General features: G+C 39.5%; 3 protein-coding genes across 4 annotated transcripts; 1 reads left to right on the top strand and 2 right to left on the bottom strand.

The window, feature by feature from the left end:
- Positions 1-17,844: 17,844 nt before the first annotated feature.
- On the bottom strand, positions 17,845-21,743 carry LOC109179475. The gene is made up of 6 exons (XM_019328962.1): positions 21,147-21,743; positions 20,525-21,104; positions 19,470-19,662; positions 18,905-18,945; positions 18,592-18,783; positions 17,845-18,170 (listed from the first exon to the last, which is right to left on the bottom strand). Exons 1-6 carry the CDS (start codon positions 21,741-21,743, stop codon positions 17,845-17,847), a joined length of 1,929 nt encoding a protein of 642 aa, XP_019184507.1.
- A 3,354-nt stretch (positions 21,744-25,097) lies between these two features.
- Positions 25,098-32,147, top strand: LOC109179493 (oxysterol-binding protein-related protein 1C-like). Of its 2 annotated transcripts, none has more exons than XM_019328994.1 (10): positions 25,098-25,688; positions 25,884-26,249; positions 27,126-27,207; positions 28,159-28,598; positions 29,834-29,989; positions 30,447-30,614; positions 30,690-30,830; positions 31,070-31,297; positions 31,400-31,513; positions 31,689-32,147. In XM_019328994.1, exons 1-10 carry the CDS (start codon positions 25,203-25,205, stop codon positions 31,842-31,844), a joined length of 2,337 nt encoding a protein of 778 aa, XP_019184539.1. In that variant the 5' UTR covers positions 25,098-25,202; the 3' UTR covers positions 31,845-32,147. The 2 variants fall into 2 exon arrangements, with proteins under 2 accessions (XP_019184539.1, XP_019184540.1); XM_019328995.1 differs by having other exon boundaries at positions 28,168-28,598.
- Positions 32,082-35,161, bottom strand: LOC109179492 (G-type lectin S-receptor-like serine/threonine-protein kinase At5g35370). The gene has a single exon (XM_019328993.1). It carries the CDS (start codon positions 34,999-35,001, stop codon positions 32,341-32,343), a length of 2,661 nt encoding a protein of 886 aa, XP_019184538.1. The 5' UTR covers positions 35,002-35,161; the 3' UTR covers positions 32,082-32,340.
- Between the last annotated feature and the right edge of the window lie 36,928 nt (positions 35,162-72,089).

Genomic DNA, 72,089 nt, shown 5'->3' on the forward strand with positions numbered 1-72,089 from the left:
CCCATTTCTTGGAGTTGTCTTTCAACGCTTCCTTGGAAGGAAGAAATTCTTTCAGCTGGGATCTCATTAAGCTTCCTGCAGATACTACTCCAAACTCCCGCAATGAAAGTCATGTATTGTGATATAAACGACTCCTCGCCGGGGAAGATAGAGGCTTGGGACGGCTCTGGCTGCATCTCCTGAGGAGTTGTGTTTAAGGGCAACGTCGATTGGTGGGATTCTACCTCGAGGTCAAGGGTATTAGAGCGTCCGCCACTTTGTCCCATTGAAGACTGGTGATTTGATGACTGGACAACGTTGCTAACATGTGGCTCGGCAGGATCCTGTAAGAAGTAGTGCATGTACGTTAACAAAGGCCAAAGTCCAACGATATACGAAACGGAAGAATTTGGGGAAGTATCTTAACCTGGTTCAATGGTCTCCCTCTAGGCCGTTTCCAACAGCGATCTTGGTCGTCATCACTACCAGCGTCCTCGTCCGAGCTTCGTTGCCTCGCTTGCTCCTCCCTGCTCCTTCGAGCGACATGTCCTGAGGCCCTATCCCGAGATGACATGTCCTCTTGTGCAGGTGTTTTTTTGTTCCTTGAGGTGGTCAGTTGGTCTTTTTGTTCTTGAGTTCCTTCCTCGCCGACAGGTACGTTTGGGTTTCCGTTAACGGCTATGTCTGTGAAATGATTCTCGAGAAGGTTTGCACTCACATCGATCAACCAGGCCTTGTACTCGTTCGAAAAATGCTTCTTTGGAGCAGCCGGGCTCATGGGAAATGTCGCCCTAGATTGGGAGTTGATATTATCATATTGGCGATGGAGTCGGAATCCTTCGGTGAGTGAAGCATAACGGACATCCTTCGCCAACAGGCCGGGGGCATATGCTTGATAGAATCCAAATTGACGACTGAAGCGATGCGGCATGTAAGGCTCGGCTTTGCATTGATACCCTTGGCGCAAAACGAGGAAGCTGGGGCGCAAACATATGAAGTACTCAAAGTCTTCCCTACTCCCTCTACGGTCGTCATAAAAGATAAAATCTCTACTATCCTTGCGGGAGTTGCAGAGCCAAGAAACGTCCCCTTTGAATACCTTGCACCACCTTCTCCAGAATTAGTGACCATCTTTGGGTTTGCTAACGTGAGGCTGGGGGTCTTAAAGTGGGTTTGGTAGTAAGTTGCTAGCCAGCTGTACACGTAATGGATTGGAAAAGGATCTCCTATTTGACCAGGAGAGTGGGATTCCGAGATTGAGTTTAAACCAGAATAAATACTAGCAAGTACTGGAGCCGCAAGACATATCTTATCTCCTTTAGCCATCATACATGCTATCCTGAAAGTCTCTGGGCGAATGGTTCTTGTTGGTGTACCTGGCAGGACAAACACGCAAAGCCAACAAGATAAAAACGCGGCCAAATAAGCTTCCTTTTCGAAACGCTGAGAGATGCCTAGTTCAAGAAAGGGCGTCCTGCTCACATCTAACCACCTGAGGGATTTGTTAAGTTCTCCGCTTGGGTTGTGGGTATTCTTTGGCCGAGATTTCCTGTCCTTTTGAGATGGAGGTGGAGGAGCTGGATGTGTTCGCGGTTTTCTGCACCAGAAGTCAATCCATCGCGATGCTTGAACAAAGGGGGTGTCACCCTCTTGCTGGTTTAAAAGATAAAAGGCCTCGAATAAGCTTGCACAACACCTGTTTGGGCCCCTTTTTAGGTCCAGGGCACTCGGGATGTGTTCGTCGTAAATACCGCCGGACAGTGGTAGTCCTCCAAGAACGTGCAAATCCCGAGGCGATATGCTCACCTCACCAGACGAGGTGATCAGGGTGTTGGTTCTTGGGCACCATGCTTCGCAGAAGGCTTTGACAATGTTGATGTTACGGTCATATGTAAATAATGACGCAAACACAGCATCATATATCTTCCCCTCCTTTAAGGTGTCGTGGGAGAAGTGAAGCGTTTCTTCAACCCACTCCCAATATCCTTTTAGAAAAGTGAATTCGCCCTCGAAGTCTATGTCTTGGCCCCACGAGACCTCAGCATTAAGTATACGACGCCCCAGTGTAGGAAGGGCGTCTTTGGAAGGTTGGTGCTGCATTCCGGGTAGCAAGGTCCACACCTTGGATGGCGGGCATTCGTACTCGGGGGTCCAGTTACTCGCATGATACGACACCGTGAGCTTTGGCGGGTCGCGTAGTACTATGGGTGGGTTAACCTTCAGTGTGACTTGATGATCACTATTTCTACTCGATATAACCATGACATCTTGCCCGTTACGTCGTTGATCTTGAAAGTACACCATCTTGAATGTGTCAAAGTCGAAAAGTCGCTGCAAAAAAAAATAATAACAATAACTATGATATATTATGCACAGATATATAGCATAATACATAACACAAAATTAAATTGACGAATTATATATATATGACAAGTTTTTTTTTTTTTTTTGGGCTATGGTCCACACAATTTTATGGACCATGGTCTATGCAATAATGATTGTATACATATGTACACAATATTATTATTGTTATTATTATTACTATCATTATTATTAGTAATGTTATTATTATTATTATTATATTATTATTATTATATTATAGTATTAATGTTAAGATATTAGCAATAAAAAGAAAAACGAAAGACAAAGCAAAATTGAAAAACGAAAGATAAAACAAAAAAAACGAAGTAAAAAGAAGCAAAAAAAAAAAAGAAACCAAACAAAAGAAAGAAAAGGGGGAATACGAAAGCAAGAAAAAAAAAAAGAGAGAAAGAAACAAAGAAAGAGCAGACCAAAACTACGAAAGTGAAAGGGAAAAAGAAATGACTAGCAGTATGTTGTCTCCAATCTCCACCCCTCTGGCTTTGTGCACATGGCATTGTGTTGTCACCATCATATTTAATGAGTCTCTCTCATTTAAAATGGGGCATTCACCACCAGCACTTCATATCAACAAATTTTTTTTTCCTCTGTGTGTTTTCTCAGTCGACGTAGCAGCTCAGCAAAGAGTCGAAGGTTAGCATACTTCTTGGGTTGAGCATCGATCTCCAACAGGGGGAAACTCCGGTGGTCCCAATGACAAAGAGGATAGGTTCCACCAACCTCTGGGCTCTGGCGATAACCTCCAGTAGAGGCGGTCTCTGACGGTATGTGGCGATCTGCAGTGACTTACGCCGGAAAATCCGGGCGAAAGACGAGAAACGATGGGGAAACAAAGCTTCTGAGACGCAATCCTTCGGCAACTCCGGCAGCTGCGACGATCGGCATCCGGCAGTAGCAGAGATCAACACCCATTGTTCCTGGTCTCGCAACGTCAGAGTCCAGTGGCGTGAAAAAAAAAAAAAAAAAAAAAAAGGTTTCCGGTGACAAGCTTAAATCTGTCTCTGGTAACGTTGACGGAGGGTCTTCATCAACTCCAACTCCGGCGAGCGTAGCAACGAATCTCCTACGACAGTAAAAAAAAAAAAAACACAAAAACTCTCCAGTGTCTCTTGTGTAGCTCCAGAGGCAGAACTCCGGCCACTTCTGTAAAAAAAAATTCCGACGTTGGGTGGCATTTTCCTCAGTGATAAATCCTCCAAGTCAGTGATAAATCCTCTAACAGTGTCGTTTCCCGGCGAAAGGCTGAATGGTGTTATCCTTGCGAGGTAATCTTTCACTAGCTTTAATGACGAAGAATGCATTCCGGCTTCCAACCTGGTGATCTCTGGTGACCTCCGCAAAAAAAAAAAAAAAAAAACAAAAAAACAAAAAAAAACAAAAAAAAAAACAACAAACAACAAAAAAAATCCAGGTTTCCTTTCTGGCGGTGGCTTCATTATGTCTTGCCTGTTCTCCTTACTCTGTAAAAAAAATGCAAACAGAGAGGGAAGTGGGAACTTACCTTGTGGTGGTTTGTGATTTGCTTTGTTCAATTCTCTGGCGCGGTTGATCGTGTAAGTGATGGTATGATTGAGAGTGTATTTATAGCGTACTGTGGGGAGATGTTAGAATTGAATTAGGACTCTACATTCCTATTTCTTAGCAGATTAAGATAGAATTTGGTGGTGTTTGAATTTGATGCGGCGCTAAATTGTTATCAAGGACATAACGAAATTTTGAATTCTTCTCCCCAGGAGATGGTTTGAACATAAACTATGGTATGATGAGTTTTGTAGGTGGGCCTCTATATATGGATTTTGACTTTGGGCTTTGGAACATCCAACATGACAGAGTTTCATATGTTTGGGCCAAGATGCATTAGCTATTTCCATCCTAAAGTTATTTCAGACTCAAGGAATATTATGCACTAGTTTTGTTTTGGCTTAGGAAATTAAAATGCAATGAAGTTAAGGATCATTTGTTGACTTTCAAGACTTCCTTGCTCTAAGCACATTAAGCGGCATGTCCCAACAAGTCTTGAGGGGGCAATTTGTAGACACAGAAAAATTGAACCCGATAAATAGATGGATAAAATTTTTGTTGGGCCGACGTCGAGATTGATGATTGGGTCAATTTAATTAATTGGATCATAGAAATTAATTTAATTTAATTAGCCCAATTAGATTTGATTTGGGTCATTGAATTAATTAATTAACTGGTCCAAGCCCATTTTATATTTGAATTTGAATTATAAATTATAATTATAATTTAAATATAATATTAATTTTATTATATTTGAATTAGATAATTATAATTTAATTTGAATTTGAATTAGATTATACAATAATGAACTTGGACTTGATCTTGGGCAAGGTTCATTTTCCTAATTAGTTAATTAATTAATTAGTTAACTAAAAAGGGGAGTTGGTTGAGGAATTTTGGTTAAGCTTTTGGTATAAATAGAGCCTTCATTTCATTCCAAAATACACTTGAAAGCTGGAAGAACTTGAAGGCTTAAGGAGTTGAGAGCATTTGAAGAGCCCGAAGGCATTGAAGAACGCTTGAAGTTGAAGGCATCTTTGTTGATTTTGCAGGCAATTTGAATCCATTGCAGGTACTTTGGAGCTTTGCAGAATTGATTGTCTCGAAGATTTTGAAGTCTTTTGAAGGCATTTGAGGATCTTAAAGCAGCTTGAATCCATTGCATGTGTTTTGAAACTTTGCAGGGTTGATTAGTTCTAAATTCTTGACGCTCGTCGTTGGAAGTTACGCCACTTAAATCCCGGAAGCTACGCCACTTGAATCCCGGAGGCACGCGCCAATTGAATCCCGGAGGCTACGCTAATTGAATCCCGGAGGCACTTTCATAGATAACGTTAGTGAACAATCAGAGGACTAGACAGAGATTTTGTACCTGCATTGAATTATACACACGCTGTACACGAATTTTGTGAATATATACAAAGTTTACTTTTTTGTGTTTACAGTTAGATTACTGAGAATGTTAGATTCCTTTGTTTGGTTTAAAATTGAGGTATGTAATATAAATCTATTTGGTTGAAGAGTTATTTTTTTTATGGTATGATGATTATTTTTTACTTGAATACTGTTAACCTATTTTTATAAATTTTAAATTAAAATAAATAAATAAGACAATGATAAAACATAAAAGTAAATAATTTAAAATTAATTAACTAATGCCACGTTTGGTTCGCGGAATAGGCCTGGAATGGAATAACATTCCCAGACCTATTCTTTGTTTGGTAAAAACATCTATTCCTAGGAACATTGTTCCTAGGAATGACCTATTCCCCTTGCAAGGGGGATAGAGATTCCTGGGGTGCCTCTGGTATTAGGCTATTCCTGATTTCTCAAGAATAACCTAAAGTTGATATTTCTTATTTTACCCATCAATTATATTTATTATCTATTTCAACGCCGCCACCAGCACCACCACCCCACCACCGCTACCGCCATCGCCACCGTCACCACAACCACCGCCACCACCACCACTACCATCGTCACCACCACATATTTTTATAAGGGTATTTATGTCTTTTAAAACATATTTCATTTCTATTTCTTAAACCAACCAAACACTGTAAATATAATTCCTAAAGTCTATTCCTTCGGCGAGCCAAACAATAGAATACAATTCTTATTCTATTCATTGCATATTCCATTCCTTATGGAATAACACTCCAATTACCTCAAAATTCATTTCGTGAACCAAACGTGTTGTAAGAGTTTGAATAATAATTAACTAAATCAATGGATTAAAATGAAAAAATTAGCAATAAGACAAGGGAATGTGAGAATATATAAGAAAGGGGAGGTTATCTCACATTCCCTTGCAATAGCTAAAACCCTTATGTGGAGGTTATGTTACATTTCCAAGGAAAATTTCATAACTTGAACCAAACATGGGAATCTTATATTACCAAGCAAATATAACCTTGGTTATCTTATATAACTTGAACCAAACGCCCCCTAAGAGATTTTTCTCTGTAGCAATCCAACTTCTAAATCTTATTTTTCAAATAGGGATAGTTTTAGTCTCATCATTGCTTCATTACTATCCATTATGGCCTGTTTGGTTGGGCGTAATTTGGTTGTAGTTGAATTGCAATTCAGTGGAAGCCACAATTACGCCGTTTGGTTGGAGGGAATTGCAATTCCCTCCTTTTGCTGAATTGCAATTCATGGGCACCCCCTATGAATTGCAATTCGGTGGTTGTGGGAAAAGGAAAAAAAATGAAATGACAAAAGTACCCTCAATTATTACTACTATTATTATTACACGAGGACATTTTAGTCTTTATATCACTTCTTTCATTCCCTACCCAATAATTCTATTCATCCCTACCAAACAATGTAATTTGAATTCCTACTTTATTCACACCTTATTCTTTTCCCACCGAATTGCAATTCCTTTCCACCCTAATTCCTTACTCCCAACCAAACGCCCCGTTAGTTTTTCATCATTTTGTCACTATCAATTTTTACATTGCTATTCCTATAACATTAATGTTATTTTTATAAATACTAAAAAATAAAAATGTTAATAGTAAGAGTAGACCAAATAACATTTATGTTACAATTTTAAACTATAACAACTTTTAATTAATGTTTTTTTAATTTTATTTAACTGAGTATTTGGAAAAAATTAAAATACTCTACTATATGCTCATTTAATTTTTGTTAATATGCCTTTTATTTATTTAATTAAACATTTCCAAACAATAGTAACATTTCTTATTCTAACATCAATAAATTGATAAGCATAAAAATTATAATAATTAGAGAAAAGGGTAAAATAGACCCTTGAACTTTACTCAAAAGAGCAATTAGGCCCATGAACTTAAAAAAAAAGTGCAATTAAACACTTAAACTTATCATTTTGAGTCAAATAAGCCTAATTTACCGGTAACCAATAGGTTACCGGTAAATTACTGCCGTTGACCACCGGAATTCATGGTTGACCACGCTAAAAACCTTTAAAAAAAAAACGCCAGAGAAATTTCTGCTCGTGTGGAGAAGACTGTCCGGTTGTCTTCTCCATTAGAGAGGACGATCGGACTGGTCGTCTTCTCCTGGAGAAGACGACCGGACTGGTCGTCCTCTCCATTGGAGAAGGCAACCAGCACCTCAAGTCGTCCTCTCCAATGGAGATGGCGACCAGATCTGGTCACCTTCTCCATTGGAGAGGACGAGTGGACTGGTCGTCTTCTCCTGGAGAAGACGACCGGACTGGTCGTCCTCTCCATTGGAGAAGGCGACCCGCACCTCTGGTCGTCTTCTCCAATGGAGATGGCGACCAGATCTGGTCGCTTTCTCCATTGGAGAGGACGACCAGAGGTGCCGGTCGCCTTCTCCACCGGAGAAGACGACTGGCCGATCGCCTTCTCCGGTGGAAGGCTTTAAAAAAAAAAAAATCGTCGCCGGAAAATTTATTTTTCGCCGGAATCTCGCCGGAATTTTAAATGACCTGTTATTTCAAGTAAATAACCGGCTACTGGGCTTAGATGTTCTAAAATTACAAGTTCAAGTGTTTAATTGCTCTTTTATAAAGTTCAGGGGCCTAATTGTCCTTTTGAATAAAGCTTAAGGGTCTATTTAACCCTTTTCTCTAATAATTAATGAAATACACAAAAATACAAAATATTCGTACTTTATAATGTTGTTTCTAAATTTTTAATTATATAAAATAAAAGACACATTAATAAAAATTATAGGGGTGGACATTTCGATTTGGTTTCTTTAATTTTGGTTTGCTGGGCAGTTGTGTTTTATCCTCAATTGAAATCTTTCTACAATCATCTTCATTACATTTTGTCCATAGCAGTTGTCTTCTATCTAATGTACTATTTCATTCTGCATGCTTTATGGCTTGTTTGGCTATTTAGTGTTTTTGCATCCAAGTTATAAATTTGCATGTGAATTAGTAATGAAGTTTAAATTATTTGAGAGTTGTTTGTCCCTAGATGTAAGGCTTGCAACTCTTCCACTATGTGTTTAGTGTTATTTATGATCATTAGTTTGCTTTGCTATATTTGAAATGCAGATTTTTCTGGTGTGTTATAGTTGATGTATTTTTGTATCGGGTATCTGTCTTTTGTAAGCAAAGGATGTGTGTATCGTCTTTGTGCCTTTGCACAAATGCACTTTTATCGGAAGAGTTCTCTGCAAAACTATATATTGAGGAAGATGGACAGTTGTGTTTCATCATCTTCCAACCCTTGTTTAGTCATTTAATATGTATGTAAAATGACTTTTTTGATTCCTTGTTTCAGGAGATGTCTTTTGCCCTGTTAAGTTATACTTTGTCACCTTTAAAAACATGAGCAGTAACTGTATATTGTCAGGGAATTTTTCTTAAAATAGATCTTAAAGTTCTATGCATTTTAACTTCTTGAGACTACTTATGAAGATGTAAATTTTTGTCTATAGATGTCCTAGTGACAAACTTTAGTTTGTATACAACTCTCTGTTGTCTTCTTATAATTACCCACTATCAGGTGATGTGCTTGGTATTGTAGCTACACTGGTGTTGGTCCCAAATAAGGTGAGGAAAAGTGTAGAGATTGTGGGGGGGGGGGGGGGAATAGACTTTTCAACCGATTTTGCCAATAACAATTTAGCCAAGGAAATTTCAATAAGCAAAACTCTGAGCAGATTGGTAGAGTCTTGTGCACATCGGAGAGATAAAATAAGTGTTGTGATTGTGTAAAGTGAATATCACGTGAGAGGCAAGCAAGCAAGAGTAAATAAATAAAGCAGTAAATGACACATGAGATTTAGAGTGGTTTGGAGGTGATGTAATCCTCCTACGTCCACTTGCTCATATCCTCCAAGAACAATTCACTATATCCACCACTTCTTAGTTCCAAGATACAATGAATTCCGTGATCTAGTGCTTTGATCACCAAGCCCACACTAATCACACCCTTTCCAGTGCCTACAACACTGCTACAGGATTTCACAACTTCGTGCTACTTTCCTCCCCTTTCTACGCTCTGGTAGAACTACAATTCGGGTTTCACAACTCCGTTCTACTTTCCCAGGATTTCACAGGTCCGTGTTACTTTCCTCCCTTTCTACGCTCCGGTAGAACTGCAACTTGAATTTCACAACTCTGTGCTACTTTCCCTTCTCCAAGACTTCACAACTCCGTGTGACAATCTCCTTCCTACACCCCCGTAGGGATCACGCTTATATGTAGAACAACAAGCTTCTCTTGCTTCCAACTTTGAGACTTCTTGAATGGATTCTTCAATAAGCAGCAAATCTCTCTGTGATGAAGATTTTAACACCCTTGAATATTTCTTTGTAAGCTCTGAGCACTTGTGTATTTTCTCACTTGTATTTCGTGTGTATCACTTTGATGGAAGTTCGTATATTTCTTGCTTGGAAGTTTATCTTCACATCTTCAAATCTTCATCCTTATATTGCCAAATAATAGCCAAAGGGGGAGTTTGTTAGTGTTTTGGTTAGATAGGTAAACCCCATCTTTGTAATTGGTTTTATTATTATAGCAAACTAGTTAGGCCGTGTCAGAGTCAGTCTATTGTATTGAAGATGAAGACCTGATTGATCAGGGAATGCATTAGAAGCTTATGAGAAGACTAGAAGTTGACAAGAAGACTGATTGTCTAAAGATCGTATGCGCTGGCAGAAGGCAGTTATGCCGTGAGGTGGTTTTACAAGAATGACCTTGGTCCTCTTCTCACCTCAAAGGGGTATCTATGTAATCTTGCAAAGAAGTCGTTGGGTATAACAGATTACGGATGCCTCACTGAACCAGAGACTACATATTCAAAAGTGCTGATTCATTGTTGGACTAATGAATCCACCCGATACATTCTAGAATCAAGAAAGAAATCACTTGAATATTACGTTCTATCTCTGGTTTGAAAGAGTTTTTCTCAAGACTAGTTATTCATGGTAATTTGAGTTGATGAATTCGAGAAGAACATTCTGAGCTTAAACCAGTGGACACCAAGATCACGCAGCTGTTGGATGCAGTGTAGGATCCCGTCACGAAGCGGACTGCACCAGAGATTGATCTCCATGGAAGGGACTTTTGTGGACCTCTGAGTGCGTAGATCTCCGACTTCACAATCCACTAAGTTCAAGGTAGATTGGGTACTTACCTTGTATTGTAACTCTGGTGAGATTGAACGTCTCCACCTTTGTACTTTGAAGTTGGGTTAGTGGATTGGACGGATCAGTGATCGTCCCCCAAATTTAGATACACATTGTATCGAACTGGATAACCAAATCTTGTGTTGCTTGTTTACCTTTCCGCACTTTTCTTTGTCTGGTAATATCTCTGATTGACTATCTGATTGATTATCTGTGTTATAGTTGCATATCATCTGTTTGACAAGAAAAGTAGGTAAAAACAGTTAGTTCACCATTTCACACAAAATTACATGTGGTATCAGAGATGGAATGTCTGTTTTAATCAACATTGTTGCAGTGTTCGTGACAAATCAGATCAAGTCGTCATGGAAGGTACTCGTTCTTCTGATAATTGTTACATTTTAACAAATGATAGTACCTGTTTTAGGTCAAAGTTAGAAGAGTCCAAACTGTGGCATAGACGACTAGGTCACATGAACTATCGTGATATGGATAAGCTGATCAAACCTGATGCGGTACGAGGAGTACCAAAGCTAAGTATAAATCACGAAGGAGTATGCAGTGTCTGTGCTATGGGGAAGCAAACCAGAGCTCCTCACAAAGCAGTAAAGACCATTACAACTGACAAATGTTTGGAACTGGTTCATATTGACCTAATGGGACCGACACAAACAGAAAGTATTGGTGGTAAGAAGTATATATATATATATATATATATATATATGCTTGTGTTGATGATTTTTCACGTTTCTGTTGGATATCCTTTCTAAGGGAAAAATCAGAGGCATTTGGAGCATTCAAAACTTTATGTGTAAGATTGCAAAAAGAGAAAGATGAGCCAATAGTCAAAATCCTACGTTTGAGAAGTGATCATGGGAATGAATTTGAAAACTCATCTTACTCAGACTTCTGCTCAGAAAATGGCATAGCACATGAGTTCTCTGCCCCAAGAACGGATCAATAGAACGAAATTGTTGAAAAGAAGAATCTAACGTTACAGGAAATGGCTAGGGTCATGCTAAACACATCACGTCTGCCACAACGCTTCTGGGCTGAAGCAGTGCACACTGCATGTCACACAATTAATCAAATTTATCTAAGGCCTGGTACAATTATGCCTCCATACGAAATATGGAAAGGTAAAAAACCTAATTTGAAATATTTCCATATTTTTGGTACTCAATGTTTCATTCTGACTAATCGAGAACAAAAAGGAAAGTTTGAACCTAATAGCGACGAGGGAGTATTCCTCGGATACTCACCAAACAGTCGAGCTTATAGGTTGTACAACAGGAGAACTCAAACAATCATGGAGTCAATAAATGTTGTTGTAGATGATGAACCAAATGAACCTGATGCCATAACAACATCTGTCGATGACTAAGTCACCATCAGTCATACAACAGAAACCAGCAGATGAATCAGAGGAAGCAGATGAGTCACCTGTCCTTGATGATCCACCAAATGAAGATGATGATTCTGAGGCATACCAGCCTCTATCTGATCATGACAAAAGGAATAAGTCAACCAGAATTCAAAAGAGTCATCCATCAGTCAACATCATGGAGATCCAACAGCTGGAATTCGTACAGGAGTAAAGTAAGGAATAAATTTGATCGAGTTGGCTGGATACTCATGCTACAACTCAAAGATTGAACCCAAGAATGTCAAAGAAACCCTTCAAGATGAAAATTGGGTTAAGGATATGCAAGAGGAGCTTCATCAGTTTGAAAGGAATCACGTTTGGGACTTAGTTCCTAAGCCAGTTGATGTGAATATAATAGGAACAAAGTGGATTTTCAAGAATAAGATAGATGAAGCAGGAAATGTTGCAAGGAATAAGGCAAGACTTGTAGCCCAAGGTTATACTCAGATAGAGGGAATTGATTATGATGAAACATTTGCACTAGTGGCAAGGCTGGAATCAATAAGGATTCTCTTAGCTATTGCATGCATACTAGGGTTCACACTGTTCCAGATGGACGTTAAGATAGCCTTCTTTAATGGCTACCTAAATGAAGACATCTACGTGGCTCAACCTAAAGGGTTCAAAGACTTGAAGTATCCATATCATGTATATAAATTGAGGAAAGCTCTATATGGACTGAAACATGCTCCAAGAGCATGGTATGAACGCCTGACACAGTATCTTCTACAATAGGGTTATGATCGAGGAAATGTAGATAAGACTTTATTTATCAAATCTACTGGAAATCATGTTACAATAGCCCAAATTTATGTGGATGATATTGTATTTAGGTCAACTCTTCAGAAGAATACAGATGATCTGGTAGAAGTTATGAAGAAGGAATTTGAAATGTCAATGGTTGGTCAACTGACCTACTTTCTGGGTCTTTAAGTAAAACAAGGCACTAAGGGGCATTTTGTTTCACAAGAAAAATATGCAAAAAACCTTGTCAAGAAATTTGATCTGGAATCCTGTAAGTTCCCAGAACACCTATCTCAACGTCAATGAAGCTGTCCAAAGACGTCAACCAGTAGACTCCACACTATATCGGAGTTTGATTGAAAGCCTTCTATACTTAACAGCCAGTCGACCAGACATTTTGTACAGTGTCGGAGCTTGTGCCAGATATCAATCAGCACCAAAAGAATCTCATTTGATTGCTGCCAAAAGGATCTTGAAGTATGTCAAATGAACTGAAAGGTATGGGTTATGGTATTCTAAGGATAGTGAGGTCAGTCTAGTTGCTTATTGTGATGCTGACTGGGTTGGAAATTTTGATGATAGAAAGAGCACCTCGGGGGGATGCTTCTTCATTGGGAAAAATTTGGTATCTTGGTTAAGTAAGAAGTAGAACTCTATCTCCTTAAGTACGACAGAAGCAGAGTATATAGCTGCTGGTGGATGCTGCACTCAACTCATATGGATGAAGCAGATGCTGTTGGACTATGGGCTAACACAAGGATCAATGATACTCTATTGTGATAATATGAGTGCCATAAACATCTCAAAGAATCAAGTTTAACACTCGAGAATGAAGCATATTGATATAAGGCACCACTTTATCAGAGATCTCGTTGAATCCAAGGAAATCGAATTGCAATATGTGCAAACTGACAAATAACTGGTAGATATTCTGACAAAGGCACTGGATGCAAACAGGTTTCAGAATCTCAGGTTTGCTTTGGGAGTCTGTCGTATTGATATATAAGTCAGTGGGCTTGGGCAGTAGAAGGGTCTTTGCTCTAAGGTTTTATCATTCGACCAAATATTGGGCCTATATAGTTTTTTCCCCCTCCGTCAAGTTTTAATCCTGTCCATTCATTTAAATTCCAAAAAGGATGAAGGACGTATCAATTTTGCTTAGCTCCATAAAAGTAGCCATACGGTTTTTGACCAGAAACATCTCTTCTGCATGTCAATCACATTAAATGTTTCATTCTCTCACCCTACACTACGAGAGTCCACTTAGCCAAATAACCTTCTCCAACCTGATCATCTTCCTCATTTCCTAAAAACAAAAAACCCAAAAACTCTCTCTCTTAGGGTTCTAAATAAAAAATCTTCCTCTCCGAGAAACCTTTTTGAAACAATGGCAGACCCTATTATTATCTTGATGATCAAGGAGTATATGAAGGATCATTCACTAGAAAATGCCTTGAAGCATGTCAAATCACTCATGTCGTTGTGCATAAAGAAGAGGCTGAAACTTAACCCTGTTATCAGAGATGATATCATTATGACGGTAATAACGAGCTATCCAGAGTTTCTGGAGGGTCTTTCAGTCGATGATACATCCTCATTGTTGGTTCTAGCCACTGATATTGAAGAAGACGTTGTTCCGGCAACTATTGCTGAACCTATGGATGGAAACAGGGATGGTGTCTTCCTAAAGTACTTTGGGCACAAAGCTCTCGAGTGGGAGTCAAATGTTCGTAACCATATTGCTGCACAAGAGTGTGCATTGGAACAAGCTCAGGACCTAGCTCGTCAATGGGTTGAGATTCTTCGAAAAATGTCTAAATCTTTTACTCCCTCTGTTTCAATTTCATCTACTGATAAGCCTTGTCATGAATCTGAGTCTGCCCTAGTTGGTTTTACTGTATCTAAGTCAAGTAAGCCTGTGTCTGATTCTGTTGTTGTTGATAAATCTACCCCTGTGCCTCAGAATGTTGTACCTGCAACAACCTTGTCTAAATCTGTTGAAATTGATGCACCTAAGTTGAATGTTAATTCTGATATTGTCATGAGTGATGTGGATTTACCTGCACCTGTTTCTGTCGCACCCACAAATGTTCAACCTGTCTCACAGTCTACCCAAATTGAACCTGAGTCTGGTATACCTGTTTTCACCCTTAAAACATCCCTAGAATTTCTTGAAACTCTTGAGCACTTTGCAAAATTGCCTACCGAGTTTGTATCCGAAGCCTCTCACATTTTCCAACCCAAGTCTGTAGATACCCCGGTTGATAAGGATGACGATCTCCTTCTGACTCAGCTCACTAAGCAAGTAGGTGACTCTGTTAGGGCCATCGTTCATGAGGAACATCTGTCTGCCACGGGCACTGCCCATCCTGAGTCCACTAGTTTCAAAATCTGAGATGTTCAGAAAATAATGTCTTCCACACACCCAGCAACCTCTGAAAATACCCACTCCATTTCCACAACTCTAGTGAATCAGTCACCAAAAAGAGAGTCAAAGAAATCTAAGAGAAAAAGCATTCCTGAGCAATTTCTAGTTGATCTTGCAACGGAGCCTGCTATTGTTCCTTGCTCTGAGAAAAAGAGAAAGACCACTGTGTCTGAGTCAAGTGATCCACCTGTTCAACAAGTGTTTAAGAATCTAAGGAGTTCTATCTGTTGGTCCCAAAAAGAGGTAAGGTGAAAGTCTAGAGGGGGGGGGGGTGAATAGACTTTCAAACTTTTTCGCACAGCACAACAATTGCTAAGCCAGAGATAAACCAAAACTCTTAACTAGATTGTTAGAGTATGGTGCACAGCGGAAATAAATAAACATAAAGTGTGTGTGAGATTGTGTGAGTAGTATATCTCGTGTAGAGCGAATATGTAAAGAGCAGTAAGTAAAGAAAGCAGTAAAGAACACAAGACAATTATAGTGGTTCGCGAGGTGGTGTAATCCTCCTACTCCACTTGCTCTTATCTCCAAGAGCAATTCACTATATCTACCACTCCTTGGTTCCAAGATACAATGAATTTCCGTGATCTAGTGCTTTGATCACAAAGCCCGCACTAATCACGCCAAGTGACACCACACTGCTGCTTCGGGTTTCACGTCGCCGCGCTACTATCCCAGGATTTCACGACTCCGCGTTACTTTCCCCCTGTCTTCCACATTCCGGTAGAAACGTATCCCGTGATCTAGTGCTTTGATCACAAAGCCCGCACTAATCACGCCCAATGCCTCCGACACTGCTGCTTTGGATCTCACAGCTCCGTGTGACAATCCAGGATTTCACAGCTCTGTGCTACTTTCTTCACTTCTTTTGTTTTGCTCCAAAACAAGTGTTGTCTTGCTTCCAACTTCTGAGACTCTATAGATGATCTTCAATGATGCGCAGGTCTCTTTGATGAAGATTAAAACACTCTGGAATGATTTCTCTTGAATGCTCTGAGTGTTTTCTCTCTTTGAATATATCAAGTAAAGCACTTGATTTTTATGCTCTGTTTTGTTCTGTTTAAGAACTCTCAGAATATTTTTCTCTTGAAGCTCTCTGAGTTATTTTTCTTTTCTCACTTCTCACTTGAAGATTTTTGGTATGCTCTGTACCAAATGAGATTTTTGCTCTATGCTCTTTTAAGCTTAATTGCTCTATTCGTTCCCCTTGATGGGTTCGAATTTTCTGCTCTCTTGTTTGTGAGTTCGTCAACTGCTCTATGCTCTTCTCTTCTTCTTCAAGTCTTCATATCTTCATCATTTTATAGCTGGTAATGAGAATCTGTCCGTTGGAAAGAGACGCTCTCATTTTTGAAATCTTGTATCTTTTTGTCAGAGATCTTATCTTATCTTCTGCAAAGATGTCAGAAAGGATAAGCTAGCCGTTGTTAGAGCTTCATCTCCATGTAAATGGGTTCCCAAACTTCATCTGATATTTCCTCTGGTTTTACGTTGAGTGGAAATATCTGGGTGTAGAACGGCTTCTCTGATTAGCTCTGAAGTGGTCCTTGTATCTTTGGGATTTAAAAATATTCTTCAATTTAATCCCATACTAGTTAAACTAGTATTTTTGCTAGTGAGAATATTTTCACTGTAAGTTCATCTTCATCTTCTTTATTCTCACGTCTGGGTGTTCTCAGACTTCACATTGGTTTTGAATTTCCACCCAATTTGAATTTCTCCTTTGTAATTGACACCCAATTTCAATTGACTTGTAATTGGCACCCAATTTGAATTTCTCCATTGTAATTGGCTCCCAATTGACTTTGACTTGTAATTGGCTCCCAAACTTCTCCCGGTGCTTTCAATTGCTTCCCAATTTGAATTATTGACTTTGACTTCGAAATTGGCTCCCAGACTTCTCCTGGTATTGAATTTCATCTCAATTCAATTTGATCTCCATGTCTTCTTTGAATCAGTCCCCAATTTGAATTTGCATCCCATACTACAACTTCAATTGGCTCCCAATTTCAATTCTACATTGGCTGCCATCTTGAATTGATTCCCATGTGAAACTTATTCCCAATTTCAATTGATTTCAATTTCTCTAAAACTAGCTCCCAATTTCAATTGCTTTGAACTAGCTCCCAATTTCAATTCCTATGAAATCAGCTCCCAATTTCAATTGCTATGAAATCGGCCCCCAATTCCTTTAAATTGGCTCCCAAGTGCAATTGCTTCTCAATTGCCACCCAATTGATTCCCATGTGAAACTTGCTCCCAATTTCAATTGCTTCGAACTAGCTCCCAAGTGCAATTGCTTCTCAATTGCCACCGAAGTCAATTGCTTCGAACTAGCTCCCAATTTCAATGGCTCCCAAGTGCAATTGCTTCTCAATTGCCACCCAAGTCAATTTCAATTTCTATGAAATCGGCTCCCAATTCCTAACAATTGCCACCCAAGTGAAATTGCTTCCCAAATTCCACTTGTAATTGGCGCCCAACTCCATCAGATTTGATTAGATTTGGCTTCTCAAATTTTACCTTGTAAAATTATTAATGGTGAGATTTGAACTTGAACCATTTTACATAACATATTAAACATCATCCACTTCGTCCATACAACTATTAATTAAATTTCCAATCTTCTTTGATGTACTCCTTTCTTTCCATAGATGCTTGATCTCCAAGTCAATTTCATGCATTCTTCCAATCTTAATTTTCTTCACGAAAATTCTTCTGGGATATCTTCTTGAGTAGCATAGACGTGAATATTGTATCATTCATCTTCTTCTTCACTTGAATCCACATACCGAATAAACACAATCATCTGCTCTTTAACTGATATATCTCTCGACTCATCAACTATTATTCCAAATAATTCTTCACCAAGATCATTGATTATTACTTGGGTTACCTCACTTGCAACTGCATTAGCTATATCTTTTTGAATGCAAGGGGCAGTCATTTGGTGATTTTCAGGTGCATTTTGTAACACTACTTTCGCAATTTTGTCATTATTATTAGCAAGTAACCTTAAAGCCTCAAGGAAGTTTCCTCGATTAAGTGAGTCATAGCTTTCATCATGTCCACGAAAAGCAAGTCCTTACCTTAAAAGAAACTGGATACATTCAACTGATGAAGTCAATCGAACACGATAGTCTTGTTTCGATTGCTCCCACTGTTTTGATACACAAACTTGTATGTGTTGCTCTTGATTCATTAAGTCTCGACAAGCTTGTACGTTCCTTGCGTGAACACTATTATGACTACCAACATGTGCTCGCAACCTTTCCGGCCCTTTTTTTCCAATTGTTGAATCCTTCTGTAACAAATGACTCCCCTCCTGCTTGTTGTCCGATGCTTTCATCTTTGAATAGATAACAACATAAACAATATATTGCATCTTCTGATACACTATACTCCAACCAATTACTATGATATTTAAACCATTTAGGATTAAACCTCCTATTGACACCCGTAATCACTCTAGTAGGAAAAACATGATTTTTTTGTTGACAAGGACCTATTTGTAGATATCTTTGCCGCACAATATCTCTATCATTGATATGATATTCATAAATGCTTTTCCTTTTAGCCGGATCAACTTCAAGTTCATCTATGTTAACTCCAATACACGGCCTACTTGTCACTTCCCGACTACCTTGACTAGATGAATCCCCAAAAGTTGATTTTCTTTTTAAGAATGTTTCCATAACTGAACCAACATAATTAAGTAATCACATCAACATAAGCATCTTATTAGACTAATTACTAATCAAGTAATCAATTATCAACAAATAACAAATAACACAAGTAAATCAACATAAGCATCTTACATTCTTGCTGGAAGTCTGGAACTACATTTACATTCTTACATCTTACATCAAATTAGCAATTAGTAATTAGACAATTAGTTAAGTACTAACAGATTATGTAATTAGTAATTAAGCAAAAAATACAGTAGACAAAAACTAGAGATTACTATTTACTAACAATCTAACAGATTAGTAATTCACTTATTCACATAGAATTAGTAATTCACATAGTGACATACTGACATAGAATTAGTAATTCACATAGATTAGTGATTAACTAGACAAAAACTACAGGCCTAAAGCAGTCAGTTGACTCAAATCAATTGAATAATTGAATTAGCAAATTAGGGCAGCGCAACAGTGTAATTCAAAGTTCCAAACTAGTATCAATTGAATTAGAAAATTAGGGTAATTTCAAATTAGGGAAATCAAGCAAAAACAAATTAGAGATATTAGGGCAAATAAAAAATTAGGGCAATTAGGCAAATAATTGAATAAATTTTTGAAATTAACATTTATAATTCAAATTGTGATAAGTTGATGTTCATTAGTAATGGAAGGGTTGAAGAACTGAAGAAAACCAAACCTGGGGATGGTGTTGAGGCGACTGGTGATGGCGGCTTCCAGAGGCGACATCGAGGCAGTGGGACTGTGGGAGGCGGTGGACCAGCAGCCGGCAGGAGTGCTGCCGTGGTGGCCGGTGGGTGCCTGGGCGGTAGCGGTGGCGACTTCCAGAATCGTAGTCTTCGCGGTGGCGACTTCGGTGATGGATGTATGGTCTGCGTAGAGTTCAGAGAACAAATGAAAAAAAAAATAAAAAATTATATATATATATATATATATATATATATATATATATATATATATATATATATATATATATATATATATAACAACCCCAAAACAACGTCATTTTGGGGCTGTATAATTTTGGGTAGTGGGGGGCAGCTGCCCCCATGTTCCCTCCGCCCCTGGTTACATGCAATTTACGTAGCAAACATTTATCATGCCACAAATAATTTAAATCAGTTTAAGAGCAATTAGGCATGTTCATAAATCATTCATGGAGATTAAATCACATATACATGAGAATTTACTTGCAAAACAAGTAACGTCCAAATTATCATGCAATTAAATCAATTAATTGTCAAATAGTCACAAATTGCAAACTATAGCAAATTGGTTTGCATGGCACATAGACACCCGTACACTACTACATGCAATTACACTAATAAACAAATTACACAAATTGCAATATAATTCACGTAAATTTCAAACAAAAACATGAACAGAATATGTTAAATAAATTATTTTGAGCACAAGTATCAATTTAAATAAGGAGATTAAGTCCAGTGATCAGGGTCGTTCAAATAAAAATTGGGGCCCTGTGCAATATCATAATTTTGGCCCTTTTTTTCATAAGTAATTTCTATATATAAATAATAGTTATGCTATTCAAAAAGTTGTATCAACATATAAACATGGCATAAAAAATACATCTAAAATTTTATTTAAAAAGCGACACGCGTCGTGCACATTTAGACGCAAAATCATCTACCAAACTTTTGATATCAACTTCTTCCAAAAGCTCATTTTTAATGGAGATTAAAGCTAATCCGTTGACTCTCTCTTGCAACATACTTGACCGTAAGTAAGATTTCAACAATTTCAACTTCGAAAAACTCCTTTCTGCAGAGGCAACAGTAATTGGGATAGTCAATAATATTCGATATGCAATAGTAGCATTTGGAAAACAACCCATTTGTTTCAATGAATTCAATATACCCAGTGCACCTATCTTTTCTTTTGATAAAATCTCTCTAAGCAATTTTAGCTCCAAATACAATTCATTTCGATCAATATCACCATACTGATCATCTCTCTTAGGAGCTGCTTCTAAACAAGTGCAACAAGACTTCAAATTGATATCAGTCATCGATTGTAACTTGTCAGAACTAAACAAAAAACCAAAAGTTCCTTCATATACTTCATATTGCTCAAACCTCTTGGTCAATGAAATAATAGCTTGATCTACAATGTATAAAAAATAATGAACTCTAAAAGATCCTTTGGGTGATAATGAAGTGTCATCAACACTCTCATCAAATTGTCTTTTTCTACGAATTTTTTGCTTTTGAGGAAACACTGGCTCAATTTCTAATTCATTGGCAATTTCCTTTGCACTATCCATGGCACTAGAAAAACCATTTTCTCTATAATTCTTGAAGAAAGAAACTAACCCTTTAATTTGATTAATAGCAACATCAAGAAGCATATCTTTTGTTTGTAATTGTTTGCTAACTAAATTAACCGCAAATAAGATTTCAAACCAAATGACTGTCGCTAGCAAAAATTCAAAGTTACTAAGCTCATTTGTCGCTAAAGATCTTGCCTCACTTTGAATTTTAGAATCACTGTCTGTATCTGCCACTTGAAGTAGGGCTTCTCGAATATCACTGACTTGATATCTAATTGCTTTGACACTTTCCACACGACTTTCCCATCGAGTAGATGACAATGGCTTAAGAGTTAGATTTATTACATTACATTTCAAGATATGCCACCTCTTTGTGGAATTAGCAAATATTGTGTAAATACGTTGCACTACTCCAAAGAAATCTCTTGCTTTCCCACAACTGTTTGCAACGTCACATAAAGTCAAGTTAAGACTATGACTACCACAAGGAGTATAAAATGCTCTACGATTTACATCTAAGAGTTTTTTTTGTACACCTTGATGTCCCCCTTTCATATTTGACCCATTGTCATAACCGTGTCCCCTTACATTATCTATATCAAGATCAAGTGATATCAACACATTTTGTAATACTTCAAAAAGACCTTGGCCAGTAGCAAGCATAAGTATCAATCGTTTTGAATATTATGACTAAGATAATGATGATGAATATCATGATTTCTAACACCTAAAACATGCTCTTGAATGATAGGATCAATTGAGATTTGAGAATTTTTTAATTGAGATTTTGGATTAGGAAATTTAATTGCCGAATTGCAGTTTTGGTAATGTCCTTATAGTCTGGCCTAATTGTCCTTTTATATATATATATATATATATATATATATATATATATATATATATATATATATATATATATATATATATATATTAGGTTTTTAAAGTAATTTGGGCTCAATTATCTTTATATAAAATAAATACTATTATTACTATATATACCTATAGTTTTATTTTTAAAACATGGGGCCCCCAAAAATTGGGGGGCCCTGTGCGGTCGCTCATGTTAGACATGCTCAGAACAGGCCCTGCCAGTGATACTTAGCTCGTTCGATCATTTTCAATTCGTGCCTTAAGGTAGCAAATCTCGTTTCGCATAATGTCCGCAACTTGATTCTCCTTAGGGATGTACTCAATTTTTAGATCTTTCTTTTCAACATGATCCCTTATGAAGTGATGTAGAATGTCGATGTGTTTGGTTCTTGAATGAAGCACCGGATTGTGAGTGATAGCAATTGCACTAGTATTATCACAATAAATACTAAAGTCATCTCAATTTACTCCGTAATCCTTCAATTGTTGCTTCATCCATAGTATTTGCGCACAACAACTTTCTGCAACAATATATTCAGCCTCGACGGTACTGGTTGCTATGGAATTTTGCTTTTTGCTGAACCAAGAAACAAGCCTTCCCCCCAAGAACTGGCATGTTGCGGAAGTGCTTTTTCTATTTATTTTACAGCCTGCAAAATTCGCATATGAAAAACCCGTTACTGTAAAATCAGTACCTTTAGGATACCATAATCCTACATTAATTGTGCCCTTTAGGTATCTTATGATCTTCTTGGTGGCTTTCTTTTCGATTACTATAGTTTCTGTTTCAGTTCGAACCGAACCGTGGTCATCCCTACATATAAGCAAGAATTTGTTGGAGAAGAAAAATAAATAAAATGTTTACTTTAAGGATAGAGATGTCAGTTTAATATATCAGGTGGGAAAAACCGCCACTTTTAGAATAATTGAGAGGGCTTATATGCTTATATGAATAATTCAGGGGGAAAATGTGCTATAAACATATAATTCAGGGGAAAAAAGTGTCATTTTCCTATTTTATTTATGCAAAAAGAAGACAATGTATTCTAAAGATAATTCTAGTATGACATTTATATTCATTTAGGGTCCGTTTGGAACCACGTAAAATGACTTCTGAAAAATATTTTCTGAATTATCAGTGTTTGGATACACTATGAAAATCTAGGCAACGGAAAATATTTTCCGTTGACTGGGAAAAATCAAGCCATTTTCCGGCAAATGCTCTGTCGGGCCGGGGTGTGGGGGCCCTTAGGGTTGGGGTTCAACCTTTTGGAAGAATGAAAATATTTTTTGGAAAATGACTCATTTTTTAGAAAACATTTTTCAGAAGTAATTTTTCTGATTTCCAAACGGACCCTTAAGGTGACGATTCAAAATATAATATCTTTTTAATGGTTGAAATCAAATTAAGTAAATATTATTATAAAAAAATTTTAAAATAAAAACTAAAAAATGATAACTTTGTAATAAATAAAGTTAAAGAATAATAAACAAAAAAAAAAAGTCAAAGAGGAAAGATGATAACTTTAAAAATATCTCATCATCATACAATAAATAAATAAAATATACTCCGTATAAGTTATCACTTATCATTATTAACTAATCTTTTTTACTCGTGATGTATAAAAAGATATTTCTAATATTTATATTTTTAAAAATAACATACAAATCCTTACTAATCAAAATCATATAAAATTAAATTTATTTATTATATTAATCCAATATAGAATGTTTACAAATATTATTAGCATTAAAGAATATAAGAAGATATATGGTGGATGCATGTACATGGTAACTGTTGGTTTTACCGCTTTTGGATGCCGCTCGGTGGGCCAACACTACCGTAAAATAATTAAACAAGGGTTTAAATTAATGAAGATTAGAGTAATGGAGAGAATAATGTAGTATTATTTCTCTAGAGTTTCGGCCGCTTGAGTGCCAGAGTTTCGATCCTTTTACACGATGATCCCGAGGAGATATTTATACTAGGGTACAAGATTCCTACTAAGAAAGTAGGGCTGACGTAGAGCCGATTCTACAAGGGAAATAGGGCTGACATAGAGCCAATTCAGTTAAGGAATCCGGCTTACTTCATACCATAACCGTCTAAACTAATAAAGGAAGCTACTTAAATAAATAAGGAGATCTCCGCGAAATCTGCCTGCTACCGCTTCTAGGTGAGTACCCAGCCGGGGATGCCCTAACTGCCAAGGAGATGCTTCGAAGGGCCGCGGTACTCGGGCGAGCACACTTCGACCGCGGAGCCTGATCGCTTGACTAAGTTCCCGAGTGGTGCCCGGTCGAGGACACACAGCCCACGGAACCTGGTCGCCCAGCCGAATCCCGCAGGGCATTCAGTTGGGGACACACCGACTACCGAGGCTGGTCGCCCAACCACATCTCATATATGAACTCAGTCGAGGACACGCCGGCTACCGGGCCTAGTTTCTTTACCCGAGCCGGCCGATCTCCGCCTGAGTAGGCACCTACTCTCGTGGACGGCCGATCACTTGAAGATGACTGACTGTGGTCTCTAGGCGCTTTACATGATGAACGAGAATCATGAGTATCATCCGCTTACTAAGTATCAGGTCATGCCCGAAGCTGACTACCTTGCCTTACACCCCTGACTAACTGTCCGATTTGGGGTATCTATCAGTAATAATAATGAAAAAGATAACAGAAGTTATAATGGTAGAAATATTTTTGTTTAAAAAATTATATAGTACAACTCTAAAAGCGCAATGTACAATAACAATAATGAAAAAGATAACGGAAGTTATAATGGTATGTATATTTTTGTTCAAAAAATTGTATAGTACAATAACTCTAAAAGCCAAAATGATTAGTATTAAAAATATAGACCTAAATTAGGGATATAACTTTGGTGGAGAGTTTTATGTTTTTAGATTAGATACATACATATGATTATATTAACATATTTTATTTTATATTCCAATTAGAAGCTTAATTAGAAATCGGGATTGTGAGCATTTTTGGGTCGGAGCGAAAACAGTAATTGTGTAGTGGTTAAATAAACATAAATACTCCGTAAATAAATTACTAAAAATTGCGAATTTAATGATAGAACCACAATATATTTGAAAGGAGCCGTTTTTGCCGGTAAACCGCCAAGCACGCATTACATTTGGATTGGATAAAGAGATCTGCCTTTTTTTAACTCTCTTCGTTTCCTTCAATTCATGATTCCTTTTCTCCTCCGCTATGGCTTTCCTGTAATCCGTAAAGCTTATGCATCCTCACTTGTGCTGTCGTACCACCGTGGCTGCGCAAAATCCTGTGGCGGCTCCTCCACCAGGTCCGCCGTTAGCATCCTTCCTCAACATGTCTCCGCCGCGCTCGCCCCTTGCGGCCTCCACGCCGTGGCGTCGGGCCCAGCTCCGCCTGCGCTCCCTCTCCGACGCTCACCGGAGGTCCACCCCTCAGAATCCGCTGCCCACCGTGAAGATCAAAGAAATGGTGGGGAATGGAATCTCCGGAATACTGTACAAGTGGGTGAATTACGGGAGGGGATGGCGGCCCCGCTGGTTCGTCCTCCAAGACGGGGTGCTCTCCTATTACAAAATTCACGGCCCCCGTAAGATCGTCACCAATGCGCAGACGGAGAAGGGCTCTCTGGTTATCGGTCAGAAATCGTTTCGTCGAATCAACAGTTCCAAAATCCCCTCTTCTTCCAAATCCCTCCGCCGCAAACCCTGTGGTGAAATCCACCTTAAGGTATTTCTTTCTATGTTGTTTATGCTATTTCCATTGAATGAGTTAAGCAATGTGTATGGTGTTTGCTTCTAAAGGCTATGTAATCTGATTGTTGTGGCATAATCTGATTGTACAACTACTCCGTGGTATTGCTATCTATATTCAATAGTCACTAGTTTCATTTCATTTTGTAACTAGTGAGTGCTGTGTTTATAGGTGTCTTCTGTGAGGGAAAATAAATCAGACGATCGAAGGTTTTCATTATATACTGGGGTGAAGACACTGCATTTGAGGACAGAGACAATGGAGGATCGAATTTCATGGGTGGAAGCATTGGTTGCAGCTAAGGAGATGTCTCCTCGACTGCCAAATGGTGAACTTCTTCTAATGACTCAAATGAATGATAATCTGGCTGTGTCAACTGAGAAGCTCAGAAAGCGACTGATGGAGGAGGGCATTAGTGAGGCTGCAATTCAGGACAGTGAGCAGATCATGAGGAGTGAATTTGCAGCTTGGCATAAAGATTTATTGCTGCTCAAGCATAAGGAGCTGGCGCTGGTTGACAAAGTGCGCCAGTTGGAGGTATGTATAGGAGTCGTTTCCTTTCCCTTCCCTTCCCTTCCCTGCTTGGAGTAGTGTGCATTGCATTTTCTCCTTGACTAATAACCCATCCACTCTGCTACTAACTGCTACCTATCCCACAATTATAGTTAAAATAAAAGCTTTTTGTCACATTCTAAATTTCAAGCTAAATTTATCCTGCTAATAATGTCTGGGTTCATTTTCACCAATTCATTATCTTGATTTTTTTATAGTTTGGTACAGTAATTCCTATGGACATCTGTTTAGTTAGTACCTATTGATCGAACATAAGCTGAGAACTTGATGGCTTCTTAGTTATAGCACAATTCTGTCTGGTCATTTGATTGTACCATTTAATCAGTGAGGATTGTAATGAACTCACTGTTGGAAGGAATCCTGTAAAACTGTTCATTACAATTGAAACTACAAATCTGGCTCTATATGCAAAACTAGCAGTAGCGTGAAAACATCCTAGACTCAGGTCATTCGTGGATAACCTTGCCAGTGCTTCTAGTTAATGTGTTTCTATTGATTTTTGCTTGGCTTTTGTATTCATGTCTAAGAAATTATATCTGATTGTGTTATATTGACCAAGGGATGTAAGAGAGGACTCCAAGTTTGTGTATGTACATTGAACATAGGTGTAGGTGTTTGATCTATGGTGCACTCATGTGGGCCATGTGGCTCTCTTGTTGATGCACTGTTTCTTTTATGACCCATAATGGTAAGTTACAAGACATTCTCACTACATTTAGGTTATGGGCACCTGTAGCATTGCACAAGAAGCTTTGGCAATACCTCTAGACGCTAGGACTACCAGAGTTTTGAATTTATCTAAACTTGATCTTTGAACTATTTTTGGTTCACTCACTGCAGGCAGAAAAAGTTGATCTTGAAAATACACTCGTTGATGAGAGCCAAAGAGCATACGATACTCATTTCCCGGACAAATTTAGAGGTACCATACATGAAAACATTTTTTTAGCATATCGAAGTTGTATGATATTCATCTCTTGTTTTCTACTTACTACTTTAATCTGGTACAACCGTACAAGGTTTTATTTGTTCTAGAGCTCCGGTGTAGTAATGGATCCTGTTAGAACTTGTTTATACAAGGCCTGTGTACCTGCAATTATTCATTATATATATTGCACTTTTGTGTATGAAAGAACATCTACAAGCTGTCAGCTCAGTTGGTATGCTGACCTTCTAAGCTACAAGAGTGAGGAAAAGTCTGTAGCAACTTGAAAGTGAGTTAGAAATGAGTAAAAGAATATAGAAGAAAAGAAACCGAAGCTTAAGACTTAAGATCCCAAACTCAGTTGTGCAAGGGAAAGTTTAGAAGAATAAGATAAAGGCTACCCAGCAGGACACAAGATCCTCAATATCCTCAAGCAAAGTGAGTTTCCAAAAATAATGTCCTTCCAAACAATAAAATCTGGATATAAGTGCATAAGAAAGCAGAACATCTAAGTAAGGTTATTGATGAATAAGTGGAAAAAGTGCTTCTCTTTGAATAACACCCTAAAATCTATGCGAGCTCTTACCCATTTTGAAATGTTAAGGTTGAAGAAACCAGCTGTGCATTTGGTATACCTTCTTCCTCTGAATTCAATGAATTGCTATCCTTCTTGCCATCTCATCCATCAATCTAAATCTGTTGTTTAGGTTTGTTGTTTCTCTCCCCACTTGCCATTAAAAAGAAATAATTTAGCTTTTCAAAATTTTTCCATATACTAACTATATCAGGTTGGATTTGTGGTTGGTGAATTGGACTTGAGGAAATTTGAGGAATACTTTTAGCTATGCACTCAGATCATTTTACTGAGAAGATATGTGTGTGTGCGCTAGTGGAAGCCTTTTGAGCGGTTTGTTCTAACCAACTTGCATTCTTCTTGATTATGTGAAGCGATTTCAGAAGGAAGCATAAATGAATCAGATGATGACACTGATAGGTATCATGCCATAGAGGAAGAAAGTGATGATGATGATGATGACATGTTTGCTGATGCTCGAGACTTTCTTTCTAATACAGCAGTGAGAGCCGGTGGGAATGATGATGGAAAATCATCATCCGAAAACGATGATGAAGGAAATCATCCTTCTGAAGGTGGAACATCAGTTGAAAATAAATATCCTTGTGTGAATCGTAGAAAAAAGTTGCCAGACCCAGTTGAAGAAGAGAAGGGAGTAAGCCTGTGGTCAATGATCAAAGATAACATTGGGAAGGATCTTACTAAAGTATGTCTTCCAGTATATTTCAATGAACCGCTCTCTTCTCTGCAGAAAAGTTTTGAAGATTTTGAATACTCTTATCTTCTTGACGAAGCATATGAATCCGGAAAAGTGGTAAGTTCTTATTAGAATTCCTAGCCTATTTTAAAAAAACAAGTCCTTTTAAGAAGCCTTGTTTGCATTTTGGAATTGCCTTTTATTTAGTAGAAAATATTGTATTCTTCTAAACATGGTTGCACTAGGCGCTAGTTGGGCGGTAGAATAGCGCCTAGGCGGCTAATTAAAAAAAAAAGTGTACGTATGTGGGTGTATATATATATATATATATATATAAAATATAAAATTAACAAAATTAGCAAGGCCGACTCTGCCGAATTCGGTGCTTAGGCGGCCGGCCGTCTAGGGGGTAATTCCCCTCGGCCTAGGGGCGCCTAGACCGATTTTTGCAACAGTGTTTTTTTTTTTTTTTTTTTTTTGGTTGAGTACTGCCTACTGTATAACAATGTAGTATCTGTTCATATATACTTTCTCAACTTATTGAAGCACAAAGAGTCAATACCACCCTCACTAGGGCTCGAACCCATGACCTCCCATTTGAGAGAGTCACTTCATGCCTCTAGACCACAAGGTCATGAATTTTTGTACATAATTGGCTTGCAACAGTGCTTCTAAAACTGAAAGTAATGAATTTTTGTGCATAATTGATTATAGTGATATTACTAGTTTGGCAGTTTTGTTAAATAATATTTCTATTTCTAGGAACATCATTTATAGACTTAATTTGGGTTACTAGTTTACCCTGTACAAAATATTGAAAAAATTATCCCATCAGAGTAGAACTTTGTGAGAAGTTATCAGAGTAGACTTCCATGAGAAAGTTCCAATCTTTTTTGGATTTTTAAGTGGCGAACTAGTTTCCCTACTAGTAAGTAATGATGCCATCTTTTGCTTGATGGTAAAATAAATGTAAGATACTTTGTGCACCTATGGCATTATATTCTACGTTGCAAGTACAGAAGTATGAAATCATGTTTTTGCATCTGGGCTCCTCCTTCATCTATTGTCTTTACGCAATATAAATACATGTACTAGTTTATTATTTATAAGATTTCTGAATTTTCAATAACACCCACTTCAAGGAAAAAAAAAAGGAAAAAGAATCAAAGTGCAACAGGTTCTTTAATGTTCTGTTGAAATGAGATCAATGTCTAAGACTTTGCTCTCTTTCTAATCTTAGCTTGCAAAGATACTGACCAAGTTTATATACCAATTCAGCATACACATGCATGAAAATATCAACATGTAAATTTTGTGGTTTGAAATCACAAGCATGTTTACTACTATTGTAGGGTAACAACCTTGGGAGGATACTTAAGGTAGCAGCATTTGCTGCATCTGGATACGCTTCCACTGATGGAAGACATTGCAAGCCATTTAATCCCTTACTTGGCGAGACCTATGAAGCTGATTACCCTGACAAGGGATTACGATTCATCTCGGAGAAGGTAATGATTGCTGCGCTGCTCTAAGAAAATTCTTGCGACATTGCTACTTTGGGTTATTTTCTCATCTTTTTCAGCCCCCTGGGGCGTCTCCTTTCTGTTTGTGATTGTCATGGCCGCTACATTTTTAGTCAAAGTAGTAGCATACCTGTCACAAATTATGCACAACAATTAAATTGGCTTGCTTTTAGCTTTTTCCTATTGTTTTTTTTTTTTTTCCTTGGCTAAGAAATTACTACTGCATTGTTGCTATTGTCTTCCTCATTTTCTTTTCTTAAATTGCTGGTCTTTAATTATAAGCATTAAAACAATGGCGTTTTATTTCTTTGCATGACTGGATTTATGGAAAAGAAAAGGAGATAAGAAAAAGGGAAAGAGGCTCGGCTTTGTTTTATTCCATTCATTTTTGTGTTTTTTATTTTATTAACAATCCTTGAATACTCTGTTTATGTATAAACAGGTTAGTCATCATCCAATGATCCTTGCATTCCACTGCGAAGGCCGGGGATGGAAACTTCGGGCAGATTGCAATTTAAAGAGTAAGTTTTGGGGTAGATCCATTCAGCTTGATCCTGTTGGTATCCTTTCAGTGGAGTTTGATGATGGAGAAGTATTTAAGTGGAGCAAGGTATATTTAAGTCACAGAATATCATTTTATATTATTTCTATTATGGCTGCTGAAATTTTGGACTTGTTCTATCAGGTAACAACTTCTATATACAACCTCATTTTAGGAAAAATCTACTGTGATCATTATGGTACCATGTCTATCCAAGGAAATCGCAACCACTCCTGCAGGCTAAGGTTCAAGGAGCGGTCTCTCATTGATCGAAACCCTCACGAGGTGCAATAGTCTTTCAACTTGTAATGCTCATGCTTTGCAATCTTTTGTCTCTCTTTACTCTCTTTCAAGGAAAAATATCACCTTAAAATGATGGGAAATTTAGCCTCATACCTTACCAATGTGCATATAGCCATTTTTCATGGATACATGAACTTGAAATGTGGTGTACTAATCATATTGGGATTTTCCTGTCTAGTTCAAACTTCATTTTTTCATTTTTTTTTTTTTTTTTATGGCAGGTAAATGGAGTTGTACATAATAATGGAAAGACAGTGGCAACACTCTTTGGGAAATGGGACCAGAGCATACATTACTGCCAGGATGATTGTTTAGGGAAAGATAAAGGACCAGTTTCAATGTTGAATGCACAGTTGCTGTGGAAGCGCAGCAAACCATCAAAATGCAAAAGCAAATACAACTTCACCAGCTTTGCAATCACCCTTAATGAATTGACTCCAGGGCTAAAGGTAATTGCAGATTATATATAATAATTTTCAGTAATTTATAAGTGTATGCTATTGGTAATCCATTTGCTCCCATTAATAATAATTATTGTTGTATATAAGCAGGAGAAATTGCCACCAACAGATTCAAGACTCAGGCCTGATCAAAGATTTCTTGAAAATGGCGAATATGAAATGGCTAACTCAGAAAAGTTACGCCTGGAGCAAAGGCAGCGCCAGGTGATACAAATCTCTCGTTTGATTAGAACCATGTCAACTATAGTATTTTTACAATCTCGATCTCAATAGAGGAATTTTTACTGTTTAATAAAGTTATATATTAGTGAAGCAATTTACTAAATGAGGATTCCCAGACTTCAGCTTAATTACAAAATCATCATGTGAGCATATGCAGGCTGTTAAGATGCAAGAAAGCGGATGGAAACCAAAGTGGTTTTCAAAGCAAAAGGACAGCGATATGTACCGGTATATTGGTGGATATTGGGAGGCCAAAGAGCATGGCAACTGGGGAACATGCCCCAATATCTTTGGTGAAGTATCTACCATTTGATCTGCTGCAACCTATCCAATTCATGTAGGTTTTGTCATGACCTCAACATTTTCTGAGGTCATAGGATAAGCAAAAGATAGTGTCTTGAAATACAAAAACTGAATACCAGACAACAATTTGTAGATAGATGTAATGTTGGTCTGGTAGGAACAAGGAGAGTTCCCATTTTTTGTAGACATAGAATTCAAAATTTTTCTTGTTCCATAGAGTACAGATAATGGATTATCCAGCTTACTGTAAAGACAACTGTGAACAACCTGATGTACATACATATGAATCAATACAATTTATAAACATTACAAATTTTTGCAGTAAAATTTCAATGCTACTACTGATAACTCTTGAGAGTCCAGCTAGGGATTTATATATATTTATATACTGAGGCTGTACTTGTAAGTAATAGGCTTTTCTGGAATACCTGAAGAATGTGTGCAAAACGATCATATTTACAATTGCGGAAAACATGTTAAACTGTAAGTGCAGGAGCAGCAGCATATTATCTAGGACCAGAAAGTTGCTGGGAAGACATGTAAGAGGAGTAGTAAGAACTAGTGGTAGCACTGCTCCCAACGTTTGGCATTGCCTGTGGATAGAGATACCCTACATTCTGCTCGTTACCCCCCTCGACAACTGATGCTTCAGTGAACCTCCTGCCATAGAAGCGCAAGAAGTTGAGGGACTCCACCTGAGGATCACTGAGAGGCAGCCCTCCTTCCAGCATCGCGACCACATTTGTCATGGTTGGCCTCAGCACTGGATCTTCATGTACACAGCAGAGAGCCACTCTCACCAGCTTCTCCACCTCCTGGGTCTGCACCTGCCCTGCCAGCCTTGGATCCACCAGCTCCAGGTACCTCCCTTGTTCATGCATCTCCAGGGCTCGTAGCGGGAAGTAATCCTCTCCTCCATTACTACTACCATTTGCTGCAGACCCCCCACTACTGTGGGTTGGTGTCGGAAGTGAGCAATTCTTCTTTCCTCTTACTAATTCCAGCAATACCATTCCATAACTATACACATCTGTCTTCTCTGTGATGGCCGAGTTTGTGAGCCATTCTGGGGCTAAATAGCCTCTAGTCCCTCTCATGGTAGTGAACCAGCTAGATTGCTCTGGAGACAGCAGTTTGGACAGGCCAAAATCGGAGATTTTCGCCACCAAATTGTCGTGCAGTAGGATGTTTTCGGGCTTAACGTCACAGTGAATGATCTTGTGCTCACATCCGCTGTGCAAGTAAGCCAGCCCCCGTGCTGTCCCGATGGCAATCTCAAACCTCTCTCGCCATTCCAACAGGGGAGCTCCTCCATTTCCATTTCCATTTCCATTTCCGAACAGAGCTCGATCCAGTGAGCTCCTGTTCATGTACTCATATACTAGAAATCTTGATTCCCTGTGTGCACAAAACCCCTTCAATCTCACAAGATTAAGGTGATGGATCTTCCCAATAATGGCGATCTCCGTGCAGAACTCTTTCCTCCCTTGTACTCCCAGGCTGCTTATTTTCTTCACAGCCACCGCCGTTCCATCGGAGAGAGTGCCTTTGTATACCGTCCCAAATCCGCCAGAACCAATTTGAGTCCCGAAATTCTCCGTAGCATCCACCAGCTCCTCGTAATCGAATCTCACGGGCAAGCCTGGAATTGAAACATCTTCCAGCTCACCATAGGAATGGGATGAAGAAGACGAACTCCGACGCTGCTTTCTCTTCGTTTTTCCCGTTGCTTTGCCGGAATTTCTCCTCCTAAACCAAACGATGCCCCAGGCGACCACCAGGCCAAAGATGACAACAACGGATGATGGTATCAACACCAAAACAACCACTGGGATGCTCCTCCTCCGATTTTCATCTTCAGGAGCCTGATTCGTCGTCATCAATTTAATATAACCAAAACGATCGTTTCGACCCGATTTCTTTATAATTGAACCTAGAAATTCTCGAACCATGTAACAAGAAGCTGAGGATTGGCTATGAAAGATTCCCAGGCAAGAACAATTTCTCGAGCAGAGATCCTCACAGGTAGATAAATTCACATTAAACGCCGCCGGCTCCGTGAAATCATTTGCGAAATAGTCCATATCGCTCCCTAATCTCAAATACGAGATCGCTGCTGCAGCAGAAATACTTTTATTACACGAAGAAGGCATTGATAGCTTGCCATTTACGGGGACGCAACCGTCGCCGTCTGCCGTTTGAAATCCAGGCGGGCAAGAGGAACAACTGCCACTGTAACAGACTCCGAGGCTCCCGCAAATGAATGGTATCCTACAAGTATCGGCCGGAGCGTTGAATCCAGATACCTCGCTACCGGCGCCATTTAAGCGCATGGTGCTCAACGCGCCACTGCTTCCCTGCTTCAGGATTGCAAAATCGGGAGATTTGAATATAACTTGTATTGCAATCTCCGTTCCGTTTGAGCCAAAAAGGAAAATCCCGTTGCTCCTCAGCTCCGCATATTCCACGCGCGCGTTCGTGTCCCGAAACGCGCCGTTGTACATGGATAATTTCCAGTACACCATCTTGTTCCAGAGAAAGACGGCGTCATTCTCCGTGATCTTGAACTCGTACTCCCCCTCCGCCGGTTCACCCTCCTTCACCGAGCTGACCAAAGATTTCCCGACAAGCAGGCGCTGCCCGACGACCATCGTGTCGGTGGGGTAGTCAAAGCTTTCCCATAAAGAGTTGTTGGAGGAATCCAGTAGAACTAGATTTCCAGACTCCCGGAGCTCCAAGGAGGAAACAGAGACATTTGGAGAAGAAAAGGGGGGAACTGACCAGATGGGTTTGGCGGAATCATAAAGCGCAAGGCCACGGCGGGAGAGGCGGAGCTGGGCAGAGTCGGAGACAGGGTTGTTTCGGTTGGCAGCCCAAACAACAGTGTGAGAAAGGGTATGGATGACAACAAAGTAGTATGAGCGCTCCTCCGGCTTGACGTTTGTAACGGCGGCACGGAAGGTAGAATTGGGGGAGGACAAGAAGGCGCCGGAAGTATCAATGAATCCATTGAAGGAAGCGGTGAAGTTAGGGGGTATGGGATGAAAGGCAAGCGGTCCAGAGAGGGAGAGCGTGCAAGATAAGAGGAGGATAGAGATGATGAAGAAGAAAGATAAGGATGAGGAATTGGAAGGTGAAGAAGGAGAGGCCTCCATGCCCATGGCCATGCATAAGAAATATATTTTGGTATTGGAATGAGAACTGATGAGAAGTGGCCTGGGGATGATTGATATGTGGGTTGGTTGGTTGTATAGCCATATAACAACAATAATTGGGAATAGGGAATAGGGAATAGGGAATAGGGAAGGAAGGGGCGTTTGAAAATGGAAAGGCTCAGGTTATACGTGTATGTAGATAAAGTCAACTCTCATCCCATCCCATTCCATTCCATTCCAAATCTCTTTGTCCCTATAGGGAATACGGAATAGGGGAAAAAGACAAAAATGTGTAGAAAAGCTTGGGAATTAGCCAAAATATGCAATGGCTTTTTTTTTGACAGTAATATGCAAAACTCTATTGAGAGTTGTGTTTTTGAACGTATTGCATCCGTATTTTTTTTTTTTTTGTTAAATACAGAAAACGCAACTGGTGGTTGCGTTTTTCGTATTCAATACGAAAAACGCAACCACCAGTTGTGTTTTCAAAATGCGTAGGGAATACGATAAAACGCATTTGGGTCTTGCGTTTTACGTATTGTACCTGTGAATACGTAAAACGCAAGACCCAAATGCGTTTTTTTTACCGCCGTACGTCGCCGGAAAAGTGTTCAAAAACGCAAAAACGAGTTGCGTTTTTTGAGTACTTCGTAAAACGCTATTATTAGATGCGTTTTACAGCATCCGGCGACCCCTGGCTGATCGTCGTCGGCGACCCCTTGCTGATCGTCGTCTAATCGGAGTTGTTTATATTGTTGTGTCATGTTTAGTGGTGTTCATTGTTTTGAGTATGTATAATAAAAAAGACAAATATAAATAGAATGTGGTGTTGTGTAGTTGGTTAAGCTTAGTGATTGAGAATGCTTGTTTGGCTAAGTGGCCTTGTTTTGAAACCTATTGTTAGCACATGTCGATTTTTAGTGTGTAGTAGGTGGGTTTATGTATAATTTTGTAGTAAAATGTGAACCAAGTGATGTGTTGCTTAGTTGGTTCAGTCCGGTGACCGGACGGAAAATTTCGCCGGCGGGAAATGCGGACGTTTCAAAAACGCATTAACAACTTGCGTTTAACCGATTCGCCAAAAACTCACTTGCGAATTGCGTTTTGTATGCCTCGCCGGTCTTTGACTTCGCCGGCGACGAGGAGTACAAATACTTCTCAAAAACGCAACTTCGTTTTGCGTTTTACGTATAATACGTAAAACGCAAAACATAGTTGCGTTTTGTAGGATACGGTATTGCCCAAAAACGCAAGAGACTATTGCGTTTTACGTATACAAATACGTAAACGCAACTGCCTCTTGCGTTTTCCACGAATACAAGAAAAATATGAAATACATCAAAAACGCAACTACAAATGGAGTTTTGCATATTTTTGTCCAAAAAAAAAATACGACACATTTTGGGAATTTATCCTTGTTGACCGCATATTTTTGTCTTTTTCCCTATGGAATAGGGAATAGGGAAGGAAGGGGCGTTTGAAAATGGAAAGGCGCAGGTTATATGTGTAGTGGGTTTGATGAGAAAGTGTGAGGAGGGAGGGTGATAGATGATGAAAATGACGGAGAAATGGAATGGGGACAAAGAGATTTGGAATGGAATGGGATGGGATGAGAGTTGACTTTAGATGAGTCAGTGTGAACTGGCGGGATGTCTGTACAGAGAGAGACGGTGGTTAGTCAACATGGTTGGGTTGCCACGTCACAAGAGTTCGGATACATGTATTTTCAAATTCTAGTCCCTCACTTATATTTCATGACACGACAAACAAAAATTGGCAATTTTTATCATGTGAGTCCTAGAAAATGTGTTTACATCAATAATTTGTGAGAGAAAATACACGTTGAGAGTAAGAAATGAGAGTGCATGTAGTATTTTCCCGTCCACAAACTTAGATCTACTGAAAATGGAAAATTATTGTATGGACCATGAATATCAGGTACATTTTTAATATATTAAAAGTATATTATTTTTGTACTGAAGGTACATTATTTTTGTATTGAAGGTACATTATATAAAATAATGTACCCTTAATATATTAAAAATGTACTTTCAAAAAATGTACCTTATGTACATAAATAATGTATCCTTAGTATATTAAAGATATATTTTTTATTTATGGTCTACATAATTGTGTGGACCATGGTCCATGCAATAATGATTCACTGAAAACGCACATGGATCAGGGGTGGATGGGACAAACAAATATTATATTCAAACATGACTTTAAAAAAAAAAAAGAGTTAATACCCAAAATGATCCCTCGACTATGCCATAATTACCAATTTGGTCATCAACTACCATTCTTACCCAATTAAGTCCTCAACTATGTAACTTTTACTCAATTAAGTCCTCAACTATACAATTCTTACCCAATTTAGTCCTCAACTATACAATTCTTACCCAATTTAGTCCCCTGTATTAATTTGACTGTTTGTTGACTGTCAAAAGTCGGGATAAAATTATAATTTTACAAGATTTCTCCTTCCTCTCCATTTAGCAGCGCCAAACCATGCAACAATACACTCCGATCAGATTTCGATCGTCAAAAAATCGTTGGAAATCAAATTCATGGGCTATCCGATGCATAACCACTACTTCGATACTGACAGGTTTAGAACCCAACCGGAGCTTATTGCTACATGGTTTGGCGCTGCTAAATGATGAGGAAGGAGAAAACTTGTAAAATTACAACTTTATTTCCACTTTTGACAGTCAACAAACAGTCAAATTAACAAATGACTAAATTGGGTAAAAATTGTATAGTTGAGGACTTAATTGGGTAAGAATGATAGTCGAGGACCAAATTAGTAATTACGACATAGTCGAGGGACTATTTTGGGTATTAACTCAAAAAAAAAAGTTAAAAACTTATAAAGTGACAAAATTTACTAAATTTTAAACAATTTTTATAAAAATCTTTTACACTTGTAAACTTTTACCAGTTTATAAAGTTTTATATCACACACAAATAATATTTTATTAACTTTTACAAACTTATTTATTTAAAAAAATTTAACAAAAATCATTAAAACTCTAAATTTAATACATCTTACAAATTTGTACTGAATGCTTATTATTTATAATTTTATTATAAAACTTTTATAATATATCATATATTTTAAAAAAGTTTAAATAAATTTATGTATTGCAATTCAAATAAAATAAAATAGGTTTCCACCGAAAATATAGTATACTATAAATTTAAAAACAATATTTATTTTATGATACGAAACTACGAATTAAAACATTTATTTTGTTAATACAACTATCAATTGGTTGGCATTGCTTTCATTGATTTCTATTAATACTTATTACTTATATTTTAATTAAAAAAACTTTTATGATATATCATATATTTTGTTAGATATTATATAAATTTATTATCGTAAACGAAAAATAAAAATTTAAATTTGGTTGCCACAAAAACAATATACTTATTACTTATATTTTAATTAAAAAAACTTTTATGATATATCATATATTTTGTTAGATATTATATAAATTTATTATCGTAAATGAAAAATAAAAATTTAAATTTGGTTGCCACAAAAACAATGTATTATAAATTTAAAGGCAATATCTCTTTTACCTTGTGGGTTTACCACGAGCATACCCTAAGCCCTAAGGTAGTGTCTGCAAGTTTCTCTCATCACCCAAAAATCGCAATATCATTTTTTCACTAAATAGTATAATATTACAATAAAAATAAGGGATAACGGTCAAATAGACCATTCAACTATAGGTTAAAGTGTAATTAGCCACTAAACTAAAAAAAGTTCCAATTAGATGTTGGAAAAATAGCATTAAAATGGCATTTAAGTGGCTATTTTGTGGTACAATTATCAGTGGGGTCCACTTCCGATTTGGGTCGGGTCAAAATGGATTCGGATTCTTCATAGTGAGACGAAGAGATTGATATATTGTACGCTCAAAACGGATAATGGGTGAATGAGATATTGATTCTCAAAGTAGACCCATTGAGTTGGAAAAATGAAGGGAAAAGTGAGTTTTGTCCCACATTGATTTGGAAAGAGGATTTCACCCCCCTTTTATACAGGGGGGGGGGGAGGGTGGTGTGCAAATCAAATTCCAACTAGAAACGAGATCGAAAAGGCTTGATTCAAGCCCGAGCTCGTATGCACCGGCACCTACGGGCACGAATGTCGTCCAAAAATTGGCTGGCCTTGCGGGCCAAGTTTCGGTATACTTTTCCAACATAATAGTCACTTGTTTCGGCCAAGGCCGATCTGCGAGGATTCGACCAAGGTCGAAAGAGACCAGTGTAACACGAGAGGAAGTCTCCTCTCGTGTTGGTGGGTTCGGCCACGAGAGGAAGTCTCCTCTCGAAACAAACCGGCACAACAAACTGCTGGTTTCGGCCTTGGCCAAATATGGCACTGCACGAAAGTATGAACCATTCTTTGGTTCTGGCCTGGACTGTTACAGTATTAATTCCAGTTTTGATTTTTGAATTAAAACTCAAATAATGGTGGCTGTTTCAGGTGTTACAAATCGTGCATTAAGTGTCAAATTAAATGCTATTGATTCTTCAACTCCTATATAAGAAGAGTGTAGGAGCAGCAGGTTTACACACAGAGAGAACAACACACACAACACAGAAAATTCTGGTTTTCCCAGCTCCAAAACTCTGCTCCTACTCCGTTCTTGAAGCTGTGTTTTTGCCCGTGCTCTCGTTCGCCGGGTTCGTTCGTTTGGGTGCTCAAACGTCGAACCGTTGTACGTTTTATCCTGGGAAACCTAGGCCACAACGCTCCTAGCACTTTTGGGAGGTGGCAAATAAGGTTTTAAGGAAAGACAGGCACTTTGCCTAACTTGTACCTTCTATCTTCCTTCTCCTTCTTTCTTGTTGGGATTATGCTTTTAAGCAAAAATCCGTTCTTTCTCTTTTGATATATTATTTGGATTGGACTCATAATCTGAGGATTATTAGTTTCAATTTTGGTTGATATATATTGGTATATCTTTTTCGTAGATATACATGTATATATAACCTTTGGATCCATTTTATATATATTTGTGTGTATATATATATTACGGATAAAATATCAAATAATATTTTATATACTTGTGTGTGTATATATAAATATTATTTTGCGATATTAAATCGATTTTGGTTCATTATCACCAACAATCTTAAAACCTTATATACTTTTGATAATGAACAAGTCGATGGATTCCAAAAGTGTTGGATCCGTGAATGTTGCCGGAGGTGCACATTCAAATGGTAGGAACGGCAACGATGTTGCACATTCCGTGATGCCGGTTGACGGCAGCATCGTTGGAAATGATATTTCCATGGGAGTTGCAAAGACACACGATGGTGCTCCGGAAGACTTTGGTTCACGATCCGGTAGACCTGTGGCTAATGGCACACAATTGGTACCTATTGTGTTGTCTAGTGGATCGGCTAAAAGCCACGAAGGATCCTATGATGCTGTGATCACTACATGGTCTGAGGACTATTGTAGTGTGACCAATGACTTCAACCGTAGTCAAAGGAAACTTAAGCGGAAGCTTAGCTTTCAAGAAGATTACGAGAAGAAGGAAAAAAGCCACTATGAAGCGAACCGTCATCCTGGTGAAAAGGTTGAGGACAACTTCGCTATGTTTAAGACATGTGGATGGTTGGACGAGTGAGGTCACAACCGAGGTACCCCCGATGTGCGCTATGGACCACCCTTCATGGAGTGGACGGTTGAAAAATGGAACAAGGCACACGGGTTGAAGGATTACTACGAAATAGGAATAATGGAAATTAATTTCCAATGTAATTTTCCTATTTATTTATTTGTTAAATAAATGTTGTAGTATCCTTGTGATACATTTTATTGTTGAATAAAATGAATTGTTCCATTTGTGTGTTTTGAACTTTGTATATTTTAAAATATTCTTGTGTGATATTTTTTAATATATATAAGATTCAATAAGGGTGCGTAGTGCATCACGGAGCATTATGTGGAAAATGCTAAAATGGCTTAATGGCCGGAATGAAATGTAACAAGCGTGTTACATGTTGAGATCCCGTAACGAACTTCGGTTCAGGTTCATGTAGAACGATACGGATTTCAAGAATCAATTTGTCAAAAATTGGGATAACTATATAATCGTGAGCGTCACAGCTCAAGTGTTGAATATTTTTAATAATATTCTAAGAACGATTATATGAGTTTGATTCAACTAGTTGGAAAATTTGGTTGACTTGTTCTCGTTAATTGTGTTATAATTAACTTGATCAAAAATTCCAAATTATACTAGTATATTTAATTTGAGACAAATTATGTTTTGGTGAATAGTGCTTTTGTAGCACTAATGGAAAGTGCAATTTAATTTGGCACTTTGAAGTGCAAATTAAACCACTGTAAGAGTGCTATTAAGCACTAGGTAGAGTGCCTAATTAGGTACTTTCGGCCACTTGGTGGCTGCACCTTTAGGTGTTGAAAACTTAAGCATTTGGTGCTTTGGTAATAGCAATAAAGGTGCTAGATTATGATTGGTCTTAATGCTAATCTACTTAGCTTAATTCTTTCGTATGTGGCTAATTAAATTTAGCGTTGTAAAAGCGTTATGTGATTAGCACGAAAGGAGTTTCTGGTTAATTGTGAAATTAACTAATAATCCTAGTGCCAAGTAGCACTGGAATTATAAGTCAAGCAACCAATGGTTATTGTGAATTTATAATTTAAAGCAATAGAGATTGCTTTGGAATCGGTACGTTAGTTTGGTAGCAAGATTCGTGCTTGGTATAGCATGTCTCGTGCTTCATTACTAAGCACTGATTCGTGCTTCAATTTCGGAAGCACTGTTTCGGGTTTGTGGCCTTTCGGTCAAAACCGAATGGATTTGTAAAGGCTAATCTGTTAGCTTCTAAGAGATGTGCTAATGTGCAGCACATGTTTATTCTTTATAAGAATTAAAAGGAAAAACCAAATTAATCGTGGATTAATGCGGTTATGAATAATTGATGTGGTGAACATGAAACACCTATTGGTGATTTCGGCGCAAGCGTTGGTATTGTACTCGAGAGTACGGTACGGTATTCACCTCAATCGATCGAACGCTGTTGCCGAACGTAAATATCAAGACGTTGATAAGTTCGGGTCTACCTCAAGGTACGTGGGGTGAGACAATACTTTGGACAAGTAAGTACCTTTTAAATAAGGTTACCCGTATGAAATTCTTACGAATTGTGGGTACGTAGGAAATTTTCCTACTAATGCCTGAAATGTGGGGGTATCTTGCCAAAGGTGTATATTGGGTTCTTAGTACACGAGTCCTATAGTTTGGATGTACATAAGAACACAATAAACTGAATCAAGAAATTCATCGTTCTTTGAACATGTAATTTCTGTGAAGGTTCAATAAAGGACCTAGCACGTTGAAAGGAACTTTCAACATGGCTATGGTTGAAGGGTATGAAAGAGAACCCGAGCTCAAAGCTAGACGTAGCAAGAGAGCCAGGATTGAAAAATCCCTTGGTCCAGTTTTTCTGACGTACATGCTAGAATGTGACGCGCATATTCTAACTTGTTTACTAGAAAATAAATTGGATTTTCTGACAAGGTTGTTAGAAAACAAGCCTCAAACATATGTAGAAGTTGTGACTTCTACAGATGGACCAACCCGAGAGAGGCTACCGAGCGTGAAGTAGATTCTATCTAAAAGAATCATACTTGGAACTGGTTGTTCTTCCTTCGGGTTGTAAAACCTCTAGATCCTAAACGGATCACTAGTCGGAAGATAAAATCGGTTGGTTATATCGAAGTAAAATGGCCGAGCTTGTAATTTTAAATTACATGCAATGCGAGTGCCACAGTTACTTCAATATATATTCTCTTGTGATGAGAATGAAATCCATTAGGATGATACTTCCCAAGAGCTGTTTAGCGAAACTTGGAAGTTCATCGAAATGGATGTATCGCTTTCTTAATAGACATGGAACAACCCGAGGGTTTCGTGGTTCCGCGCTATGGAAAGAAAGTGTGTAACTGGTAAGATCATTGTTTGGTTTGAAGAAACAATTGCCTTAGTACTTCGCATGTAAGTTTTTATCATACAATGATGTGTCACTAGTTCAGTATAAACAAATGTGATAAATGACTACGTAATGCGTACGATAGATGAGGTTATCACTATTTGTCTATACACGATAAACTCAATGTGGGTAGTAACGATCACATGATCAATTCTACCGAGAACATGTTAAATTTGAGATTTGACATGCGATCAAAGGTGTGGGCTTGGCAGATTTAATCATTGAGATTAAAATTGTGAGAAGACCGTATGGTCTCGTGTTAAGCCAATCTCATTGTGTTGATTAAATCCTTGCAAAGGATGTTAATCAAGTGGCTTGGACATCGTTAGATACTAACGTACAACTAGCCAATAATCACGAGTATTGTACTTCTCATGGAGAATACATTCAGATTATTGGTAGTTTAATTGTATCTAATAGGTTGTACTAGGCTGGATATTGCCTTAGCGGTTAACGAACTCGGTAGACATACGAGTAACCCTAGTGTTACGCACTAGAAGGCAATAGTGGAAGTTATGAGATACTTATGTATGCTTGTGACTTTGGACTGCACAACGTGGGATAACTAGCCGTACTTGGAAAGTATAGCACGGATATCAAAGGACGCTAAGTCCATCATAGGCTACGTCTTTACGTATGCCAGTGCAGTCGGTTGGACGGAAATTCTCAAAATTAATTTGTGATAGCTAAGATCTGACGGGATCAAAGCTGAGAGCCTTACACTCGTGTCGCGAACGAGTAGGCCGAATGGCTATGCTATTATTTCGAGAATGTTCCTAGTGGTGAGCTCGTACCTCCAATTTGTGTGCATTGCGATAGTCAAGCCACAATTGGTTAAAGTACAGAGTTAAATGTGGAATGGTAAGTCTAGACTTATAAGTCGTAGATATAATACCATTAAACAATTTCTCACAACGGGGGTTATCTCTATTGACTACGTGATGTCAAATGATAACGTAGCGGCCGCTAACTAGCTAACCCAAGGGTAAGCAAATAGTTGTGGAGAAATTGGAACGAGGAATGGGTCTAAAGCCCTTGGACTAAAAGTTCTATAGTGGATACCAACCTAGCTGGCACCTAGGTTCAATGGGACAACTAAATTATGGAATGGAGCGTGTCACTGTGGGGGTCTCGGACTCCCTACCACTCCTCGTTAGAAACAGTGACTCCCGCGCAAGGTTAGCATGTTGATGCTTTAATGATTCGAATGTCGGTTGACATGTGTGAGTATGCGGGATACTCGGGAAAGAATCACCTATGTGAGAGAGAAGTGAGGGTCGCTTCAAAGGAGAATTGATGGGCACAATTCTTCACAAACTCTTGCAGAACCAGGACGGTGACTCACGACCAAAATGGGCACACTCATAAGAACAGAGCATGGTTGGGAGATTCCTGTGTGAGATATGTCATCGTCTACACAAACGGCAGTCGGTTCAAAGACATCGCGTTCTACCGTACAGCCAGTAGAGTAAAGGCTTGATTCAAGCCCGAGCTCGTGTGCGCCGGGACCTACGGGCACGAATGTCGTCCGAAAATTGGCTGGCCTTGCGGGCTAAGTTATGCCAAGTTTCGGGTATACTTTTCCAACATAATAGTCACTTGTTTCGGCCAAGGCCGATCTGAGAGGATTCGACCAAGGCCGAAAGAGACCAGTGTAACACGAGAGGAGAGGAGACCAGTGTAACACGAGAGGAAGTCTCCTCTCGTGTTGGTGGCTTCGGCCAAGGCCGAAACAAACCAGCACAACACACTGCTGGTTTCGGCCTTGGCCAAATATGGCACTGCACGAAAGTATGAACCATTCTTTGGTTTGGTTCTGGACTGTTACAGTATTAATTCCAGTTTTGATTTTTGAATTAAAACTCAAATAATGGTGGCTGTTTCAGGTGTTACAAATCGTGCATTAAGTGTCAAATTAAATGCTATTGATTCTTCAACTCCTATATAAGAAGAGTGTAGGAGCAGCAGGTTTACACACAGAGAGAACAACACACACAACACAGAAAATTCTGGTTTTCCCAGCTCCAAAACTCTGCTCCTACTCCGTTCTTGAAGCTGTGTTTTTGCCCGTGCTCTCGTTCGCCGGGTTCGTTCGTTTGGGTGCTCAAACGTCGAACCGTTGTACGTTTTATCCTGGGAAACCTAGGCCACAACGCTCCTAGCACTTTTGGGAGGTGGCAAATAAGGTTTTAAGGAAAGACAGGCACTTTGCCTAACTCGTACCTTCTATCTTCCTTCTCCTTCTTTCTTGTTGGGATTATGCTTTTAAGCAAAAATCCGTTCTTTCTCTTTTGATATATTATTTGGATTGGACTCATAATTTGAGGATTATTAGTTTCAATTTTGGTTGATATATATTGGTATATCTTTTTCGTAGATATACATGTATATATAACCTTTGGATCCGTTTTATATATATTTGTGTGTATATATATATTACGGATAAAATATCAAATAATATTTTATATACTTGTGTGTGTATATATAAATATTATTTTGCGATATTAAATCGATTTTGGTTCATTATCACCCACATTAGACACATCATCTTTTTCACTTTTATGCAATTTAGTAAATAACTTTTTAGATTTGTACAATTAGCTTCATTTGCAAGTAAACTTAAGATAATAGCAAGTAAAATTGTTTTTTTTTTTTTAAAAAAATAATTAAAAAAAAAAACACAGATTGTCAGTTTCTTCTCAACCCAGAAGTGGGCAATTTTCTCCTACCAGATTGGCTTCGTCGTCCAGTTGGATGGAAAAGCCATGGCTGGTTTCTCCAACCAACTGGACGAAAAACCAAGGTCGGATTCTACGTTCGGTTGGACGGGAAGCCGTCGCCAGACGTTTTTATTTTTATTTAATAATCGCGTTCTAATGGATTAAGATCAAGAGGTTGTGGCATGGAAGTCTGATCAAGAACAGTCATGTTATCCTGCAGAAACACCACTTTTGTTCTTGCAGATCTAAGAAGGCAGTTTTATGATGACTGAACTACTGTTGAAACACCAAACTTTCTTGAATTCTGTGGTAATAGTTCAAAACAGGATAAAATTGGGTTATTGAACAGGCAAGATAGATTGTTTGATTCTTTGGTTGTTTTCTCAAGAACACATACACAATATTGCAGTCCAATTTAAAAAAAAAAATAAAAAAAAACTTCTGGCGACAGCTTCTTCATCCAGTTGGATGAAGAAACCAGCCATGACTTTTCTGTCATAATACTTAATTGTGTTTTTACCTATTAGTGTCTTCTATTGGTAAAATACAAACAATAATGAAAAAATAATAATCTATAGAATTTTTAGAGGAAGAAAAAGTTTTTATAGTTTAGGAGAAATAAAAAGTTTGTAGAGTTTAAGAATGAAAACAGACCGTAGGATAATGAAGGAAAAAACTAATCTGTTGAATTTAGGTATAAGACTAGGAATTTAAATAGGGAGAAAAAAAATAAATAGTGTTATAGAGAGAGAAAGAATTTAGAGTTGGTAGAAAGAAAAATTAGAAATTTAGGGGTTAAAGGATGTATTTCAAATATTTATATTTGAAGAGAAAAGTCTACAAAAGTCCAAACTACCACTACCATCACCATATCACTACCACTAACACCAACACCACCACCACCCCTATCATCATCACCACCCCACCACCATCACTACCATCATCACCACCAAATCACCCCACCACCACACCACTACTATCACCACGACAAAACCACCACCACCACCACCATTACCAACACTAACACTAACACCAATACCACCATCACCATACCACTTATTATTATTATACTAGTATTTTCTATGTGCGATGCACAAAAATATGTGCCTAATATTAGTTTTTAGATTTAGATTTAGATTAGATTAGATTTGATTATTGTTATTATTTACAAAAATATAAATATCTAAAATCTAAATAAATCTAAGAGTTTAATATAGTGTCCAGCCAAACAAAAAATGTAGTTTTCTGATTGCAATAGCTTAGCTTTCAACCAAACAAAAAATGTAGTTTTCTGATCTATAGCTACACACTAGAAAATTAAATTATTCTTGAAAAATGAGTCATTTTTTAAAAATCATTTTCCGAAAAACAATTTTCAAGTTTTCAAACAGATCTTAAAATTCATAAAAATCTTTAAATCCACATCCCCACCCAACTATACATGCTACCAACCCACAACTACTTTAGATATGGAAATCTAGAGTTAATAACCAAAATGTTCTTCTGACTATAGGTCTATTATCGTACAAGTTATTAAACTCATCTTAAACTATTATGTTTTTTTTTTTCTACTATTATCGTACAATTATGTTTTGTTATGATATTTCCTCTTAAAATGGAGGGTAAATTCCTTATTATTATTTTTTTTTGAAGGCAACCAATGTGGTTATATTTAGATAAATACTGAAATAGAGTCTGGTGGGATAGTATCCCAGTACATAGTCATAGACTGATCAAAAGCAGTAGAAGCTAAGGTGTGAGCTAATAAGTTCTGCGATCTAGGAAAAAGAATAAAATAGTAGGTGTCAAACGCCAACATAAGCGTCCTGCAATCACTAATGGCATAACCAGTGTAGGATCGGGGCAGAGCATCTGACGAGGATAGATAGCGTTGTAGCATATGACAATCCGTGTAAAGCTGAACGGAGTGTTCTCCACGAGCACGTAGCCATGATAGAGTTTCTTTGGCCGCAAGTGATTCGGCCATAAAAGGAGAAAAGCAGTTCGGTAAGTGGGCATTGAAGGCCGAGACGTAGCTGCCGTTCGTGTCTAGTGAGACTGCTCCAACGGTCGCCGTGCTTGTGGAGTGGCAGTATCCGGCATCGAAATAACATCTCCGGCGTTGGATGGCATTGGCTGTCGTGAAAGCAGCAGGTGGCAGTAGGGGAGGCGGTGGTGTCTCGGCTATGTTGGCAGTGGGTGAACCTCCGGCCGCGACAGCTGCAACTTGGGTGTCGGCAGAATAGGCAGTTACTGGGTCGCTGGGCGTCATGCAATGTACACTCCGCCAAACCTGTAGAGAGGTCCTCGCCGTGGCAATCAATTTCCGGGGCATGGGTAAGTAGGCATCCCACACCGCTGCGTTCCGTGCTCTCCAAAGGTGATATAGAATAGCAGCTGCATACATGATTCATTAGTGTCTAGAACATTAAATACTGCACTAAACCATTCATGGAAGATATCTGTCACAATATTGGGGAGGAGAAGGGTAGATTGAGCACATACGGCACTTGCATAGCCACATGATACCAATGAGTGCATAGTGTCCTCATGACTGATTCCACACATGGCACAAATTGGATCAACATCCACCCTCTTTATAAGCAAATTTGTGGTAGTGGGAAGGATGTCACTTATTGCTCTCCACAGAAATGTCTTCCACTTTGGGGGATTTTTAATTTCCATAGGGTTATCCAACGGTCAAAGGTCCCATTATCACTACCAGCGTAATTCCCAACTATAATCTTGTAGCCATTTTTTACGGAATAGTTACCATTAGGATCCCCATACCAGTACCACATGTTTTCATAATCTGGGGAGACGGGTATCTTTAATATCCTAGGCACATCAGTTGGGGGGAAAATATCTGTGATAATATCTGGATCCCATGTACTACTTCCCTGATCAATTAAGCCTATTACTTTAGCACCTGTCAGTTGTGGTGGCCTCTCAGTATGGATCATGGGGTCTAATTCATCCTGGAGCCAGGGATGCTCCCAGATTAATGTAGTCCTCCCATTCCCAATAGGCTGTCTTACTCCACTGCTTATTAAATCTTTTGCTACCATAATACTTCGCCAGCAGAAACTGGGGTTATTTCCTAAACATGCTTCAGAGAAAGATTGTTTAGGGTAATACCTTGCTTTATAAACCCGCGACACCAATGAGTAAGTGTTCGTTAGCATTCGCCAAGCCTGCTTGCCTAACATGGCCAAATTAAATGCTCTTAGATCCTTAAAACCCAGGCCCCCATACTTCTTAGGGATGCATAGCTTATCCCATGCTTTCCAGTGAATGCCCTGGTCAGTTCCTGATCCCCACCAATACCAATTCATTGTTCTCTCAATAGCTGTGCAAATAGAAACATCCAACAAAAAAACACTCATTGAGAAGGTAGGCATAGACTGAGCCACACTTTTCAACAAGACTCTTTGCCAGCCTGCGATAATAGCTTTTTATTCCATGATCCAATCCACTGTCTTATCTTATCCTCAATGTAAGCAAATGCCGCTTTCTTATTCCTTCCAATAAACGAAGGCAACCCCAAATATTTACCAAAATTAGGAGCCTGGGTAACCCCCAATATCTGCGCCACCTCCTCACTCTCCTCATCCGTATTTTTGCTATAACATATACTAGACTTATGAAAGTTTACGACTTGCCCAGACAAACTCTCATATACAGATAAACAATCTTTAACCGCCAACGCCTCTTGCATGTTCGCTTTAAAGAACAATAAACTGTCATCTGCAAAGAATAAATGTGAGATCAGGGGGGGGTGTGGGGGGCGGCTACCCTACATCCATGTATTAAACGATTATCTTGTGCTTGCTGCAACAACAAGGAAAGACCTTCTGCACAAATAATAAAGAGATAAGGGGATAATGGGTCACCCTGCCTTAGACCACGAGTAGGGGTTATTGGTTCACTACGAGAACCATTAATTAAGAAACTATAAGACACAATAGTCACACATAGCATAATAAGATCCACCCACTTTTGAACAAAGCCAAGAGTCAGAAGCACTCTTTGTAAGAAAGCCCATTCCATACGATCATATGCCTTGGCCATATCCAACTTTAGAGCCCCCAGCCAACAACCCCACACTATTTTCTATTCAAAAAATGTCTAACTTCCGAAGCTATCAAAATGTTATCAGTGATAAGTCTATCTGGTATAAAAGCACTCTGAGACTCCGATATAATATCATTTATCATAGGCTTCATCTTCTGAGTAATTATTTTAGCCATAACTCTATAGACCACATTACTCAAGGCTATGGGGCTGAGGTCCGTTACAAGCTCATGAGTGTTTTTCTTTGGAATTAGCACAATATCCGTGTCATTCAATCCTGGGGTAAGCTACTCGTGTTTAGACAATTCACAATAAACTCCGAAACATCCCCTCCGACTATATCCCAGAAGTGTTGATAAAATCCCGGATTCATTCCATCCGGGCCAGGTGCCTTATCAGGAAACATTGCAGAAAGTGCCTCTTTAACCTCACTCATCTCAAAAGGTTTGAGAAGCATCTCGTTCTGGGTTGGGGTCACTCGGGGGTAATACTATCAAAGAAACTATTCCCATCCACAGGGTTACTGGAGCAAAAGATTTTATCAAAATAATCCATAATGATGTGTTTCATATACCCTCCCCCTCAACCCATTCCCCATTATCATTCATAAGTCTAGAGACAATATTTTTCTTTTTTCGATGAGAAGCGTACCTATGATAATATTTCATATTTGCATAAGCATTTTTTAACCAATGCTGTTTGGCTCGTTGTCTCCAATATGCATCCTCCTGGGCTTCCACGCGACTAAGAGTCTCCTCCAGGTGTTGATATTCATCCAAAGAGGCCGGATCAGTTCGCCCTTTCAGGTGTAGCTGGTCCTTACGAAGGCTCATGATCCGCTCCCCGAACTTATGATATTTATCACCACCCCATCGCGGGAAACGATTGCCACGGTATTCAATACATTCCTGCAGACCCATACTTCTCCCATCTTCCCAGGATTTCTCAACCACAGTTTTGCACCCCTCATCATAGAGCCAAGCCATTTCAAAACGGAATCCCCTTCTCCCTCCACTCCCCCTTCCAATTGGATCATGAATCCCCAGGTAGAGGGCTGAATGATCAGGCTTTATAGTCAACAAGTTCGCCACCCTCGCCCCTGTAACAAGCCCCCGCCAGTCATCTGTCGCCAAAACTTTATCCAAACGCTCCTCAATCCATCTGTTTGTGCCCTTCCCTTTTTTCCATGTAAACTGATAGCCATCCATGGGTAATTGGGATAGTCCACACTGCTCAATAGTCTCACTAAATCCAAGGAGAAGCTTATCCGGGTGCGGGTTGCCCCCTCTTTTTTCATACTGAAACAGAAGATCATTATAATCACCCACCATAACCCATGGTAGATCGGACCGTGGTGCTACTTGCTAGTGATTTTATAAGATCCCATGCGTCGTTTCGTCTAGTGCGTTGAGGGAATCCATAATAACACGTCATACGCCAGTTTGGCATGCCAGTCATACTAACTTCCACATCTATATGATTCCTCAAAAAGCTCATCAGTCTTGCCGTGTTATTCTTCCTCCACAGTAAAGCCAGTCCACTACTCAAACCAACAGAATCCACATAGAAAATACCATCAAAAGCAAGAGAAACATGAATACGCTCCGCATGTGTTCGATCCACCTTAGTTTCCATCAGAAAAATAAAATCAGGCTTCTTTCGGGACACTATGTCCTCAAGTTCATGAACTGTCCATGGGTTGCCCATGCCACGACAGTTCCAGCTTAACGTACTCATTGGATTGGGCGTGTCTGGGAGCCAGAACCCGCTATCTGCAAGTTTTTTGAAAGACCATTGTTTGTGAACCCTCCCGCCGGCGGGCTGTTAGTGCCGAGATCTCTGGCTGTTGCCCGACGACGCTTAGACGTCGCCGTCACCTCCTCATCCACGTCAAACCCCGGCTGTGCCATGCGAGCATCTCCTTGACCGTCTTCCGAGGAAGCCGAGCTCTCCTCAACCACCGCCGGCTGCTCACAGGATTTCTGGCGTACAGAGTCCTCTGGCGGTAGTAGCCACGACGCACCCACCGGTCTCGGCCCACGAGACTGCCCTGCTCTCATCTAGGCACCATACGGATAGAGTTCCGGCTTGATACCCGAAACCCTAGCTTTCACACAAAACTTGTCAAGGTGTCCAAGCATACCACAACAGTAGCAAAACTTACGAAGCCTCTCGTACTTGAGATTCACCCAGCCCCCGGACTTATCCCACCATATAAGCTTCATACGTCGCTTTAGGGGTTTGTCCATCGGTACCACAACACGTACACGATAAAAAGTTTTCCATGGCCCCCCGACTTTGCGATCATCATACCGAATGAAAGTCCCAACAAAATTACCAACCTGCTCAAGAATCTGACTTGACGTATAACCCATAGGCAGATCATACACCTGTATCCACATATCCACAATATCCAATTTAACCTTCCCCGGAAGGTAGCCATCACAGACCTGTCTACAAACTAGCGTATGGTTGTCAAAAGACCAAGGTCCCTCCTCTAACACCCTCACCATATCAGTCTTATGACAGAAAGCAAAAAGGAACAAGTTAGAGTGCAACTCCGTTACCCTCATCCCCATGACTGGCTGCCAAACAGACGCTAAAACCTGCCGCATATATTCCACCTTAATCAGCTTCTTCGTCAAGAAACAGCCTACTATCGAGTAGACCACCCTTGCTTCGCCCGGCGCCGGCTGGTAATCACCGTCGGCCTCAACGCCCTCATCCTCGTCTTTGAGCTCCATGTCACCCCAGCGTTCGGCCAACTCCTTCACACCGTCATCATACTGCTGCGTCGTCCGTGTTGCCATGCCTTCGCACAGTCGTCTTCGTCAAGAAAGCACCGGGAAAACTGACCAAAACCCTAGAAGGGAGAAAACGAGAGAAAGAAAACCCTAATTAGGGAGAGAAAAAAAAAACCCTCTGGGTGGGGGGGGGGGGACATATGTATGTTCTTATTTTATTGAAAAAAATGGATAAAAAAATTTTAACTCATTTTTTTCCTAAATCAATCAAAGCATATCATATCAGTGTGAGCAAAAAATTAAAATTAAAAATGATAGAAATTTAGTATTACACACTAAAAATATATGGTTCAAATGAAAAGAGTTTAATTTTTACAAAAATAAAATAAAATAAAAATTTTGAATTCCAACTTCTAAATTAAACAAGCATTTTTTTTATCGTTAAAGAGAAAAAGAGAAATTCTGCCATACATGGATACAAGGTATGGTGTCTCTTCAATTAGATACAACACATTATCTTCACCTTCATACTTTAAGGGTCCGTTTGGAAAGCAGGAAAATGACTTCTGGAAAATGAGTCATTTTCCAAAAGCCATTTTCCTTTCCTGTGTTTGGCTGCACAATGGAAAATTGTCTTTTGGTGTTTGACTCATTTTCTGGAAATGATGTAGAATTGTATAATTAAAAATTTTATATAATTAATAATTTTTTTTAAAATATATAAAATTCACAATAATATTATAAATAATAATATTTATTTTTAAAATCAAATAATATTATTATTAATTTTTTTTTAAAAAAATGACGGAAACCATCTCTGGTTTCCGCCGTTCTCTCTGGTTTCGCGGCCGGAAACCAGAGAGAAGTTCTCTGGTTTCCAGCCGGAAACGAAACCAGAGAGAAGCTGGCTGGAAACCAGAGAACTTCTCTCTGGTTTCCAGCCGGAAACCAGAGTCTGGTGTTTGGCCGGAAACCAGAGAGCATTGCTCTCTGGTGTCTGGCCAGAAACCAGGTCTGCAAGAGAGGAGGGGAACCAGTGGTGCGTGTGTGTGTTTTGTCTAGAAGATGGAAAATGACTTTCCCCTAAAAAAAGGGGAAGTCATTTTTCGAAAATTTACCTTCATTTTCCATTGACTATACATCATTTTCCTTTGACCACTTCATTTTCCGTCTACCCAAACACCAGAAACTCAGAAAATGATTTCCAGAAATCATTTTCTGGGTTTTCTTTCCATAACATCTTAAAACCTACTCTCCCCCTTTCATTTTATATGTCAGATTCAATTAACGAAATTTGATTAAAGTTATTTAGAATTCAATTTTTTATAATATTAAATTCAATATATGTATATACAACTTACATATTTAGAACTTATATTAAAAATACTATTAAACACAAAAAATTAAATTTAAAAATATTAAAATAATAAAAATAAAAGCAAATAAAAAAGTTTAATAAGTTAATAGTAAATAACTTCAAAAAAACTTAATAGCAAATATAATAGGTAAAATAACATAGAAGTATATTCTTCCAAAAGGCTGAACCCCAACCCTAAGGGCTCCCACACTCCGACCCGACAGAGCATTTGGAAGGATAGCATAGAAGTATATTTTTTAGAGTGTTGGGCGTTGGAACTTGAAGATGCTAATTATAGGTATATAATTGTTGCCGTCCTTAATTTTAATAATCCACTAACAAAGAATAATTCAATCATGTCTACCCTTTCTTTCATACGCCATTAATATTATTTAATTATTATTAAAAAAAAAAAGTCTTAAGTCAAAGTATATGTTTGCATGTTATATTCAATCTGTCGTATTCAAGATGGAATTAGATAATTAGATTCATGCATCATTCTCATTTTATGGTCTCAGAAGTCAGACCTATTTTGTTTTATCATTTTACTTCTTTAAGATGATTAATCATACTTACATTAGATATGATTATAATTATATATAATTTACTGAAAACAATATTGTGCTTAATTCTATAAAATTAAAGAGATGATGGCATTTTTTTTTTTTTATAAATAAGTAAAATAATTATCATTCTATTTATTAAAATGTCGTCACCCATCTCTATTTATAAATAGTAGGCACTACATTTTCATGATATTATAAAAAAAAAATTAATAATTATATATTTTATTAATTAAATTTATTTTTTATTTTTTGAAAAAATAAAAAATTCATTACGAAACTAGGCATTATCAGGCAACATTACATCAAGCAAAAAAGGAAAAAGAATAACATTCCATTCTACACGACAAATTATTGTGTGGAGCGTGGTCCACATAATTGTGTTGACCATGGTCCAAAACGAAGTCATTTTGATTTTAATTTTTTTTTTTATTCCGGACGAGTGTTAGAATAATGAACATTTTGGGGGTAAGATAATGTATTTTATGAGTTAGAATAATGTAATTTATATGTTAGAATAATGTACTTTATATGTATTAGAATAATGAAATTTCTAGGGTAAGATAATGTATTCTTTTGAGTTAGAATAATGTACTTTATGTATTCGAATAATGTATTTTATGAGTTAGAATAATGTATGATGTACTTTATGTGTTACAATATTGAAATTTCAAGGATAAGATAATGTATTTTATGAGTTAGCTAGAATAATTTACTTTATGTGTTAGAATAATATATTTTATGTTTTTTTTTTTTGAACCATGGTCCACACAATAATGATTGATTCTACACGATCTGGCCTAGAAAGGACATCTATAGCAAGAAGATGAGTTACCATATTCACAGATCGCTTAGTAAATAAAAAGCTAATATTACCAAAATATTTAGCTATTTCCTTAATATCTTTTACATATGAGTACTAACCGGATGGTGTAGAGGTTACCAAGCTTCAACCTCAAAGTACAATCAATCAACAAATGCTCCAAGTCTCACCAAAAATTGGCTCCAAGATTAAAGTAGTTTGTCAACCCTAGATCTACTTTCTCTCTCTAGATTAAGAGAGTTTTTGAGCTAACAAAAAGATAGTCTAAGTTGTCTCCTCAAAAGTCAACACTTCCAGACTTTAAATAACTCGCGCCCACCGCCACGATCGTGCAGGCCTTCGTGCCACTCCCAGTTACGCTGCCATGATCGTGTAGATCTTCGTGCAACGGGCATATCAGACTATGACCAGAAGGCTTGGGTCAGTACCCAAAACACGGGGTACACAGACTACCTTGGGTATTTATTGGGTAGAGAAGGCAGTTTCACTTCGGTCACAAGGCCAAACAGGAAGTAGCTAACCGCCGAGCAGAAATTGCTAGTTATGATTGTGTCCGACAACTTGTTGCCCACTAACAACAAGAGCAAGGATGTGGGGAGCCTGGAATGCACCTTTGCCTATTTCCTTAAGCATAAGGTCAAGTTCAATTTGTCCGCCCTTATGTTGAAGCACATAGAATTCTGTAAATCTAGCAACCGGCTCGCTCAGCTTGCCCTACGGGATGATCCTAAGTTGGATCATGGAAAGGAAGGGGGTGGACCTATGTAACACCCCAAAATTTTGAAACTTTTAAAACTTATATAATAAAGGTAAATTCTCGTTAAATCCCAAAACGGAGTATTACTAAACACAAGAGTGCGGGGTGCTATGCCACATCTGAGCTGGAGAACTCAGATGCACAGGCTAAACTAACTAAATATGCTCAATACATCATTATGGAATGCAGGCCGAAAGGAAAAACTATCTAACTAATCCAAGTTCTTCTAGCGCGCTCCGGAAGCTAATCATCTGTGCCTGAAAGCTAAATATATCTGTTCAGCGAATGATGCTGGTGACCCACTCCAACGTGTTGAAATACAATATAGGTAAATATATATATATATATATATATATATATATATATATATATATATATATATATATATATATATATATATATATAGATATATGAAAACCATTTTGAAGCAGGAAGATATATACTTAGGAGACTCTACCTTTAAAACCAGGAATAGACTTGACAGGTAGGGATAAGCACATTAAACAATGATAATCAGTTATATAGAGACAATATCATAAAGAACACGTATCTAAGGCCACAGTTCACTTTCAAATCATTCACATCAATATTCAATCAACATTCATGTCACAGCACTACACACCGCCTGAGGGACTCAGTCGATGGGCGATGATCTTCGGGGACTACGACCCTACACACCGGTGGCACATACACTCGGTGGATCGCAGCCGACCATAGCCCTACACACCGCTTGATCACTCATTCGGTGGACTATGGCCTTCCTCGGGCTAGTGGCCCTACACACCGCCTGGCGCGTCCAGTCGGTAGACCATAGCACACGAGGCCCATGTGGACCGCAGCCAGGAGAATGAACCGCAGCTCATGAGTAACCAGTTTGACCGCAGCCAACTTCTGAACCGCAGCTCAGGAATAACCAATTTGATCACAACCAAATTGGGGTATCATGCTCACATAACACGTAGTAACACATAATAACACATTGGGAAGGGGGATAGCGTATAAATAAACTTATACGTGATTATCCACATACTAAGAATAGTCCTAAGAGGTTCATACATCTTCCTCCTAGGCCAACGGGTTACCGATTCAACTAGCATGCAATAAATGAGACTCTTTTATCCTACGAACGGTACACGAAACATCAAACTAAACTCATGCACGACAAACGGGGTCCGTTGGGACACCACGGGGGTTGGGGAACATCAAACGGGGAAGCCAAAGTCCCGAGGTGGGCAACAACCAGCGGGTAGCAGGTGGGTGGAGGGCCACCCGCCGGCTGCCCGCCGGCGATACTCCTTCGAGCAGCGTGTGCCCGACTGCCCGCCGGCGGTGTCTCTTTGGGCAGCGGGTAGGTGGCGGGTCCCCCTACCCCCACATACCCCCCACTGACTCTTTATCAAAATAAATGTCCCGGGATCCTTCGTGGAACCCGAAACCATGCTTAGACACCTTTAAACGCAAATAACGACACTACGTAGACAATTAATTGATCAAAAGCAAGAATCACATAGAAGACATCCTAACATGACTTCTAAACATAATCAACACCCGAACATGTGAATCCCCACCCAAATATTTATCAAGAACATCACAATACAAATTCCCAATTCATCCTAGGGCTCTAATCCCATTCAAATCATCAAAGTCATAACATCAAGAAACATCAAGATTTATCAAGGATCATCACACAAACATCAAGAACCTCTTATCATCATCAAGATCATCAAGATCACACATAAAATCATCACATCAATCATCAAGATTATATCGTAATTATCATAAAGGATTTCATCCAGACACAAGCATATAAAAGGAGCCAAAGAAGGATATTATAGCAAGGAAAATAGGTTTTGTTGAGACATGGGTTACCTCTTAGCCTTAATTAGTCATCCCTTGGCTATTAAGGTTCTTCTCTAAGATTTCCATCCGCTTGATCTCCCTAGGCTCGGTGGCGGGGAATCTCCCGGGAATATCTTCGTGTAATATAACTATGGGTGGTAAGGTTTCTAATTGCTTTCTAATCCCCTATTTATAGAATCAGGAATCCTAATCATAATCTGAATAATAAAGGCCAACTTTCTTTATTCATAATAGATATATAGGTCTAGGATTCCTAATTGAGTCTGACTAGTAAAAGGTTTACCCTCTTTATTTCTAATGGGCTTAAAACTCTAGTTTAGGCAAGGGTCCACAATCCATGGTGGACCATATTAATTAATTAAAGGGAATCCTAATCAAATTAAATCTTTTTTAAATATTATTAACGGAATTAATTAAATAATTAATTCGGGATTGAAGGCCGTAACACGGGGTGTTACAACCTAAGCCGGACTGAAACCAGGCCCATAGGCGGAATGGTTTTCAATACCCAAAACCTCCGCCGCAACGACATCTACCATGTCGGAGAGGGACAGTGCATCACCCTTGAGGAGGTTTGCCTGAAATTCACAGAAGAACGACGAGTGTTGGTTGACCAGTTGGAGATCTCTAACAAAAAGCTGAGACGGGCAATGCAAGAAGGTGGAGAATAGGAGGAACATGAAGAAGACAGCGAGCCTAACCAGCCTGAACCCGCACAAGGAAGAGAAAGCATGGAGGACCAAGATGAGAGGTCCACCAATGAGCGCATCCTCGCGCAGCTCACCAGGCACAACCGGATTATGGACGACGGGTTCTCGTCCCTGATTCTCGCGACAAGCTCATTGGACCGGAGAGTGGCTACAATCGAGGCCATGTTGGGCACACGCGGAGCTTCAAGCTCAAGAGCAGGAAACCAAGGTAGACCAAAACATCCCAAACACTACTTGCCGCCAACCTAACCAAACCCCACTCTACCCACCAGCAAACGACACGTAGAGCCACATTTCCTAAATCAGGAGGCCGAATGCGTGACGTCCAGGGGTGATAGAATGGATCCATGCCCAGGCTTCAGGGACGAAGCCTCTTATAAAGGGGGGGGGGGAGGGTGAGGGAGGGTGTAACACCCCGTGTTACGGCCTCTAACCAGGACTAATTATTTAATTGATTACCATTAATAATAATTAGAAAGGGATCTGATTGGGTTAGGATCCCCTTAATTAATTGAGGGGGGCCCACCATGGATCATGGACCCTTATCCTTAAACCAAACCCTTAGTCCTATAAGGAATAGAATAAGTGAATCCTTGCTATTCAGACCCTAGTTAGGACTCATATATATATATATATATATATATATATATATATATATATATATGTATGTATGTATGTATGTATGTATGTATGTATGTATGTATGTATGTATGTATGTATGTATAAGGACTTAGGAAGCATTTAGAGATCCCACCACAATTGATTATACCACACAAGATATTCCCAGGAATCCCCCTGTCACCAAACGTAGGAGAACCCACGGGGAGAAGATCTTAGAGAAAGAACCTTAGTAGCCAAGGATATTGATTAAGGCTAAGAGGTATCCCATGTCTCAACAAAACCTATTTTCCTTGCTATATCTTCTTCATTGGCTCCTTTGATATATGATTATGTGCTTGGGTCTTGATAGAGCTTTGCCTAGGGTTTATATGGTGTTTATATGATGATCTTGATGTTTGTGTTAATCTTGATGTTTATGTGATAATCTTGATGTTCTTGATACTATGATAAGATATATGAATGATCTTGTGTTTTAATTTTATCTAGAGCCCTAGGGTAATGAACATGGATTTCGTATTATGATTATTCTTGGTATGTTTGGGTGGGAATTTGCATGATCGGGTGTTGAGTCTTGGCATGTTTAGGAATCGTGTTAGGAAGTATTTGGTGTGATTCTTGGTTTAATTCCGTTGATTGAATACGTGGTGTGGTCATTATGTGTTTGGACATGGTTTCGGGTTCCACAAGGGATCCCGGGGCCATAAAGTTGCATGTGTATCAGTGGGAGGTAGGTGGGGGACTGACCACCCGCTGCCCGCCGCTACTGTTCCAGCGGGCAGCCGGCGGGGGGTGGACTGCCCGCCGGCCACCCACTGGAACAGTGCCCGCCGCCGGCGGGTGGTGTAACACCCCCGATTTTACCAAAATTTAAAAGCTTAATTCAAGGGAAAACAAGCTAAGCATCCATTAAGATAAAGCAGAAGCTAACAATCAAATACGGGAGATGTTATGCCACACCTACAGAACAATAGGTGCACAGGTAAACACTAACCACTAAACAGTCTAACAAATCAACTACTTAGGCTCACATGCCTCAACAACTATCAAAGGAAGAGATCTAATCTATCTACAGGCCACTAACGTGCTCTCCAAAGCTACTCAACCTGTAAAAGATAAGGGATAACCCGGTCAGCGAATAATGCTGGTAACCCATCAACACGTACGCGTTAAGTATCATAATATATACATAGATATAATCAAAAGCGTTTGAAATTGGGAATACAGTATATATCATTTTAAAGCCGAGAGAAGAAACATCAATGGACTCATCAATCACTCACAACAAAGGTCAAAGACCAACATACTCAACAAGACAATAGAACCACAACCAACAAGCTCAACAACAAGGTACAACATGCGACACACAACGAAGGATTCACAGTAGACATGTTCTTAAGCAATGGAAGGCAAGATTCACACCATAACGAGTTCCAAGTCCACATAGGACACTATCACACCAAGTCATATACCGCGGAGTCAGCACCATGGCTCGATTCATAGTGGATTGGTGTGGAGGGCTCCAAATCATCAATCATATATCGCGTAGTCATCGCAACGACCCGGATCACATGCATAGTGTCATCGCAATGACAAGGACCGCAACCCAATGGAAACAGAGCTAGCAACTTTAAGTGTATACACCCCCTATTGAGATTCCAAGCTCAACGGGTTAGTTACCATCTCTGGCAACGGGGATAAGTTTCCCATGTTGCCCACAAGTCACAAGTAACCAAACAGCCATCCGGAGCTTTATTACCGGTCCGTTCACACATAAGTCCCCACACTGTCCACTTTACTAGCTCAAACATCTCATCACATCAATCCATCATCCCAACAAGAGTCAAAACACACGGAATCTAGAGATACAACAACACCTAGATTCCACACAAAGTGTGTACAACAACGGATAAGCTCAACAATTGCTTAATCAAGGAATAATCATACACACGGGATCACATCAAGGGATTCAATCAAGGGGTTTCAATGAAGGACATGAAACGATACTCAACAACAACAATGGACCGCAATCCAATATCAATATGATTGGCAACACGAGTTGCCAATCCTCAATAGAAAGGGACAAACAACACATACTAGCATTAATCCAACGAATCACAAGGTTGGATCATAAGCACGATTCAAGACACCAAATCCTAACATGGATTCCTAACTCATCGTTCTAGACATACGAAACATCAAGAAGACTAACAAAAGCTCAATAATCCAACAATGGGAGGTCAAAACATCAATTACCAAGAAGAAGGGATCACGGGGGACAAATCCCTGCAATCCCAAACATGTTCCCCGCGGGGGGAACCACGGGTATGGCTCCACCCGCGGGTACACCCTGCACCCAAAATTTCAGCATTCGCGAAATATCACTTTTTAGGCCAAGTTCAAGTCCAAATGATTACCACAAGACAATGCATCAATCACTCAAACACATCAAGAATGTCACATAGAAGCCAATAATCATTATTATCAAGTGAAAATAGGTTTTTTGTAGCATGGGTTACCTCTTGTAGACCAAGAACACCTTCTTCAACCTCAAAGCAAGACCAAAGCTCCTCTAGATCAACCTAGCACTTCACCCACCACTAGATCTTCTACAAACTCCCAAAACCCACAAGGTAGAAGAAAGATTAAGAGAAAATATGGAGAAATCTTGTAAGGAAAAGGTAGGGAAGGATAGATCTTACCATTCCTAGCCTTGTAGTGTTGGAAAGTTGGAATCTTGGCTTGGGATTTCTTGAAGAACTTGTGAAGATGAACTCTAGGATTTCCTAGAGAGAATGAGGAGTAGGGAGCAAGAAAGAGATGTAGAGAGAAGGGAAATCCTGAAAAGTGATTTGGATTTCCTTAGTTAGGGTAGGGTTTTAACGCTAGCATTGTGGGAAATGACCAAAAAGGCCCCTTCCTCCCAAAACTTGTTAGGAGAAAGACAAAGTCTAAGGTACAAGGTCTAAAGCCCAAGGTACAACTCATTGACCAAATTAGGAGGATAAGGAATTTGGTCAACTAGGTCCTTCAACTAATTTCAAAGGAAAATTAGGATATGAATTGTAAAGCCACAAGGAATTAATTTGGGTTTTATGGAATGAATTTCCGGGGTGTCACAGGTGGTCCTCCACCCGCTACCTACCCGTTGGAATTCCGGCGTGGTTCGTGGTGTTTTTCCCTATTTGATGTTTCCCTGTGTCCTGTTGTACCCCGTTTGTCGTATGTGAGTCTAGTTTGATGTTTCGGGTGCCGTTCTTAGGATAAAAGAGTCTTGTTTATTGCATGCAAGTTGAATTGGTATCCCGTTGGCCTAGGAGGAAGGTGTATGATCCCATAAGAGTGTCATGAGTGGTTTAATATGGTTTGTTACGTATGAGTTATATTAGGACAAGTGTTCCCCGATGATTTCCCCTCGTTAGGTGTTAATGTGGGTTGCATGTTGTTTGGCTTCTATGTTGATTGTGCATGATACCCCAATTGGTTGCGATCAATTGGCTATAATGACTATCTGGTGGGTTGAGAACCACCAGGTATTAACCCGACTGGTTGCGATCGGTCGGCTATACAGGCAGTTGGATTGGTTGAGAACAATCGGATGTTATATATATATATATATATATATATATATATATATATATATATATATAGAGGGCTGCGGTCCATAATCTGGTTACGATCAGATATACATGATAATAGGGCTGCGGTCCACCGTTTGGTTGCGATCAAACGTTTATGATATAAATGAGATGCGGTTCATTGATTGGTTGCGATCAATCTCCTTGTGCTGCGGTACAAGTTAAAGTGCTGCAGGGCCATGTCAGAGCTATATGCGCTGACCCCTTGGCAATGGAACTCAAGGTTCGGGTCATGTGAATGGTCCTGCGGCACCACCATATGTGTGTACACCAATGCGTGTCTTATTGTTGATTGTTTGACTGTAATGATAACTGGATATTGAAATGATTGATATTGCGCAGTCATGAGACCCTAGGATGCATGCTAGAATCTTTATGGTAGAGTCTAATTGTATTGAATGTATCTGCTGTTGCTTGATTGAGTCTGTTCTTTGATTTAAATTTGAGTTTCTTAAGTATATATGTATTCCAGTTTCAAAATGAGTTTCTTATATCTACCTATATTGTACTTAACGCGTTGGAGTGGGTTACCAGCATTATTTGCTGACGGTTGTTATACCGAATGTTTTTCAGGTAATGAGCCTTAGCTTTGGAGCGCGCTAGTCAGAGCCTGGACTTAGATAGACTAGTTTAATTATCGGTCTGCGTGCCTTGAAGTTGTATCGAATATTGATTTGAGGATTTCTTATGTTTGGATAGTTTAGCCTGTGCATCTGAGCTCTCCAGTTCAAATGTGACATAGCACCCCGACTATTATGTTTAGTTCATGCTCCGTTTGGAAACTTATAATAGATTTGCCTTTATTTCATAAGCTTTAAAAGTTTTAAAAATTAGGGGTGTTACAGGCGTTCTGTTCCTCTGACGTACCCTATGCTGGGGATTTCTCAAACCTGCATCCCAGGACAGTCTATCCCTCAGAGTGTAGTGGCCGTTTATACTGTGTACAGAGGAGGTCTACTATCCACTTGCCTAGTTAGTTCAAGAAGCAACAACCGTTGGTCGGTGCCCGGCGAAGATATGTGGCTTGCTACTCTTATAGATGATGGCCCGTAAACTCTTTCAACGTTGGGATCAACTTCTTCAAAAATTTTGTTGCGAAACCTATCCAAATGACCCAATATGCCACAGATAAAGCGGAAAGTAAGAAATATCTCATACTTGAATAAATCTAAACCCAATCACCCCTTGTTTTCTTCACCTTCATTATCTCTTTCAGGGGTTTTGTAACATCAATACTGACTCGGATGCGTATATACTACTTCCGTGAGCCATCAAAGCTATTCTTGTCAGCATACTGAAAATCCCCAATATACGCCCCTATTGCAACAACTTCTTTTCAGAATGGAACCGAACTAGATGGCCATGAAGTTGAACCCAAAACTCAGCTTGGGATAATGAGATGTCAAAAGGAGATTCCTTAAGTTGAATCCACCGGAGCACCAAAAGGCTTTGCTAAAAAGATCAAGGGCCATCTTCTATTATCTTCTTCACATCTTACTCATGAAAAGACTGGAATAAAAAGAGATTTGAAGCCTGTAAGATATATTTAATATAATATAATATATCTATGTATATAATTTGCGAGGGGAGAGAGAAGAATAACAGAATTTATTTTGCTTCTTGATCATGAAAAAAGCTTTGCAACATAACCTATTTATACTAAAGGATAAACTAACAAAGCTAGCTAAAATTTAGGCAATAATCACTAATGCTCCATGTTCTGTTAACTACCACACACTCACGTACTACCATGCTGCCCACGTCCCAAGCTAATGCCAATAATCCCACGTACTCACGTATGTTTATTGCCCATTTATTTTAATTCACTTGGTTTAACATTATAATAATATTATTATTATAACATTGTCTCCTTTAAACCAAGTTGGATATATTGGTTATCCAAATTTCCTTCTTCAATTTAAGAAATGTCTCCGTCTTCAATGGCTTCGTAAAAATATCTGCAACTTGACATTCGCTTGAACAATACTCAATGTTGATTTGCTTTTCAGCAACCAACTCTCTGATTTTGTGATACTTGATATCAATGTGTTTGCTGCGACCATGAAAGACATGATTCTTGGACAACGAAATTGCAGACTTGTTGTCACAGAAAATAGTTGTAGGTGCTTCCTGCTTGTGTTGTAAAAACTCCAAAATTCTCCTCAGTCAAACTGCTTGAGTAGCACAATTTGCTACTGCAATATATTCTGCTTCTGCGGTTGAAAGTGCTACAATCTGCTGCTTCTTAAAAGACCAAGAAAATATGGCTGAACCAAGATAGAAGGCATATCCTGTCAATATGACTTTCTACCATACCTTTCAGCTCTGCAATTGACAAGAGCTCGGTATCGTGTGACTCTGTTATTGAAGCCACAACATGGTCATACTTGATCGGCATAGTTGAAGAACTTTTTCAACCACTGCACCATCTTCAATCGTATCTCCATATAACCTCATCTTATTCACCATATCAATAAGACGAGTGAAATACGTATCGACTGATTCTATAGAGGTCATCTCACAATTATCATATAATCTTCTCAACGACTGCAACTTAGACTTCTGTTCCTGATCGACTCCTTTGTCTGACACCTTTAAGATGTCACAAGCTTGCTTTGCTGTTTGAGCACGAGCTAATTGCCCAAAAATGGAGTAATGAACATGTAACACCCCAGATTTTCAGGACATTTAAAACTTATAAAATAAAGGTGAAATCTCATTAATTCAAAACGTAACATAAAGGGTACGGGGTGCTATGCCACACCTGAGCTAGAGAACTCTGGTGCACAGGCCAACTAACTAATATCCTTAACAAAGTAAATGCATAACATGGCACGCAGGCCGAAAGGGAACTATCTACTTCTACGTTCCAAGATCTAGCGCGCTCCAGTGACTTATTCTTCTGTGCCTAAAAGCCAAATATATCTGTTCAGCGAGAGATGCTGGTAACCCACTCCAACGCGTTGAAATACAATACACACACACACACACACACACATACACACACACACACACACACACACACACACACACAGATATATATATATATATATATATATATATATATATATATATGTGTATATATATATATATACATAGATATACGAAAAGTCATTTCGAAGCATGAAGATATATCCTAAGAGAATCTAGCTTTCAAATCAGGGGACCGACTCGACAAATAGGGGTACACACAATCTACAGTCATAACCAAGTATATACGATTCCCGACATAGGGCACAGTTTTAGATAAACACAACCAATAATCACAATTAAACATGTATAGTTTACTAGCAAGAATCCTATGGTCACGTTTTCCATAACAGTCACAATATCAATCCTTCTTATCTCATCATATAGCACACTTTGTTGGCGCCACAGGACCAATCGCATGCCCATACATGAGGGTCAGCGCATGTAGCTCTGACACGGCCCCGCAGCACCCTGCCCCGTCTCACAATACGGAGGGGTCGATCGCAACCGACCGATGAACCGCAGCTCTATATAATATTTATATACCTGACCGGTCTTTACCAGCCTGGTTAACAATTGGGATGGTTCTCAACCCATTCAACTGCCCGTATAGTGGACCTTTGTCCTATATAATATTTATATACCTGACCGGTCTCTACCAGCCTGGTTAACAGTTGGGATGGTTCTCAACCCATTCAACTGCCCGTATAGTGGACCTCAGTCCTATATAATATTTATATACCTGACCGGTCTCTACCAGCCTGGTTAACAGCCGGTATGGTTCTCAGCCCACCCGACTGCCTGTATAGCCCGATTGATCTCAACCAAATCGGGGTAACATGCACACATAACACATAGCAAGCACATGCAACCCACATTAACACATTGGGAAGGGGGAGAAAACGTATAACAAAACCTATGCGTGATCCTTCACATACTAAGAATAGTCCTAAGGGGTTCATACTCCTTTCACCTAGGTCAACGGGATACCAATTCAACTAGCATGCAATATATAAGACTCATACGACCTACGAACGGTACCCGAAAATGAAACTTGACATATGCACGATAGACGGAGTCCGTTGGGACACACGGGGGTCGGGGGAACATCAAACGTGAAAGCCGGGATCCCGAAGTGGGGTACAAACCAGCGGGTAGCCGGTGGGTGAGGGGTCACCCGCCGGCTGCCCGCCGGCGTTTTACTATTCAGGGCAGCGGGTGCCCAGCGGGCAGCTGCCCGCTGCCGGCGTTGCCCGACTAGGCCGCGGGTAGGTGGCGGGTCCCCCACCCTCACCTACCCCCCACTGACTCTTTTTCACCAAAAACGCCCAAGGGAACCTTTGTGGAACCCGAAACCATGCTTAGACACTTCCAAACGCAATTGATAACACACGTAGACAATTAACGGATCAAAATCAAGAAACAAACGACACATAACCTATCATGCTTTTCTAAACATAACCAACACCCAAATCATGCAAATTCCCACCCAATATACCAAGAATAATACCATACGAATTCCACGATATAACCTAGGGTTCTACTTATTTTTAAATTAACAAGAGCACAATTCATCTTCCAAAATCAAGATTCGGTAGGAATATCATATAACTATTAAGAACCTCATATAATCATTAAGAACATCAAGAACACCATATAATTATCAAGAATGTCATATAATCATTGAGAACACCATAATTATCAAGAACGTCATATAATCTTCAAGAACACCATAATTATCAAGATCACCCATGAAATCATCCCACCAATCATCAATAATAATATCACAAATAATCAATACACAATAATATGGGGAAATCCCTAGAGGGAATCATAGCTATGAAAATAGGTTTTGTTGAGACATGGGTTACCTCTTAGCCTTGATTAATTCCTTGGCTATGAAGGGTCTTTCTTTAAGCTTTCTTGCTTTCTTGATTTCTTCTAAGGGGATTCTTGGAGCTCTTTGGGTGGTGAGAGATTATTGTGGTGGGGGTTCTAGGTGCCTCTTAAGTCCCCTATTTATATATTTAGGAGTCCTAATTAGGAACTAATATTATAGGCTTGCTAATTCTATTCCTTTTGGGACTAAGGATTGGGTTTAGCCGTTTAGGGATAAGGGCCCATGGACTATGGTGGGTCTTTCCTAATTAATTATTGTGATTTAATTCTTTCTTTTGGGTAATTGGTTAAATGATTAATTGGTTTTAGGGATCGTAACACGGGGTGTTACACTCTCCCCCCCTTACGAGGGGCTTCGTCCCCGAAGTCCGGTGTGTTAATCCTTTCTTTCACCCCTAGGCATCCCGCATCTTGTCCTCCCGGTTAGGAATGTGGCCCCACGTTTTGCCTTAGCTGGGGTAGACTGGATTTTTTGTGGTGTTGTGATAGAAGGGTTTTAGGTCTACCTCGGTCTCCTGCTCCTGAGCTAGACGCCCCACGAGTGCCCAAGGTGGCCTCGATTGCTGCCACCCTCTGATCTAGTGCGCGTGTCGTACGGATCAAGGATGAGAATCCTTCCTCCATGATTTGGTTTTGCCGGTTGAGCTGTGCGAGTATGCGTTCATTGATTTAGCCCTCGTTTTGCTCCCTTGGGTTCCCTCCTGATCGTGGTTGCACTGACGGGTTGGGTTCGTCATCCTCCTCCTGGTCCTCATTTCCCTCCAGAATTCCGCAATCTTGCATTGCCCGTTTGAGCTTCTTGTTGGAGATGTCTAATTGGTCGACCAATTCTCTTCGTTCATCCTCGGGTTTTTGGGAAATTTCTTCGAGGGTGAGGTAATGTCCTCCCTCGGTGTGGTAGATGTCATTGCGGCGTAGGTTCTGGGCGTTAAAGACCATGCCATTTGCGGTCTTGACCTCGGTGTGGCTTAGGTCCACCCCCTTTTTCTCCATGATCCAACTTAGGATCATCTCGTAGGGTAGGCTAAGTCGGTTGTTTGTCTTGCAAAACTCCATGTGTTTTAGCATGAGTGTCGGCAGGTTGAACCTGATTTTATGTTTCGGGAGATAGGCAAAGGTGCACTCTAAGCTCCCTACGTCCTTGCTCTTATTATTGGTGGGCAAGAGGCTATCGGTCACAATCATAACCAATATCTTTTGCTCCGCCGATAGCCACTTTCGGTTTGGTCGCGTGGCCGAGGTGAACCCGTCATCTTCTCCCCAGTAGGTACCCGAGATAGTCCTTGTACCCCGTGTTTTGGGTATCTATCCATCCCTTTCGGTCGTAGTTAGACACACCCGTGGTGGTCAATTTCAAGAGCTTGGCCAGACGGCCTTCGGAAAGCACAATTTCCTTGCCGCGGACCTTGGTGGTGATTTCTAGTTTGTCACCCCGTTTGGTGGCTACAAGATGTTGATAGAATTCTTTCACCAATTCGGGGTACGTATCCCCCTTGATGGTGAGATACGTATCCAGGAGACCTTGGTGTTTAAGCATATCAACCAATTCCGGAGAAAATTGGTCGGGTTCAAGGGCTTTACCTCCGATTACGATGTAATCGGCGTTGCTCCATTCCGCGGTGCGGGTTCCGAGGGGCTTTTTCGGCATTTTCTTTTTCTTTCAAGTGGCGTTTTCCGCCGAGTGCTCCGGTGGTGTGACTTCTCCGGCGGGGCTCCGGCGTATTTTCCGGCGGCGCGTTTTTCCTTGCGGGCAAGGTGGGCGGCGGTGAGCTGCGCTCCGACGGTGGCTTGGCGAAGGGAGTTGGTGGCTCGGCGAGGGGCGGTGATGGGTTTTGAGTGGGGTTGGGCGGTGCGTGGCAGCGGGCGGCGGCTGGGCGACCGCCGGGCGAAGGTGGCGGGGCGCTGGTGTGGCGGCGTGGGACCGGCGGGAAGTGGTTGGCCGGCGGCGGCGTTAGGTTGGTGGCGGCGTCGAGTGGCTGGGGGGTTTCTTCGGTGGGGTGCGGCGAGGAGCGTGAGAGAGAGTAGGGGAGGGAGTGGGGAAGAAGAAGGAGAAAGGGAAGAAGAAGAAGGGTTTTTGATTTGGGGATTTTGTGGGTTTTAGGGATTTGTAGGGGCTTTAACAAGGGGGTGTTCGCTTAAGGTTTCAAGAAAAACTTATGGGTTAGTGGTTAGAGTCTTGGTCATTTAAGTGGAAGGTTAAGAGTTTAATTCTCATTGGTAATACTAGGCTCTTTGATGATTGGGCCCCTGTCTTTTTCCTTTTTTTGTCTTCTAGTGGTGAGACTTGGCTAGTTTGTATAGTTCTAGTTCTACCCCCGTAAATAGGACCGAATTTCGAACCGATCTTTTATTTATAATATCTCCGAAGTAATTAAGCTAAATAAGTAGTTCTACCACGAAGGTGATTACAAGAAATTGCCAACCTAACCTAGACAGAATTCGTCTTCTTGGTTTTCTCCCACGGGGTTTGCGTGGTCCTCGTCTTCTGGGGTTAGGTTTCCTTCCTCGAGATTGCTCTCGTTCCCGAGGTCAGCTTGAGTGCGGCTCATGACGAATATTTTTCCGGGAGCGTCGTAGTTTCCTCGATGAGCGGTGCCACCATGTTGTCCCATGGTGGTAGTGCGTGGTCTTTGGGGTTGGGTGCAAAGGAAGGTCTTGTGTCCTTCCTCTCCGCAGTTGAAGCATCGCAAGGGATTGCCCATGCAATCCTTGCCTCTATGGTTCTTGTTGCATTTCGGGCAAGGAAAGCTTCTGGCGCTAGCGTCGTTGTTCCCCAGAGGTGGCCTTTGGTTGGTCAGGTTACTTGGTCTTGTGTTGGCGTCGTTTCTTGTTCTCTTTACTGGTGGTGCCCCTCCTCCGGGGTTCCTCTTTCGTATTTGTTCCTGAACCCCGCGTTGGAGTAGTTGGATTCGGTAGAGATTAGCGGCACTGGAGTAAGCCTCGTTGAGAGTCCGAGGTCTGCTTACCACTAGTGCTTTTCGGGCTTCAAAGTTGAGGCCCGATACGAATCTCTCTATTTTGGTTACCTCGGTGGGGACTAGTTCTGGTGCGAAGCGTGCTAGTTCAAGGAATCGTTTGTGGTATTCCATAACGGTAGCTGTCCCTTGTTTCAGATGGAGAAACTCTTCGTACATGGATGCTCTTACGTGTGTTGGATAGAATCGCTCTCGTAGTCGCGTTTTGAGTTGTTCCCAGTTGAACCCCGGTTCTTGTTGGTAAGTGGGACCCTCGTGGATCCACCAAAGATCGGCCTCGTGTCCGAAGTAGAACGAGGCTATCTCCACGCGGCGTTCTTCTGGGCATTCTACTAACCCGAGAATTTTGTCGAGCGTTCGGATCCATTCCTCCAGGATTACGGGATCCTCTTCTCCTGAGAACGTGGGTGGTCGATGGTTAGAGACTTGTCGGGCGAAGTCTGCGTTTGCGTTCGATGGAGGTGGTGGGGGCCTGTTGTTGCGGAGAGCCACGTCGCTTAGTGCTTGGGCGACTTGTGTTAGTTGTTGTAGTGTTTGGGTTAGGGGGTCGTGTGCGGCGGGTTCTGGAGTCCTTGATTGTCTTCTGTTGGGTGCAATGCAGTCGTCTTCCTGAGTCAACGTTTATAAGAATGTTAAATTGGGGCTTGGTGTCCTTCTTTGACGTGATAAGCGGGGGAAAGTTTTCTTCAGGTAAGGGAGGAGAGGTTATGTGTAGGTTTCACAATCTCACCGCGCGTCCTAAGGTTCTTGGATCCTATGTTCCTAAATATCTAGAGTTCAAGCTTAATGTCTTAAAGTCCGGTTTTAAGAGTCTTATCCTAGGGTCAACTTAGGCTCTGATACCAACTATAACACCCCAGATTTTCAGGACATTCAAAACTTATAAAATAAAGGTGAAATCTCATTAATTCAAAACGTAACATAAAGAGTACGGGGTGCTATGCCACACCTGAGCTAGAGAACTCAGGTGCACAGGCCAACTAACTAATATCCTTAACAAAGTAAATGCATAACATAGCACGCAGGCCAAAAGGGAACTATCTACTTCTACGTTCCAAGATCTAGCGCGCTCCAGTGACTTATTCTTCTGTGCCTGAAAGCCAAATATATCTGTTCAGCGAGAGATGCTGGTAACCCACTCCAACGCGTTGAAATACAATACATATATATATATATATATATATATATATATATATATATATATATATATATATATATACATATACATATATATATATATACATATATATATATATATACATATATATATATATATATATATACATATATATATATATATATATACATATATACATATATATATATATATATATATA

This window comes from Ipomoea nil, unplaced genomic scaffold, assembly GCF_001879475.1.
Source record: "Ipomoea nil cultivar Tokyo-kokei standard unplaced genomic scaffold, Asagao_1.1 scaffold0925, whole genome shotgun sequence".
NCBI classification, from domain to species: domain Eukaryota; kingdom Viridiplantae; phylum Streptophyta; class Magnoliopsida; order Solanales; family Convolvulaceae; genus Ipomoea; species Ipomoea nil.

Bases quoted from the DNA above. Each gene is read 5' to 3' on its own strand.
- LOC109179492 (XM_019328993.1), bottom strand. From the start codon at position 35,001: ATGGCCATGGGCATGGAGGCCTCTCCTTCTTCACCTTCCAATTCCTCA.
- LOC109179475 (XM_019328962.1), bottom strand. From the start codon at position 21,743: ATGCTTGCTACTGGCCAAGGTCTTTTTGAAGTATTACAAAATGTGTTG. The intron at 19,663-20,524 runs GTATGTTGCAAG...AACTCTACGCAG, and splicing joins GAAATCTTACTTACGGTCAA to ACCATACATCCATCACCGAA. The intron at 18,171-18,591 runs GTCCTTGTCAAC...TTTTAAGGTAAG, and splicing joins GCAAAGATATCTACAAATAG to GACTTGCTTTTCGTGGACAT.
- LOC109179493 (XM_019328994.1), top strand. From the start codon at position 25,203: ATGCATCCTCACTTGTGCTGTCGTACCACCGTGGCTGCGCAAAATCCT. The intron at 27,208-28,158 runs GTACCATACATG...GATTATGTGAAG, and splicing joins TTTCCCGGACAAATTTAGAG to CGATTTCAGAAGGAAGCATA. The intron at 30,831-31,069 runs GTGCAATAGTCT...TTTTTATGGCAG, and splicing joins TTGATCGAAACCCTCACGAG to GTAAATGGAGTTGTACATAA.